Source organism: Syngnathus typhle, linkage group LG15 (assembly GCF_033458585.1).
Source record: "Syngnathus typhle isolate RoL2023-S1 ecotype Sweden linkage group LG15, RoL_Styp_1.0, whole genome shotgun sequence".
Taxonomy (NCBI): domain Eukaryota; kingdom Metazoa; phylum Chordata; class Actinopteri; order Syngnathiformes; family Syngnathidae; genus Syngnathus; species Syngnathus typhle.
Genome location: NC_083752.1, coordinates 10,393,941 through 10,462,679, shown reverse-complemented (window position 1 = coordinate 10,462,679; position 68,739 = coordinate 10,393,941). Strand labels below are relative to the sequence as shown.

Below are 68,739 nucleotides of genomic sequence, written 5' to 3'. Positions count from 1 at the left end.
TTTTGGAGGACGAAATGAAGGCCGATGTCAAACACCTAACCACAATACATAGGAACATTTCTACCTATGTTGTCGACAGACAAAAACGAGAAGTGCAAGAAAGACTCAAAGCGAACACTAAAGACGCAGTTCAGCCAGGGGACAAGGTGGACGGCGGTGCAAGTCAAAGGCCCACCAACGTGGTGCCACCTGACACACTGCGTCAAGGTGCCCAAGGACGAAGAACCCCGAGGAGTGAGTCGCTACTGCGACAACTCAGAACGACTTCCAGGACGAGGATCATCAGAGGACCGACATCGGGAGGTCGAAAGGCATGACCAAGATGTGGATGCTGTTGGGCCTGCTGCTCCTGTGCCTAACGGAGTCAGGGTCAACACAACCGATGCCCGGGAGGGCGAACAGTTCGACCGCATCGATCCTGGCGACGCACCCACCTCAGCCGGGAGCGACGCCCCACAGTGCGGTACGACAGAGTCAATTGCGGCTGGACGGGGCCCCCTCGGTGGACAAGGTCGTCGGGCGGAACGAGGCAGCAGACGTCCAGTCCGCCGCGGAGTCCGACCGAAACGTTACGCGGAGCAGTGTTGAAGGGGTGATGGGAGGCGCCACCATCCTGCTGTGCAGGTGCCCCAAGGGGGAGGGGTCTCAGTGCACACGTACTGCCCATTGGGAGGACAATGCGGGTAGCGTACTTGCATTGGCAGGCCGAACATTTGCGGATGATGTACTGTTTCTGTATACACATAAACGGTTCAGTTGTCGGGGGCGCTGGGGGTATCATTGTGTGTAATGTTTTGCTTTTGCACAGTGTTATCGACGTGCGCGAAGGCCATGATGTTGCGGTGGTTCGGCGTGGTACTGCCGGGGGACCAAACCCAGATGCAGTTGATCCCGGTTGGACGCGGGGTGGAGCGGGGTTTTGTGGAGGAGGTGCTGGTAAATGATAGGTACTGGTTTTAGAAAAAAAAAAAAAAAAAAAGAAGAAGAAACGAACCATTATACAATGGGGTCGCCCGGTTTACCAGGTGTTTTAGCTTAGACTTTGCTTATTTTTTCATATGGGATTGCATGATTGTGTTTTTGTTTTGCTTTTCTTCATTGTTATGTGGTTTGCCCTACAGTGTTGCCCGGCCGAAGTCCGGGTGGGGGGATGGAGAGGCCGTCCGGTCCCTGATCGACATTGTCGTGCTCCTCATACCAATGTTGCATGTGTGACTTGCATTTTATGTCATTATCATCACTCAATGCTGGCAGTAGTTCTCATTCGTTGCAGGACGCTTGGACGCTGACCGGGGCCTCGCAAGGGATGCTAAGGACGGTGGCGTGGACTTGGAGACGTTGCATGGACGGCGGGCCCTGGGCAGCGCCAGCTGGTACTCCTCGACGAGGAGGCCCCGATGGACTGGACATTGCTGATGCACGCACTCGCACACGCAAGGGGGGGGGGGCAACACTGGGGGGTGTGGGGCGTTACTTTGTTGCATGCTTTGATGGCTCGTTTGTGTATACCTCACTGTGCAACCTTGTTGGTTTGCCATTTTATTTACTTTGTTATATTAGCTCGTCTGTTTACCCCGTGACATGTTTACCATACGACATTGCATGTTGAACGATTTGTGTTTGAGGGTCATGGTTCTGTTTGTTGCTGTGTTTGGGGCTCATGCTACGCTTTGTGAAATGTGGTGTGTGCCGGAGCTCCCTTCGCCTGGCTCTCGCCAGGTGAGAGGCGCCTCCGGGGGTGTAGGATGGGCCTCCCTCTTTTTCCTCGTCATTAGATTGGCGAGTTTTTTTCGACGGCGGTCCGGCAACTTTTTGTGGCTTCTAACGGGCCACAGCAAACTTTTCCTCTCCAAATTGATGGCGTTGGTGATATGTTACCGAAGGGGGGGTGCGGACGGCGTCAATCAGTTAATGGGGTTGGGGGATTCAATCTTGGTCAAATGTGGTTCCTGAGAGGCTTCAGATTGCTGTCAGGGAGGAATTTGCTATTAAATTAGGTTGAGCTTTCCTAGTTAATGTAACCTTAAGTAGCATGCCTTGAGCATGATTTAGGATGAGACAAATAGGTCCAAATTGTAGACAAAAAACATAAAATGGTTGGGGGAAGGTTTTTGGATGTACCGATGTCATTTCTTGTCGAGTTGTTGCCGGGGCACTTGTTGTGCTCATGATGTCAAAGAGAAAAGTTAATTCTGAAAACAGAGCCTTTAAAAACCGATGGGAGGTTGAGTATATGTTTACTGACATTGCCAGTAAGCCCGTTTGTCTCATTTGTACCGCTAATGTGGCTGTATTGAAAGAGTTTAATCTAAGACGGCACTATGAAACAAAACATCTGGATAACCTGAAAGACCTGAATGCAGAGCAGAAGATACAGAAGGTAGAAGAGTTAAAGAAGAAGCTGACATTCCAGCAGATGTTTTTCACCCGTGCAAAATCACAAAGTGAAGCTGGCAGAAGAGATCGCCAAAGCAGGCCGGCCATTCACAGAGGGAGAATTTCTGAAGAGCTGCATGGTCACGGTGTGCGACATCATATGTATGTCCAGACAAAAAGCAGATGCTGGCAAATGTAAGCCTGAGTAGAAATACGGTTGCTGATCAAGTTTGTGAGATGGCCACTGATTTAAGAACACAGTTGAGTAAAAGAAGCAAAGACTTTATTGCATACTCTCTTCCTGTGGATGAAAGTACTGAGATGACACTGCAGAGCTAGCCATCTTCATCCGTGGGGTGGACTCCGATTTGCGTGTTACTGAGGAAATATTGGACATTAAACCGATGCACGGGACAACGACCGGAAAGGACATTTTTGAAAACGTATGTCAAAGTGTAGCCGACATGAAACTGCCCTGGGACAAACTTATTGGTCCTACAACCGATGGAGCACCGGCTATGTGCGGGGAGAAAAGTGGACTAGTACAGGGGTCCCCAAACTTTTTCCTGTGAGGGCCACATAACCTTTCCCTTCTCTGATGGGGGGCCGGTGTCAGTTTGTAACAGAAAAAGTGTGACGATCATAGGGGAGCTTAAAAAATTTATTGTTTTCCAGAAAGCCACACATAACCAAATAACGGTTATTCAATAACCCTTTCCAGGTTCTTTACAGAAAAAAAGTCAGGAAACAAATAATAACACTATTAATGAAATAAATAATAACTAAATAACCCTCTCTGAGTTCTTCACAGAAAAAAACAGGAAATAAATAATAACTAAATAACTCTCTCTGGGTTCTTCATAGAAAAAAAAGCCATGGAACATTAACTTTCTGTTGTGCCATGCACATTCTTAACAGATAAAAGTTCAGCTCAGTTGTCAGAGCAGAATCTTTCTGACACATATGAGCAGTCTCTTAAAGTTCATGTGTTTCTTCCTTATTATCCTTTTGTAGGTTCCAGTAGGCTTGTAGACACCGCTGTCTTTTTTGTTAAAGTTTGCTCGTGCGTCATAGTCTGGACTCTGGAGTAAAATTTGTTGTGGCAATTCTTAGGCGATATCCGAGGTGTTGGTCCGTTTACATCGATCTGTGACGGGTTGATGTTGACGTTCATGTGGCTGAACGTCACGTCGCGTACGCCGAGCCAAATTGGCCATTCTCTTTTAAACGCTCGGCACCGTGTCCACCTTGCTTTTCCTTGGGCCACTCATTTTAATGGAAGGATTCCAGGGGAAGGTTTGTGGGTGCTGCAAAACTGCATCTGAAAGCTCAGCACGCGAATTACAAGACTGCTGTCGTCACAGCCCGCGCTCTAAATTCGGGACTGATACAAATAGAGCGCGAGTGCGCCATGTCTGTACTACTGAGTACGTACACGCACTTGTGAGTGTGCACCGAGCTTTCTGACACGGTTTCCGGTAGTAAATGCGCAGGCGAGCGCTTCCCCATCTACTGGGGAAACGCAGTCATTGCAGGCAAAATGACCCCAAAAAAAAGTTTAATACCGTTTTTTTCCGTGTATAATGCGCCCCCATGTATAATACGCACCCTAAAAATGGCATGCTGATGCTGGAAAAAAGCCTGTACCCATGTATAATACGCACCCAATTTTTATGAATTTTAAATTTTTTTATTTTTTTTTTTTAAGTCCCAATGATCGTCACACACGCAGGGAGGCAATGGGTCCCATTTTTATAGTCTTTGGTATGGTCTTAACTAGGCTGGATGTAATTCTTTTTGTTGGCGTTGATTTCTCACGCGCACGGGAAAGAGAAGTGCGGACGTGAAAAAGGCGGCTCTGTATGGGAGAGACGTTGAAGAGGAATAAAAACACCCTTGGAAACCAAAACTTGCCCCTCGTCGTGACTCGGAGCCGCAACAAATGTTTCGGATTTGTGTAGGGTACATTGTGACAGACAGCAAACCGAAACCTGAAACAAAAAACAAATGATGTCATTTTTGGGGCTCTGCAATTACTGTAGAGCATGGATCCCACATTATGCGGAAAAGACACAACCGCTGCTGAACATTGTGCATGGAGTCCCCATGGCAATGACAGAAAAAATAATGTGGACACCAGTAGCAGATGATGCTTTTGTGGTGCTGAAACAGGCTCTGATAGAAACTACAACTCTTATCTTGCCAGACTACAATAAAACCTTTGTGCAAACAGCAGACTGCAAGAATGGTTTTATGACCTCAGTGTTGCTGCAGAGTCACGGCAGCAAACTAAGACCAATTGCATTTTATTCCAAAAAATTGGACCCAGTGGCTCAATCTTTGCCAGACTGTGTCCAAGCAGTGTGCGCGGCAGCACTTGCAGTGAGACAAGCTGCAGATGTGGTGCTCTTTCCCCAAATGGAGCTGCTGGTTCCACATGCTGTAGACGTGTTGCTACTGCAAAGTAAAATGAACTTTTTGTCACCAGCCAGACACCTGTCTTACACTGCTACACTTCTGTCACAACCACACATTGTGATAAAAAGATGCACAGTCCTTAACCCAGCAACGTTGATCCCGTTGCCAGGGGATGGTACCCCACATAACTGTTTGGATGCCACGGAACATCTACAGCTGCCCAGAGAAGATTTACGTGACACGCCACTTGACAAAGGGGAAAAGTGGTTTGTGGATGGATCATGTTCAAAGGATCCTAAAGGAAACAATAAAAGTGGTTATGCAATTGTGAAATTGCCAAACCAGATTGTTGAAGCAGAGAAGCTTCCATACAACAGGTCAGCGCAGGCTGCTGAGCTAACTACGCTAACAAGAGCTTGTCAATTAGCGGAAGATAAGGAAGTCACTGTATACACAGACAGTCAGTATGCGTTTTCTACTCTGTTCTATTTTGCGAAACAATGGGAGCGCAGAGGGATGACAACATCGACCGGTAAGCCGGTTACCCATGCCTCCTTGTTAAAAGACTTGTTGCAGGCCATTCATTTACCTGCTAAACTAGCTGTGTGTAAATGTGCTGCTCACACCACTGGCACAGATGAAGTCTCAAATGGAAACAGATTAGCAGACAAAATTGCTAAAGAAGCAGCAGCAGGGAAACATGGACATGAATTCTTTTTAATAGATTCAGAGGACACGCAACTCATAGATAAGACTATACTGACAGATATGCAGGGCGATGCTCCAATGGCGGAAAAACGAATGTGGACGACAAAAGGTGCAATGATGGATACAGATAATATCCACCGCATCAATGACAAACCTGTTTTACCAAAATCACTTTTTAAGGCAGCAGCGATTGCGACTCATGGGCCTTGCCATGTGTCGACAGGAGGGATGAAGTCTATCATACATCAACAATTCACTACCTTTGGTTTAGATGCTTACTTTAAAAAAAATTGTAAAGCATGTCCTGTTTGTGTGAAACATAATCCACAAGGAAATATGAGACCTAAGAGAGGCTCATTTCCAAAACCGTCTTACCCATTTCAAATCATGCACATGGATTTTATTGAGCTCACACAAAGTGGACCTCACAAATACTGCTTAGTGATGATTGATGCATTTTCCAAATGGGTGGAAATAGTTCCATCTAAACGAGCAGATGCCTTAACAGTGGCAAAAGCCATCTGCAAAGCCATCATACCGACTCATGGCATCCCCCAAACCATTTACAGTGACAATGGTCCACACTTTGTGAACCAAGTTGTACAGAACATGGCTGTACACCTTGGGATAACATTAAAAAACCACTGCGCTTGGCATCCTGCGAGCGCGGGCCTGGTGGAACGAGCAAACTCCACTATCAAAAGCAGGTGGAAAAAATGCATGGAAACAACAGGCAGATCTTGGCCAGAGTGCCTAGACTTAGTGAAGCTCTATATGAGAATTACTCCCACTTCAGAAGGGCTAACACCTTTCGAAATCATCCATGGGAGACCATATAGACTACCTTTGTTCCCTGCAGATTTGCAAAAAGCAGATGAAGAGCAGTCCTTGGCAGACTATATGATAAGGACGCTCAAACTGAAAGATGTGTCAAATGCAAATTTACTGCCGCCTGATCTTTCCTCCTCACAGGTCGACAAACCCATCAATCCAGGAGACTGGGTCTACATCAAGGTCGTTAAAAGAAAGAACTGGCTCAGCCCACGGTGGGAGGGACCATTCCAAGTCTTGCTGACTACCCCCACCGCAGTGAAGATTGCTGAACGGCCCAGCTGGATTCACCTCAGCCACTGCAAGTTGCAGAGAGTGCTAGACCCCTAATTCGGAGTGGTGGGGAAGGCTAACTTCAAAGGGGTCCTATCGTTTAGGGTGGGACGTCTCAATGTTGGTGAAGAAAACAATGATCCCCACTCCGCTAGGTGAGGGGATGTCCCGGTGTCTCTGCCATCCTAGTAGCAACGGGGCTCCATATGCCAGATGGATCCTCTGCTGCGTTGTGGTTGGAGCGTGCTATGGTCTATGGACTCATTTGAACAGACCAAGTGACAATGTTGACCGTGGAAAACGATGGTCACACGATGAGAACTTTGAGGACTGGTCATAGGACCCCAAAAACCCATACGAAACCAACACGTGGTACCGGTACGTCAAGTTCACTGTGAGAGCCCACACACAGGAGGGATGTTATGTGTGTTCGAAACTCCCCCCTTCCTCCACGCAAGTTCACTTGGAGGCCAGAGCAATGAATGTCACTGAAGCAAAATGTATGGCATCCATGGGAGGAGTTGGATATCAACACCGTGCTGTCAAAGTGAGTGATGAAGACCCTTTCCGCCCTGGACTTGCGGAAGGCACCTGTGATAAGCTTTTCTGAACAAATCTCAATGTGACTGTTAAAGGACGAACATTACCGCAGGTGGCCTACACAGAGCGGCGACCTGGAGTGAACTATACGTGTTACATCCAAGGAAGTAAGACCCACAAATGCATTGACAGTGACTGCTCTCCAGGAGGCAACTGGATGGGAGCTTTGGACATCGCCGCTGAATGTCAAGATAGGAGAGCCGTTTCAGTTGGGGAGGGCTCTCCGACTAACATGTCTGCACCATCGAACGGAACATACTTCATCCAGAATGGCTGGTGGCTTTGTGGTCACAAGGTTTATCCGATGCTGCCCGCCAACTGGACAGGAGTGTGTGCACCAGTGTGGGTGACGGACCACACCTACAGGATACGACATCGACAGCTGACGACAGCACGCAACTCTTCTGGACGTCAACGCAGAGCGGTTGCAACCTTTGACCCTCATGACCCTATCTGGGGTGCAAATGTTCCAGACGACCATAAAGTATGGTCCGTTGGAGACAAAGTTGTTCATGCGCTTTTTTCCTGGGTCGGAATTGGAAAACATTCACTCTTCATCGAGAACCTGAACTATCATTTTCAATCCTTTGCGAATCTCTCACTACAAGTCAACGATGGACAAAATAGAGAGATTCAGGCTATTAGGCTGATGGTCTTGCAGAACAGGATGGTTCTGGACTTGTTGACGGCAGCACAAGGTGGTGTGTGCCACATCATTGGGACTTCCTGTTGCACATACATTCCTGGAGAAAATGACACACACATCTATGACGCCATGGCTTCACTGAAGAACTTACAGCGGGCCATGTCAAATGACAAAGTTCCACAACAGTGGGGTTTCTTTTCATGGCTATTCTCTGGCAACTGGTGGCAACTGCTGTTGAAACTAGTGTCTCCTGTGCTTGTTGTGCTGGTGTTGTTATGCTTGTTTACGACCTGTGTTATCCCATGTTTGAAGTCTGCTGTGACGAGGGTCGTCTCTTCTACCGTAGCACACGTAAATATACAACTTCTTAGTCGTGACGGATGTGATGACCATGATGAAACGCGGATTGCGTAGGTGCTATTATACTGAGCGTGTTTTACAGAAACTTGATGATTTGACCATCGAAAATGCTTTGCAAGTGATGGATACAATGATGTACTGTTTCTGTGTTTTTCTTTTTCTTTTTTTTATTGATAGCATTCTGGTCGCCTAAGGCAGAGGGACCGTGTGAGACTTTTCCTGTATATTAACATCGGCCAGCAGGTTTTTAGATCACACAATAAGTTTGAACTGGAGTATTGAGGAAAGTCATCATCTTCACTGGAAGTTGTTGCTATCATTGTTTGTTGTTTTTGTCGTGTTTCACCCTACACGCTCCCCAACCCGTTCGCTGTCATCTCAGTTTTTTTAATTGATTTTTTTATTATTGTTTTTACTATTCTTCTTTATATTTTCTTACTTATGTTTGATTGATCTGGTTCACATAATCGTATGATAAAACAGGAGGGATATGTCATGGTTTTCCAAAACTATCTTGATCATATGATTATGTTGGAATGTATGTAACCAGTAATAAATAACCTAGCTTGTTCCATCCTACACAATGTCGTAAAACATCCCCTGCTCTGCTAATCTAGAGGTCAAGGGCTTTTTAACTTGTCTATTCAGTCTACTGTCACCCCCACCCTTTTTCTCTTAATAAAGATGCTCTTGTGGGAAGCGAGAGTCAGACGTCATTCGATCATTGCTGTACGCCAGTGCTTCTCAAATAGTGGGGCGCGCCCCCCTTGGGGGGCGCAGTGCTATTCCTGGGGGGGCGCGTGTGACCCTGGGGAACAGGCTTTTTTTTTGGCAGTACTAGAATAAAGTGTAATTGCGCGTTTACTACAGCACGGGGCAGTGGCGCTCTCATTGTTACTTCTGTCACATTTGCGACAGTGCAACATTTTACGACTTACAAGACAAGTTAGGATAGTCACGGTGGGGAGGGGGGGCGCGAATAGTTTTCTTCTTGCTAGGGGGGGGCGTAACAGAAAATAATTGAGAAGCACTGCTGTACGCACAGTGACGAATGGACTCTCCGCCTTCAGGTGCCCAAAAAGACTTAACTGTCTCCCATGTGGTTCTTGCAAAATAAGTTAGAGTGAGCACCACCCCTAACAGGGGGGGCGGGACGACATATCCTCCCGGCGGCCCCGTGAGGATGTTCCCCCCCCCCCCCTCATTTTGAGAACGGTGAGTCCTGGACTCCAAGTGGCTCTTTTTCTGTCTTCCTGGGGGTCTGTTCAAGTAGTGTGGCAAATTTGAGCAGGTTCCCTCATTCCTAGGCCAAATTACAGGGGGGGAACACATCCTCACGGCAGCCCCGTGAGGATGTGTTCCCCCCTTTATTTTGAGAACGGTGAGTGCTGGACTCGAAATGTTTTTTTTCTGTCTTCCTGGGGGTCTGTTCAGGTAGTGTGGCAAATTTGAACAGATTCCCTCGATCCTAGGCCAAATTACAGGGGGGAACACATCCTCACGGCGGCCCCGTCAGGAAATGTTCCCCCCATTCAAAATGGTGTTTATGTGTGTGTGTTTAATTAATGAGGTGCACTTCGATTTACATGTTTGAAAAGCTAAACCAATACATATTTTAGGAGAGGGTTACAAATGTTCCTTTTAAACCAGTGGTCACCAAACTACGGCCCGCGGGCCGGATACGGCCCATGGGACCGTTTAATCCGGCCCGCCAACCCTGAACAAATTGTATTACCCTTTTTTTCCGTGTATAGTGCGCAAAATTTAACGAATTTATTGTCCTAAAATCTGGGGTGCGCATTATACATGGGTACAATATTTTTTTAATTTTTAATTTTTTTTTTAAAGAAAGTCATGGTACAACAAAACCAACAACAGGACTGACCGACAAAGTCGTGGAACAAAAAGACAGGGTGACATTACCAAAGACAGGAACAGAAACCACATCATGACAGTAACACATGCAATGATCCGACGGTGAGCGAGGGGCAGACAGGACTTAAATACAAAACACGTTACATCGATTGAGGTGACACAAGAAGAGAGGGGCGACGCGAACAGAAACTATGGCAACCTAGACACATAGCAAAACTGGGGACGAGACATGACAAATCTCCCCCAAAATAAAACTTGAAATCACCTTTCTTCTTGTTTGTTGTCAATCGCGCATCGCATTCAGCCATCCTGCCCAACACACTTAGTAAAATTCATAATTGACGACACGTCGTTTGATGCGATGGTGCAATCCTTGATGGTGTGTTATTGTCAAATATTGTTTGTTTTTTAATCTCCATCGCGGACCGGACGTCATACGGAGGCCGCCATTACAGATGCGCAGAACGGATGTGCAAGACACGTCAGCTATATTAAGAGCGAGAGTTGTTTTCTTCCTATTAGTTTCAATTCACAGTTTAATTAGCAGTTTCAATCAGCAAATAACAAAATGCGTATTACAGGTCGGTCATATTTTATTTCACAACACTTTGCCTTGTTCCTTTGGTCTCTGCTGTTCATCCTAAAACACAAAGGCGCTCTTTAAGCAATGCGACAGTGAGCGCCCGGCGCGCTGCGGTTGTGCGACCGCACCAAATTAAACTCCCTGCGCAGTGCGCACTGAGGTCCATTTAAATTTTAGAAAGTACATCAGGACTTTAAAAATATCTTCTAAATTTCAGCGACGGCTCTGTCACAATAATGCAGGGGTGGGCAAACTACGGCCCGCGGGCCACATCCGGCCCACGGGACCGTTTAATCCGGCCCGCCAACCCTGAACAAATTGTATTATTAAACTTTTTTTTTTTTGTCATTTTGCCTGCAATGACTGCGTTTTCCCAGTAGATGGCGAAGCGCTCGCCTGCGCATTTACTACCGGAAGCCGTGTCAGAAAGCTCGGTGCACACTCACAAGTGCGTGTACGTACTCAGTAGTACGGACTTGGCGCACTCTCGCTCTATTCGTATCAGTCCCGAATTTAGAGCGTGGGCTTTGACGACAGCATTCTTATAATTCGCGCGCTGAGCTTTCAGATGAAGTTTTGCGCTAAAGCCACCCACAAACCTTCCCCTGGAATCCTTCCATTAAAATGAGTGGCCCGAAAAAAAGAAGTGAGTGCCGAGTGTTTAAAAAAGAGTGGCCAATTTGGCTCGACGTACGCGACGTGACGTTCAGCCACATCAACATCAACCCGTCACAGATCAAGGTAAACGGACCAACACCTCGGATCTCGCCTAAGAATTGCCACAACAAATTTTACTCCAGACTATGACGCACTAGCAAAAAAGGGACACCAACAACACTGTTCCCACTGAAAATGAACGGGAGGCTCTCAAGTTTATTGTAAAAAAATGCATTTTGAATATGATTTGTACACATAGCAGGGATTGAAACTAGCGACCATTCTCATTTTCAAACAATGCAGGATGCTCAAGGACATTGATGCACCACCTATTTGCGACTAATCTTAACCTGTAAAGTTCTTAAGGCTTACTTTAAGCAAGTGTTTCCCGTTTCCTCACCTCTGTTACCAGGTGTTTGCGAGTTAAAACTCTGCTCTGATTTTCAGATACCCCTCACCGTGTTGCTGTTTTGATTAGTTTATTTGGATGTATGCTTTCACCGATTCTTCAAGATGATATATTTGGTCAGAATGTTTGCCGTTTGATGTGATCTCATGAGATAAACATCTTTCATTAATCTGACCTGCAGGCATTGAAGTGATGGAGATTGTTATTCATAATAACAGTGTCGTATTCTATGAGAATCACTGATAGCAGTTTTTTAGTGAATTATTTTTTTTTAATGCTGTTAATAAATGCATTTGTTTTCAAAAAACTTGTTTGGAATATCCATGCTTTACTACCTACTAAAGGCCAAGATCTTTTATGCAATGACCTTTACAGGTCGCTTATATGACTTCACACAACGCCTACGTCCATCTGCTCCTGGTCCGGCCCTCCGGTCCAAATTTAGAACCCAGTTCGGCCCGCGAGTCAAAAAGTTTGCCCACCCCTGCAATAATGCGACCAGCGCGGTGCAGTTGGGCGGTCGGCTGCGCGCTACGGTTGAGCGTTCTCTCTCGCGCTCTCTCTCTCGCTCTATCTCGCTCTCGCACACACGCGCACGCACGCACACGCGCACACACGCAAACCGGATATCATACGGAGGCCGCCATTACAGATGCGCAGAACGGATGCGCAAGACACGTCAGCTATATAAAGAGCGAGAGTTCAGTTCTCTACCTAAATCCGTATTACAGGTAATATTTTATTTCACAACACTTTGCCTTGTTCCTTTCTTCTCTGCTGTTCACTTCAAACACGCTCCATACGAGCGCAATGCTCTCGTATCAGACAAGGCAAGGGTCCCAGAGGGGCAGAGGCGGTAGAGGCCAACAAGGTCGCAGGCCGCCACATAATTCAAAATCCTCATCAGATTCAGAGACCTGTTGGAACTGTGGGAAACGTGGACACTGGTCAAGGGAGTGTCGTTTTGCAAAACAAAACCAATCAAGGGGGAGAGGGAAAGCCAAATTCTCAGCATGACTAGATTGCCCCCCTATGACCTCTTGTGCTCCTACAGAGGAAGAAATAGTAGATGTCCATACAGCATGGGACATTCTGAGTGCATTAAAAGAAAAACCATATGTTACCTTAAACATTGGAGGAAGTGAAGTAGAGTTTTTGTGTGATACCGGAGCTTGTAAAACCGTAATAAAAACTAAAGTCCCTAATCTGAAGGCCTCCCAAAATACAATCTGGGTGAAATCTGCTGATGGGCAGGTACACAAGGAGAGTACCGTTTTTTTTCCGTGTATAATGCGCCCCCATGTATAATACGCACCCTAAAAATGGCATGCTGATGCTGGAAAAAAGCCTGTACCCATGTATAATACGCACCCAATTTTTATGAATTTTTTAATTTTTTTTTTTTTTTTTTTAAGTCCCAATGATCGTCACACACGCAGGGAGGCGATGGGTCCCATTTTTATAGTCTTTGGTATGGTCTTAACTAGTCTGGATGTAATTCTTTTTGTTGGCGTTGATTTCTCCAACTGCCCGTAAACGCACCACCCCGCTCCGTGCGCGCACGGGAAAGAGAAGTGCGGACGTGAAAGAGGCGGCTCTGTATGGGAGAGACGTTGAAGAGGAATAAAAACACCCTTGGAAACCAAAACTTGCCCCTCGTCGTGACTCGGAGCCGCAACAAATGTTTCGGATTTGTGTAGGGTACATTGTGACAGACAGCAAATGAGCAGGTGATCGAGCAAGCCTTGTCTGATACGAGAGCATTGCGCTCGTATGGAGCGTGTTTGAAATGAACAGCAGAGACGAAAGGAACAAGGCAAAGTGTTGTGAAATAAAATATTACCTGTAATACGCATTTTGTTATTTGCTGATTGAAACTGCTAATTAAACTGTGAATTGAAACTAATAGGAAGAAAACATATCTCGCTCTTAATATAGCTGACGTGTCTTGCGCATACGTTCTGCGCATCTGTAATGGCGGCCTCCGTATGACGTCCGGTCCGCGATGGAGATTAAAAACAAACAATATTTGACAATAACACACCATCAAGGATTGCACCATCGCATCAAACAATGTGTCGTCAATTATGGATTTTTTTGACTAAGTGTGTTGGGCACGATGGCTGAATGCGATGCGCGATTGACAACAAACAAGAAGAAAGGTGAGTTTTATTTCGGGGGAGATTTGTCATGTCTCGTCCCCAGTTTTGCTATGTGTCTAGGTTGCCATAGTTTCTGTTCGCGTCGCCCCTCTCTTCCTGTGTCACCTCAATCGATGTAACGTGTTTTGTATTTAAGTCCTGTCTGCCCCTCGTTCACCGTTGGATCATTGCATGTGTTACTGTCATTCTGTTCCTGTCTTTGGTACTGTCACCCTGTCTTTTTGTTCCACGACTTTGTCGGTCAGTCCTGTTGTTGGTTTTGTTGTACCATGACTTTCTTTAAAAAAAAAAAAAAAAATTTAAAAAAAAATAATTAATTTTTTTTTTTTGTACCCATGTATAATACGCACCCCAGATTTTAGGACAATAAATTAGTTAAATTTTGCGCACTATACACGGAAAAAAACGGTAGATGCAGTGGCATTCTTGCTCTTGGAGAGTCATCTATTGAATTTTGTAGAAAAAAGTATTACGTCATGTACATGAATTATTAACCTTTTTAGACATTAGTGCATTAGTGGAAGATGCATATTAATAGTATAACTTTAATAAAAAGGAGCTATTCTTTACTTTTCTCTCTCTCTCTCTCTCTCTGTTGGGAAAAAGTTTTGTCTTTTAGTATAATCTAAAAAGAGACATGGTACCAACAGAGATGCAGGGCTTAATCGTCATGAGCAGCAAAACTATCAATTTGTAAAGCCACTGGATACTTACATTTAATATTGTAATACTTTAGTGTTGTTTATAGGAAGTGGAGTTACAAATAAAACGTATGGCGTTCGACCACAAATTGAGAAGGGGAAAACTTTATTTATAAATGACTGACTAAAGCGTAGTAATTATTGCCTCAAATAGCACATCAACCACAAATGCTTACGATTTTTGGTTAGCACCTGATACCTGGATATGTCTTGCCTTTCTGAAACGCTGCTTCTAAGGTACTTTGGTACCTTAGCCTCGGTGTGGCTGCAGGGTTTTCCGTCGCTGCCTTAGTGTCTGCGGCACGTTTCAACTGCAGCTCTTCATGAACCGTGGGGTGAATTTTGCTTAAATGTTTTGTCAAGTTTGTGGTGTTGCCACAATATTTAATTGTTTTGTGACATATTTCACATTTTGCCTCGTTGTTATTAAGTAAAATATAATATCCCCAAACCAGACTTCTCTTGCGTTCGGACTGGGCCGCCGCCGTGGCCATGCTTGTTTGTGTTTGTTTGGATTGGAACGGGGGGCGGAGGAGGAGGGCTTGGCTTGTGAGAAAAGGGGGCGGGAGCAGAGCAGAGCAGGACACGCCGGTGCAGCAGGCGGAAGGAAAAGTAGTGTTAGCATGAGTGCAAGTCGTCAAATTGGAGCAGAAAAAAATGAGGAAAAATATAATTAAATAATTGTAAGTATCGATATTTTAGCTAGGGAGATCGATACTCAAAAATGAGCCGCCTGGATCGATATATCGATATTTTGGTATCGATCCGCCCATCCCTAGAGGACACACACTGCACCGACATGAGAGAAGAGAGGGGGGTGATTGACGTGTATTTCACAACACTTTGCCTTGTTCCTTTCGTCTCTGCTGTTCATTTCAAACACGCTCCATACGAGCGCAATGCTCTCGTATCAGACAAGGCTTGCTCGATCACCTGCTCGTTTGCTGTCTGTCACAATGTACCCTACACAAATCCGAAACATTTGTTGCGGCTCCGAGTCACGACGAGGGGCAAGTTTTGGTTTCCAAGGGTGTTTTTATTCCTCTTCAACGTCTCTCCCATACAGAGCCGCCTTTTTCACGTCCGCACTTCTCTTTCCCGTGCGCGTGAGAAATCAACGCCAACAAAAAGAATTACATCCAGCCTAGTTAAGACCATACCAAAGACTATAAAAATGGGACCCATTGCCTCCCTGCGTGTGTGACGATCATTGGGACTTAAAAAAAAAAAATAAAAAAATTTAAAATTCATAAAAATTGGGTGCGTATTATACATGGGTACAGGCTTTTTTCCAGCATCAGCATGCCATTTTTAGGGTGCGTATTATACATGGGGGCGCATTATACACGGAAAAAAACGGTATTAAACTTTTTTTTGGGGTCATTTTGCCTGCAATGACTGCGTTTCCCCAGTAGATGGCGAAGCGCTCGCCTGCGCATTTACTACCGGAAACCGTGTCAGAAAGCTCGGTGCACACTCACAAGTGCGTGTACGTACTCAGTAGTACAGACATGGCGCACTCGCGCTCTATTTGTATCAGTCCCGAATTTAGAGCGCGGGCTGTGACGACAGCAGTCTTGTAATTCGCGTGCTGAGCTTTCAGATGCAGTTTTGCAGCACCCACAAACCTTCCCCTGGAATCCTTCCATTAAAATGAGTGGCCCAAGGAAAAGCAAGGTGGACACGGTGCCGAGCGTTTAAAAGAGAATGGCCAATTTGGCTCGGCGTACGCGACGTGACGTTCAGCCACATGAACGTCAACATCAACCCATCACAGATCGATGTAAACGGACCAACACCTCGGATATCGCCTAAGAATTGCCACAACAAATTTTACTCCAGAGTCCAGACTATGACGCACGAGCAAACTTTAACAAAAAAGACAGCGGTGTCTACAAGCCTACTGGAACCTACAAAAGGATAATAAGGAAGAAACACATGAACTTTAAGAGACTGCTCATATGTGTCAGAAAGATTCTGCTCTGACAACTGAGCTGAACTTTTATCTGTTAAGAATGTGCATGGCACAACAGAAAGTTAATGTTCCATGGCTTTTTTTTCTATGAAGAACCCAGAGAGAGTTATTTAGTTATTATTTATTTCCTGTTTTTTTCTGTGAAGAACTCAGAGAGGGTTATTTAGTTATTATTTATTTCATTAATAGTGTTATTATTTGTTTCCTGACTTTTTTTCTGTAAAGAACCTGGAAAGGGTTATTGAATAACCGTTATTTGGTTATGTGTGGCTTTCTGGAAAACAATAAATTTTTTAAGCTCCCCTATGATCGTCACACTTTTTCTGTTACAAACTGACACCGGCCCCCCATCAGAGAAGGGAAAGGTTATGTGGCCCTCACAGGAAAAAGTTTGGGGACACCTGTACTAGTCCACTTTTCTCCCCGCACATAGCCGGTGCTCCATCGGTTGTAGGACCAATAAGTTTGTCCCAGGGCAGTTTCATGTCGGCTACACTTTGACATACGTTTTCAAAAATGTCCTTTCCGGTCGTTGTCCCGTGCATCGGTTTAATGTCCAATATTTCCTCAGTAACACGCAAATCGGAGTCCACCCCACGGATGAAGATGGCTAGCTCTGCAGTGTCATCTCAGTACTTTCATCCACAGGAAGAGAGTATGCAATAAAGTCTTTGCTTCTTTTACTCAACTGTGTTCTTAAATCAGTGGCCATCTCACAAACTTGATCAGCAACCGTATTTCTACTCAGGCTTACATTTGCCAGCATCTGCTTTTTGTCTGGACATACATATGATGTCGCACACCGTGACCATGCAGCTCTTCAGAAATTCTCCCTCTGTGAATGGCCGGCCTGCTTTGGCGATCTCTTCTGCCAGCTTCACTTTGTGATTTTGCACGGGTGAAAAACATCTGCTGGAATGTCAGCTTCTTCTTTAACTCTTCTACCTTCTGTATCTTCTGCTCTGCATTCAGGTCTTTCAGGTTATCCAGATGTTTTGTTTCATAGTGCCGTCTTAGATTAAACTCTTTCAATACAGCCACATTAGCGGTACAAATGAGACAAACGGGCTTACTGGCAATGTCAGTAAACATAAACTCAACCTCCCATCGGTTTTTAAAGGCTCTGTTTTCAGAATTAACTTTTCTCTTTGACATCATGAGCACAACAAGTGCCCCGGCAACAACTCGACAAGAAATGACATCGGTACATCCAAAAACCTTCCCCCAACCATTTTATGTTTTTTGTCTACAATTTGGACCTATTTGTCTCATCCTAAATCATGCTCAAGGCATGCTACTTAAGGTTACATTAACTAGGAAAGCTCAACCTAATTTAATAGCAAATTCCTCCCTGACAGCAATCTGAAGCCTCTCAGGAACCACATTTGACCAAGATTGAATCCCCCAACCCCATTAACTGATTGACGCCGTCCGCACCCCCCCTTCGGTAACATATCACCAACGCCATCAATTTGGAGAGGAAAAGTTTGCTGTGGCCCGTTAGAAGCCACAAAAAGTTGCCGGACCGCCGTCGAAAAAAACTCGCCAATCTAATGACGAGGAAAAAGAGGGAGGCCCATCCTACACCCCCGGAGGCGCCTCTCACCTGGCGAGAGCCAGGCGAAGGGAGCTCCGGCACACACCACATTTCACAAAGCGTAGCATGAGCCCCAAACACAGCAACAAACAGAACCATGACCCTCAAACACAAATCGTTCAACATGCAATGTCGTATGGTAAACATGTCACGGGGTAAACAGACGAGCTTATATAACAAAGTAAATAAAATGGCAAACCAACAAGGTTGCACAGTGAGGTATACACAAACGAGCCATCAAAGCATGCAACAAAGTAACGCCCCACACCCCCCAGTGTTGCCCCCCCCCCCCTTGCGTGTGCGAGTGCGTGCATCAGCAATGTCCAGTCCATCGGGGCCTCCTCGTCGAGGAGTACCAGCTGGCGCTGCCCAGGGCCCGCCGTCCATGCAACGTCTCCAAGTCCACGCCACCGTCCTTAGCATCCCTTGCGAGGCCCCGGTCAGCGTCCAAGCGTCCTGCAACGAATGAGAACTACTGCCAGCATTGAGTGATGATAATGACATAAAATGCAAGTCACACATGCAACATTGGTATGAGGAGCACGACAATGTCGATCAGGGACCGGACGGCCTCTCCATCCCCCCACCCGGACTTCGGCCGGGCAACACTGTAGGGCAAACCACATAACAATGAAGAAAAGCAAAACAAAAACACAATCATGCAATCCCATATGAAAAAATAAGCAAAGTCTAAGCTAAAACACCTGGTAAACCGGGCGACCCCATTGTATAATGGTTCGTTTCTTCTTCTTTTTTTTTTTTTTTTTTTCTAAAACCAGTACCTATCATTTACCAGCACCTCCTCCACAAAACCCCGCTCCACCCCGCGTCCAACCGGGATCAACTGCATCTGGGTTTGGTCCCCCGGCAGTACCACGCCGAACCACCGCAACATCATGGCCTTCGCGCACGTCGATAACACTGTGCAAAAGCAAAACATTACACACAATGATACCCCCAGCGCCCCCGACAACTGAACCGTTTATATGTATACAGAAACAGTACATCATCCGCAAATGTTCGGCCTGCCAATGCAAGTACGCTACCCGCATTGTCCTCCCAATGGGCAGTACGTGTGCACTGAGACCCCTCCCCCTTGGGGCACCTGCACAGCAGGATGGTGGCGCCTCCCATCACCCCTTCAACACTGCTCCGCGTAACGTTTCGGTCGGACTCCGCGGCGGACTGGACGTCTGCTGCCTCGTTCCGCCCGACGACCTTGTCCACCGAGGGGGCCCCGTCCGGCCGCAATTGACTCTGTCGTACCGCACTGTGGGGCGTCGCTCCCGGCTGAGGTGGGTGCGTCGCCAGGATCGATGCGGTCGAACTGTTCGCCCTCCCGGGCATCGGTTGTGTTGACCCTGACTCCGTTAGGCACAGGAGCAGCAGGCCCAACAGCATCCACATCTTGGTCATGCCTTTCGACCTCCCGATGTCGGTCCTCTGATGATCCTCGTCCTGGAAGTCGTTCTGAGTTGTCGCAGTAGCGACTCACTCCTCGGGGTTCTTCGTCCTTGGGCACCTTGACGCAGTGTGTCAGGTGGCACCACGTTGGTGGGCCTTTGACTTGCACCGCCGTCCACCTTGTCCCCTGGCTGAACTGCGTCTTTAGTGTTCGCTTTGAGTCTTTCTTGCACTTCTCGTTTTTGTCTGTCGACAACATAGGTAGAAATGTTCCTATGTATTGTGGTTAGGTGTTTGACATAGGCCTTCATTTCGTCCTCCAAAACTGACAGGCTTGGGCCTTTGCCACTGGCGCGCAGAGACGGTGACGGCATGCGTCTCCCGGTCACCAACCCGTGAGGAGTCAAGTGCAAGTCGCGAAGCGCACTTGACCTGCATACCATTAGTGCCAGTGGCAAGGCAGCTATCCAATTCAAGCCCGTATGTTGGCAAATTTTGGAAATTCTGTTGTTTAGAACGCCGTTCATTTTCTCGCAAATGCCTTGGCTTTGTGGGTGATATACGGCCCCTAGCCGCTGTTTGATTCCCAATTTTTGAAGAATTAGCTTGACCGTTTTATCCACAAACTCTTTCCCGCTGTCCGACGAAATCCTATCCGGAAGCCCCCATCGGCTGATGATTTCGCGGCACAGAAAGTTGGCAACAGACTGAGCATTTTTTCGTTTAGTCGGACACGCCTCCGGCCATCTGGAAAACCGGTCTACGACCACTAACATGTATCTTTTCCCCTCGACCGATTGGATCATGTCGACAAAATCCACCACCAGTTCCCTCATGGGGCCGTTTGGAGTCGGGATGTAACCCGTGGGGGTAGCCACCCCCTCGCCTCACATTGTTTTTCAAGCAGATTACACATTTCCCGATGACATGATCGATTTGTTCGAGCAAATATGGCGCTCAAAAACCATATTCTGCGGTTATTTTTCGCTTCACCTCCCCCCTTGACACGTGGGCTAGCCCATGTGCCTCTTGTATTAGCAGGCCTAACAAATCTGGCGGGGCCACCACCAAACCCCCGTGGTTTCTCCACACCTCGTCTGAGTCCCGGCACGCCCCCCTTGACACCCACAAATGTTTTGTCGATCGGACCAATTACCTCTTGCATCAGGGTCACATCACGGTGCGTGACCTTGACCTCAAGGTCAACCTTGTGCGTGACCAGCAAGGTTTTGTCGGTCCGATCACCCTTTTTTATAGCCCTGGCCGCCTTGTGTACGCAATCATGGGGCTCACCATCCTCTGAAGTTGGCAAAAAGTCAGCTGCGTTTACTGTAGTACACCTTGCCAGAGTGACATCCTCTTGCTCCAAGAGCCTGTAATAGTCACTGAGTCGGGACTCTATCAAGGTGTACTTCCCATGATTCAGAAGAGTCCGGAGGCTATGATGAGCGAAAATGGTCACAGGATAGCCCATCGTGACGGAGGAGGCTTTATCATACATCAAATAGACTCCCACCATCTTTCGATAACAAGGTGGCAGTCCCATCTCCACCTCGGAATAAGATGTTGAGTAGTAGGCTACAGGTTGGGGTCCGGACCCGGTCCCTGTAGGCTGGCAGAGGACTGCACACGCAAACCTACCCCGCGCCGAGGTGGACGTGAATAAGACAAAATTCTTTGAGTAATCCGGTAAAGCCAAAGCCGGAGCCTCCTGAAATTCCGCTTTGACGGTTTCAAATGCTATGTGGCCATCCTGTGTCCAATCTAGCACTGAGTTCATTGTGTCTTTGATCATGGCTCTCAGAGGCCCCACTAATTTAGCGTATTTCTCCACCCAGGAGGCTGAATAACCCGCGATGCCCAGAAACGTTAACATCTGCCTGACAGTTCTGGGCTTCGGGGTCGTTCTTATAGCCTCCAAATGGCCATCAGAAATACGTCTCAATCCGCGCAATATTCTCTGGCCCAAATAGTCAACCTGCAATTGGCAGTATTGGAGTTTTTTCTGTGACACCTTGTGGCCCTTTTCCGCGAGAATTTGCAACAATTTGATTGAATCTTTGTGACACGTCTTGACGTCTGATGCACAGACAATAATGTCATCCACATATTGAATGACGGTGCTCTGCACCTGTCGTTCCAACCCTTCAAGATCATCTCTTAGCACTTTGTTGAACACATGAGGGCTATGTTTACAGCCCATCGGAAGTCTCTGGTACTGATAGAACTGGCCCTCGAATGTAAAACCAAAAAGTCCTTGCGATTCGTGGCTGAGTGGGACGCTGAAAAAAGCGCCACACAAGTCCGTGAAGCATTCCGCGTCAGGTGGAATTTGTGTCAGCAAGGTGTGTGGGTCTGGTACATCGGCCACTCTATCAACCACCACCTCGTTCACCGCCCGGAGATCATGTACCAGCCGGTGGGAATTGTCTGGCTTTTTCAACGGCAATATAGTTAAGACCATACCAAAGACTATAAAAATGGGACCCATTGCCTCCCTGCGTGTGTGACGATCATTGGGACTTAAAAAAAAAAAAAAAAAGTTTTTTTAAAAATTTTAAAAAATTCATAAAAAGTGGGTGCGTATTATACATGGGTACAAGCTTTTTTCCAGCATCAGCATGCCATTCTTAGGGTGCGTACTATACATGGGGGCGCACTATACACGGAAAAAAACGGTAAATTGTTTTTTTGGCGGGAAATTACACTTCCGGTATCGATATCGGATCGAATATCGGGTATTTGGGGTAGGAAATACTTGGTATCGGATCGATTCCAAAATCATTGGTATCGCCCATCCCTAGTGTCCTCACACAGCCTGCTGTCAGGACTCCCCGCCCCTCCGTAAACATCCAATCACTGTGAGTATGCAAATGAGGCAAGACGCAGCCAGAGAGTGTCAGGTTACAGTCAGTAGGAGTTGGAACAAGCAGTAGAAACTCCACCAAACTTGTCGTAGCGACCCGTGATATAACTAATGATTAACGACAACTCAAATAATAGTTAATATAACATTCATATTATATGTCCCCCCCGACCGAGGGAACCAGGCCTGACCTTATTGTGGTCAGGGGGTTTGCGTGCCTCAGTGACCCTAAGAGCAATACCAGCAGAAGCTTTAATCTTCAGGTGGGACACCCAAACTGGACAAGTCTTAGTGTAGAGGCCTGACAGAGTGCAATCCACTTCTCGAGGTTGAGATCTGGACACACAGCTAACAACTGACGTGAAGAAAACACTAACGTGTTAAAAATGTGTAAAAAAAAAAAAAAAGAAGAAGAACATGCCCCCTTCACATTTCTGACTGCCCCCTCTTACGTGCATTCCTAGACCCGGCCCTGGTTTTAACATTGTTTTAAGCAGCAAAACAGCCTAAACAAAGACCGGTTGCTGCATGTTAGACGACACAGACCCAAAATGGCGGCAAATCGATGACGTAACACACACCGCACTGTGGTATAACCCCTATTCGAAAAAAAAATATTTACTGTCCAAATTCCGTAGTTTTCGCACGCTTGCACCATGTGCACTCACACAATTGGTGCACTTCCACTAGATGCGCACTTCCGCGAGGAGCGTAAAGTGTAAAGTGCGCCCCTGGGCATTTCCTTTGGTCATTGAAAACGAAACGCCCGGCAGAGATTTTGTCTGCCATCGTACTGCCTAAATACAAGTCAGCCATATCATTTGTTTGCACAGCTGCTTTGCTTTAAATCCAGAAACACATTCCGTATTTCCTTTTTGTCCGCGGGGCTTTCTTCCATCTTTTCGCCGCCTCGCTCAGCATCTTCCATAGCAGGTGTCCTGCCCTTGGACCGAGGTGCGCCCCTAGCGACACGTTGACGAGCACCTGACACCAGCCAATAGGACACGTTCCTGGTGCCAGTTTCCCGAACAGAAACCCTTGATTGGTTGCTAGGGGCACGGTCGGGCCATCTCGCTGTCTTTGCTCCGTCGTTGCTGTTGTGCTGTCAGCCGGAGCGAGGAGGCGAAACAACCGCAAAGACGGACGGACGGGTGAAAACAGGCCAGACGAACCACACAAAAGCAGGCTGAATAGATGTCGCAAGATGGCCCAGTGACCGCACACGTCGACGTCGAGAAGGTAAGTTGTAATTTCGTGTCACGTCGGGGCTGTTTAGCGTGCCAGTGTGCCTTGGCACTGCCCACAAAAAGGCTGAGGCGGGCGATGTTTTGGTAGATGTGTCGACCACCGGGGCTCTGGGCTAGCTCGGTGGCTAACGACGTAGCTTCGACCACGAATGGTCGAAAACGAAAGCCCTTTGTTACATTGACGGTGAATAATGCCGGCCGGCTGCGAGTTGAAGAGCTACGCGAATCGCACATTTCATGATAACGGTCCCCGTCACCAAAAAGGGACCAAATTAGCATTGCCTATTCCTAGTATGTGAGCGGAATGGAGACAACACCAATGATAAATGAGTGTCAACGGGCCAGGCTTGTAAGAATTGGTAGCTAAGTGTTGCCAAAATAATTAAGTGATTGCATTGTGCGGCAAGTGCAGTGATTTTATTGGTGTGTGTGTGTGGGGGGGGGGGGTTAAATTGGTGTAAAATGAGTGACAGTACAGCTTGCCAAGTCATGTCATGAAATAAACTCAAAAGTTTCACAAATTAGTGATACCGTTTGTCTAGAAATTTGGTAAGAATTAGTAAGAATTGGACAATATCTCTTGTCTTTGAGGGACACCTGGAAATGGCCAAAGTGACCCTAAAATGGCTGCTTCAAAGCAAAATGGCAGACCTCCTGTGTATTGTCACGCAGGCCTTCAAACTTGTAGGCGTGTACTCGACATATCACCCAACTGTCAGGCTGTTAAGTGAAACTGGCTTCAGGGGCTGCATTTTCTAAAAATGAAGGCCAGTCATCCAACTTTGCTGTCAGTTCCATGTGATGAAATGAAAGGGGCTGAATTCAAAAAATCAAATCTGTAGCAATAAGAGCAAAATCTTGTCTCGACATGGCCAAAATGACCCTATAATGGGCGCTGCAAACCAAAATGGCACATGTCCTTTGCGCTTTCAGGCATGGCTTTCTCAGACATCGAGTTCACCCGCTGCGAGCTTGCGGTCTTATATCTCTCCCGGCAAGTGTGCAGAGCTGCTACCAGATGTGACATGGATCATGTCTTGGTTTTGATTTTTTGATATTGCCACACGCATCACCCATGCACGTGGCAGGCGGCATAGAAGCGGCTCGGCCGTCCATGATGACGACGGCAATGTGGGCAAAGAGACCATTTTGTGCACTTCTTCCCGCTGAGGTCGACTCTTGCTCTATTTTTTTGTCAGTTTGCTCCCTCCGCCGGGTGGCACTGATGTTGCTGAGTTTGTGTTTTTGATGTTGTTGGTGGTCGCTCTTTGTTGCTTGCAAAAATCCAGGTTGTACATTTTCTTTCACCGTAGGGGCGGCTGTCTCGTGCAGTTTTCAGAAACAGGCAGATGATCTCACATGACTTGGTTGGTAAATTTCAAAGTCAAAGTCAGCTTTATTGTCAATCTCTTCACATGTCAGACACACAAAGAAACCCAAATTACGTTTTCTCTATCCCACGGTGACGAGACATATAACACAATAGACATACAAGTAAACAACACAATATAAAAACAAGAAGACACAAACAATAAATAATAAGAGTGATTAATAAATAATAAATAAACAGATAACACAATAAATAAGAGGAGCAAAACTTGTATATACAAACAGCATTCAACATTTTACTGAGTGTGTCCCTTCAGATTGTTTTGCGGGCCTTAAGAGATTGAGCGCCACCGGCTGGTGGGTTCAGGAGCAGACTTGACATAAAACAAAACACCCTCACCACCGTGTTGTGAACTCGTGCCCATCTTTATTCATTGTCATCCTTGTTGCCCTGGGTACCACTTGGCAGCGCACAGCCACCGTTTTTTCCGATGTGGTTTTTCTCCTGGGCAATTCTGCGCGCGCACACGTGCACATTCCTCGGAATCCACTGCATGTCCTAACGTGGCTGATCAGGTGCCGCAAATGTTGGCCCGCAAGGCAAGTGTATTTTATGGGCGGAGCAGATGATGAACGCAGCAGAATGGGTTGTTACTTACACCCACGAGAAGCTTGGGTCAGCATTTCTGCTCTCCATTTGCCCCAATTTCTCACCGTATGAAATTCATTGACCAAAATCTGCCATTTTAGTTTGAAGTGTCAATTTTAGGACCCGCAAATGTTTGAATTCAGTTCTTCAGTTTTGGATTAGAGTAGGGGTGTCCAAACTACGGCCCGCGGGCCAACTGCGGCCCGCGGTCCAGTTTTCCTTGGCCCGCAGCAAATTCTGAAAACATAATTGAATATGGCCCGCACAAGAAGCTTGAGCTCAACTCTGTTGCACTTCTCAGTTTCCACATTAGATAGATAGAGCCCGCCACACAAAGCGTTTGACGTCCCATTAGCACGTCCCATTTGACGAGTTACTTAGCCCATGTAAGCATAATGGCGGATGCATCAATGGAAGCGATGTCGTCTGATGAATCTCCCTCAGATGATTCTTCACCTTCTGACGAAAACGAAGAAGAATGATTTCTTTCTTGGGGTACAAGGCTACCAATTTGAACCAGTGAGAAGTACCCCAGCGACTGAAGCAGAAGAAAGGTGCGGAAGGTACAGCCGGAGAAAATCAATGGCTCTGTTGTCATGGATCGGAATGGAGCAGGGTGACTAAATGGAGCTTGGACCAGGGTTTATTGAAGCAAACTCAAAAGACTCGGCAAACTGACATGACTTAACAAACCGACAGGGACGCGAAACAAAGGACGTGAAGACATTAAGACAACAGGAACCAAAAAGACATCAAGACAACAATGATACGACGGGGTGTGAGGGGCAGACAGGACTTATATACATGACAGGTAACAAGAGGCAGGGGAGAATAATCAAACTAATCATGGGCACACAGGAGGGGAGGAGCGAGCACACAGACAGAAACCATGACAACAGACACGTAGTGGAACGGCTGGGGACGAGACATATATACTGATATTATTTTGGGTGCCCAATCTAATAAATTCTAAGAAAGTTGCAAAGAAAATTTCTTTACTAATATACTCGGCAACATATTTTTTATAGGGTAGAAAACAGTAGGAAAATTAATTTTTAGGACTGGGAAAACCCATGAACGATTATTACTTTTGGTGTGCTAATTCTTATTTTCCCTTTGCACACAGTATGTTACTACCAAAGTTACGCCTGTAGTTGTAAGCCTAAACTTTTTTATTTTTCAAATAACATAAAGGTAACATTTTCATAACCCAAGAATCTCCATTTTGGCAATTGCACGGCTCTGTCTTGGCACTTTCGAGGGGGGGGGGTGAACTTGGGGGGGCCCCGTTGTCTCTATTATGCTTACCGTGTTTTTCCATGGATAATACGCAAAATTTAACTACCGTTTTTTTCCGTGTATAGTGCGCAAAATTTTACTAATTTATTGTCCTAAAATCCGGGGTGCGCATTATACATGGGTACAAAAAAAAAAAAAAAAAAAAAATTGTTTTTTTTTTTTTTTTTTTTTTTTTTAAGTCCCAATGATCGTCACACACGCAGGGAGGCAGTGGGTCCCATTTTTATAGTCTTTGGTATGGTCTTAACTAGGCTGGATGTAATTTTTTTTGTTGGCGTTGATTTCTCCGACTGCCCGTAAACGCACCACCGCGCTTCGTGCGCACACGGGACAGCAAACGAGCAGGTGATCGAGCAAGCCTTGTCTGATACGAGAGCATTGCGGTCGCATGGAGCGTGTTTGAAGTGAACAGCAGAGAAGAAAGGCAAAGTGTTGTGAAATAAAATGCACAGAACGGATGCGCAAGACACGTCAGCTATATAAAGAGCGAGAGTTGTTTTCTTCCTATTAGTTTCAATTCACAGTTTAATTAGCAGTTTCAATCAGCAAATAACAAAATGCGTATTACAGGTAATATTTTATTTCACAACACTTTGCCTTGTTCCTTTGGTCTCTGCTGTTCATCCTAAAACACAAAGGCGCTCTTTAAGCAATGCGACAGTGAGCGCCCGGCGCGCTGCGGTTGCGCGACCGCACCAAATTAAGCTCCCTGCGCAGTGCGCACTGAGGTCCACTTAAATTTTAGAAAGTACATCAGGACTTTAAAAATATCTTCTAAATTTCAGCGACGGCTCTGTCACAATAATCGACCAGCCCGGTGCAGTTGGGCGGTCGGCGGCGCGCTACGGTTGAGCGTTCTCTCGCGCGCTCTCTCTCTCGCTCTCTCTCGCTCTCGCACACACGCAAACCGGATATCATACGGAGGCCGCCATTACAGATGCGCAGAACGGATGAGCAAGACACGTCAGCTATATAAAGAGCGAGAGTTCAGTTCTCTACCTAAATCCGTATTACAGGTAATATTTTATTTCACAACACTTTGCCTTGTTCCTTTCTTCTCTGCTGTTCACTTCAAACACGCTCCATGCGCACGGAGCGCGGTGGTGCGTTTATGGGCAGTCGGAGAAATCAACGCCAACAAAAAAAATTACATCCAGCCTAGTTAAGACTATACCAAAGACTATAAAAATGGGACCCATTGCCTCCCTGCGTGTGTGACGATCATTGGGACTTTAAAAAAAAAAAAAAAAAAAAAAAAAAATTTTTTTTTTTTTTAAAAAAAATTCATAAAAATTGGGTGCGTATTATACATGGGTACAAGCTTTTTTCCAGCATCAGCATGCCATTTTTAGGGGTGCGTACTATACATGGGGGCGCACTATACACGGAAAAAAACGGTAATTTATTGTCCTAAAATCTGGGGTGCGCATTATGCATGGGTACAACAATTTTTAAAGAAAATCTCCCTCGAAATAAAACTTGAAATCACACCTTTCTTCTTGTTTGTTGTCAATCGCGCATCGCATTCAGCCATCCTGCCCAACACACTTAGTAAAATTCATAATTGACGACACATCGTTTGATGCGATGGTGCAATCCTTGATGGTGTGTTATTGTCAAATATTTTTTGTTTTTTAATCTCCATCGCAGACCGGATATCATACGGAGGCCGCCATGACAGTATGCGCAGAACGGATGCGCAAGACACGTCAGCTATATAAAGAGCGAGAGTTCAGTTCTCTACCTATTAGTTTCAATTCACAGTTTAATTAGCAGTTTCAATCAGTAAATAACAAAATGCGTATTACAGGTACCGTTTTTTTCCGTGTATAGTGCGCAATATTTTAGTAATTTATTGTCCTAAAATCTGGGGTGCGTATTATACATGGGTACAAAGAAAAAATTTTTTAATTTTTTTTTTTTAATTTTTTTTTTTTTTTTTTTTAAATAAAGTCATGGTACAACAAAACCAACAACAGGACTGACCGACAAAGTCGTGGAACAAAAAGACAGGGTGACATTACCAAAGACAGGAACAGAATGACAGTAACACATGCAATGATCCAACGGTGAGCGAGGGGCAGACAGGACTTAAATACAAAACACGTTACATCGATTGAGGTGACACAGGAAGAGCGGGGTGACACGAACAGAAACTATGGCAACCTAGACACATAGCAAAACTGGGGACGAGACATGACAAATCTCCCCCGAAATAAAACTCACCTTTCTTCTTGTTTGTTGTCAATCGCGCATCGCATTCAGCCATCCTGCCCAACACACTTAGTAAAATTCATAATTGACGACACATCGTTTGATGCGATGGTGCGTGCAATCCTCGATGGTGTGTTATTGTCAAATATTGTTTGTTTTTTAATCTCCATCGCGGACCGGACGTCATACGGAGGCCGCCATTACAGATGCGCAGAACGGTTGCGCAAGACACGTCAGCTATATAAAGAGCGAGAGTTCAGTTCTCCACCTATTAGTTTCAATTCACAGTTTAATTAGCAGTTTCAATCAGCAAATAACAAAATGCGTATTACAGGTAATATTTTATTTCACAACACTTTGCCTTGTTCCTTTCGTCTCTGCTGTTCATTTCAAACACGCTCCATACGACCGCAATGCTCTTGTATCAGACGCTCGCTCGATCACCTGCTAGTTTGCCGTCTGTCACAATGTACCCTACACAAATCCGAAACATTTGTTGCGGCTCCGAGTCACGACGAGGGGCAAGTTTTGGTTTCCAAGGGTGTTTTTATTCCTCTTCAACGTCTCTCCCATACAGAGCCGCCGTGTGCGCACGGAGCGCGGTGGTGCGTTTAGGGGCAGTCGGAGAAATCAACGCCAACAAAAAAAATGACATCCAGCCTAGTTAAGACCATACCAAAGACTTTAAAAATGGGACCCATTGCCTCCCTGCGTGTGTGACGATCTTTGGGACTTAAAAAAAATAAAAAAATAAAAAATTAAAAAAAAAAATTAAAAAAAACTCATAAAAATTGGGTGCGTATTATACATGGGTACAAGCTTTTTTCCAGCATCAGCATGCCATTGTTAGGGGTGCGTACTATACATGGGGGCGCACTATACACGGAAAAAAACGGTAATATTTTGTTTCACAACACGTTGCCTTGTTCCTTTCTTCTCTGCTGTTCACTTCAAACACGCAAGTTGAGGTGGCGAACTGAAAGCCCAAACGCGACAACTGCTCCGAGGGCTCACAAGTGCTGCGCCAAGTTTGGCGATCGTTTGTTGACGGGTCCTTTTCCTCCGAGCTGAGCTCACCTTGGCCTCGGAATGGGGTAGAAATGCGGCGTCAGCAGACTCTCTGGAGTTTTAGGAACTTCCCCGCAAGATGATGGAGCTTCTCACACTAAGATTTGTGGAAGGAGGCCTCAAAGTCCTGCTGATGTTCCATGTGCTGATGACAGCATACAGGGGGACTCGGAACGCGACCTGAGGACAGTTTGAAAACTCACAGCAAGATGATGGAGCTTCTCACACTAAGATTTGTGGAAGGAGGCCTCAAAGTCCTGCTGATGTTCCAAGTGCTGATGACAGCATACAGGGGGACTCGGAACGCGACCTGAGGACAGTTTGAAAACTCACAGCGACGTTTCCAGTTGACTTTCCAGGTGGAAACCGTGCATTTCAAAGCTGAGGTGGCGAACTGAAAGCCCAAACGCGACAACTGCTCCGAGGGCTCACAAGTGCTGCGCCAAGTTTGGCGATCGTTTGTTGACGGGTCCTTTTCCTCCGAGCTGAGCTCACCTTGGCCTCGGAATGGGGTAGAAATGCGGCGTCAGCAGACTCTCTGGAGTTTTAGGAACTTCCCCGCAAGATGATGGAGCTTCTCACACTAAGATTTGGGTAGCCATGCCAAACAAGCCGGGTAAATCTTTTTGACTCGCTTCTCAGCAGCCAGGATCTTGTATTTTTGCGCCGTTACGAAGGCTGTACGCTGCAGACCTCTCCCAGTCTTCCACCGTGGTGTTCCCCCGCAAAAACACGGAGCATCGTACCACCATGGAAGTCTCGGCAAGGTGGAGCAGGGCTAGTGTCATTAGCTTCATCAAGGGTCTCGGTAAGCCCTCGGGCGGGCCGGGATTGCGCGAGCGCACGCTGTCCCGCTGGCCAGTGAGACAATGTTTCATGAAAACAGGGGCCAGCCTGGGGGGATGGGGGTGACCTCTTTAGCAATTAGTCTTTGCTCACATCTGCACGAGCTCCGGAAGCAAAGGTCACTGTGACACAAACATGGGTTCGTGCCAAATAAAGAAAGAAAGAACACAGTTGGTAGTCGATGTTCAATTTGTCCCTTTATCCAGCTTTGCCGGTGGGACTGAAGACGCCCGTCCCATCTGTCACAGCAAGCCAGGGAGAGAGAAAAGCTCCCGTCGTCATGGCGCCCGTCAACGTGGACCCGGAGAGCAAGCCCGGCGAGTTTGTCCTCAAGAGCCTCTTTGCCAACTTCACACTGCTGTCTGAGCGCAAGATTCGCATCATCATGGCCGAGCCGCTGGTGAGCTGCAGTGTGTGTGTGCGCGGCAAGTGTGGCTCATTGTACTCTAATATGAAGCTCCCTCTGTTTGTCTCATTTGAATCATGCAAAATGGGCGTCATCAATTTAGCCTAATATAAAATTACAAAATGTTTTCAACGCTATTTTTTGTGCAATTAAATTTCTTGTGTTGTTTTTGTAGGAGAAGCCGCTCAACAAGTCTCTGCAGAGAGGAGAGGATCCACAGTTTGACCAGGTTTTTGGCCACACGCGATGATGACAGCAAACATGGAACCTGTCAATCACCTTCCCACTTGCTCCATGTTTGTGTTTGCAGCTGATCACCAGCATGAGCTCCCTGGCAGAGTACTGCCTGCCCTCCATCCTTAGGACACTCTTCGACTGGTACAAGCGGCAGAACGGCCTCGAGGACGAGTCGCATGAGTATCGACCCCGCGCCAACACCAAGTCGAAAAAGTTAGCAAAACCGCCGCTCACTCGGAAATAGTAAGAGTTAAAGAGTGTTTTGTTGACCTCTCAGTGATGAGCAGCAGAAGGACTACTTGCTGGAGCGGAGGGATTTGGCCATTGACTTCATCTTCTCACTGGTGCTCATCGAAGTGTTGAAGCAGGTGAGTTTGTGTCGCACCGCCGCCGTGTGGCGTTACCGTCGGGCTCATCTTTGTTCCTCCCGCTTCAGATCCCATTGCATCCCCTCCTCGATGGACTCATCCAGGAAGTGATCAACTTGGCCTTCAAGCACTTCAAATACAAGGAAGGGTAAGGAAGCGGCAGACGAGGCGCTGCATGTGTCAAACGCCAGCTCGGCACCATCTTAAATACACATCGTGGATAAAAGAATCGGGGCCGCTGCCACCTGTTCCGTGATGTTGATGTTGGTGCGTCCCGATACTTTTGTCCATCCTTTGCTGATCCAAAGTGTGTCTCAGGTATCTGGGACCCAACACGGCCAACATGCACATCGTGGCCGACCTCTACGCGGAAGTTGTGGGAGTGGTGGCCCAGTCCAGGTGCTTGACTCTGTTGCCCCTTGTTTGACCCGCCCTGCCGTCTTGGTGTGCAGTCAAATGTTTCCGTTTTGCGCACCTCCGGCCACCCTCCGCATGCCTTCCAATGTTTTGTACAATGTCTGCTGCACGTGGTTTTGGACCTTTGTTTCTTTGCGGCCAGATTCTCGGCCGTTAGGAAGAAGTTCATCTCGGAGCTGAAGGAACTGCGACAGAAGGAGCAGAGCTCCTACGTCCTGCAGTCTACTATCAGCCTCATCATGGGCCTCAAGTTCTTCCGCATCAAAATGTACCCCGTGGAGGACTTTGAGGCCTCCTTCCAGTTCATGCAGGTAGCGCTCTGAAATTGCTCCAGGGGGCCCTCTGGCTGGTGGAACTAACCTCTACTGCTGCTGCTGCTCACTTAGGAGTGTGCGCAGTATTTCCTGGAGGTGAAGGACAAGGATGTTAAACACTCTCTGGCCGGACTCTTTGTGGAGATTCTCGTGCCCGTCGCTGCTGTGAGTACCCATGCAAATGATGCTTGCCCTTTTCAGCTCATCCATGTATGGAAAGTTCAATTGGCCCAGGAGTGGGAAAGAAATATATTTGTAGCTCCAAAGCCATAGTCAGACACCGACATATGTCCAACCCTCGAGTCCCTCTCTTTCCATCTTCTGGCAGACGGTGAAGAATGAAGTGAACGTGCCGTGCCTGCGCAACTTTGTGGAGAGCTTGTACGACACCACGCTGGACCTGTCCTCCAGGAAGAAACACTCCCTGGTGAGTGCCTGTCGCTGCCTCCACATGAGCGCGGAGGGGCCCAGTCTGAGAGCGATTGGAACAGATGTTTGTTTGCCTCCACGTTGACTTGCAGTCTTTGCACTCAATGTGTGTGCCAAGAGCGCAGTCTGAAGGCTGACTTTACAACCTTAAGCCTTGCTTAAAAGCTCGTTTGAAACACTGGCCCCGCCCGCTTCATGTATGATTCCGAAAGCGCGGCGTGCGATTATTATCATCTTTACTGCCCATCTTTGTTTGGGCAACCTGCCCGTCAACATGTGCCGTCATTGTTATTGTTGAAAGAGATGAAAGGGTCCAATAATCTCTCTCTCTCATTCTCTTTCTCTCTTTCTGTCTTTCTCTCATTCTCTCTTTCTCTCTCCCTCCCTTCTCCTCTCTCTCGTGTACCAGGCGCTGTATCCTCTGGTGACGTGTCTGCTGTGCGTGAGTCAGAAGCAGTTGTTCCTCAGCCGCTGGCACATTTTCCTCAACAACTGCCTGTCTAACCTCAAGGTAAAAAGCAAACAAAAGCAATTACGTGGGTTTGTGTATCAAGTCACTGTTGAATCCAGAATAAAGACCCCAAGATGGCCCGCGTGGCCCTGGAGTCGCTCTACCGCCTGTTGTGGGTTTACATGATCCGAATCAAGTGCGAGAGCAACACTGCCACACAAAGGTACGCACATGGAGACGCGTAAGGTATTTTTCAACAAGCCGCTCACGGCGTGTTGCACGTCAAGCGTCAACGGGTTTCCACCTCACCGCAGGCGACACTTTGTCTAGTTGGTTCCTTGTGCCTTCCCCCGCAGCCGCCTTATGTCCATCACCTCCACGCTCTTCCCCAAGGGGAGCCGCAGCGTGGTCCCACGAGACATGCCACTCAATATCTTTGTCAAGATCATCCAGTTTATCGCGCAGGTTCGGAGGGTGTTCTCAAAGCTATTTGGACGCTAGCAAGCGAGCATGCCTTTCACGTTTGATGTCCGCTTGTGCTTAGGAGAGGCTGGACTTTGCCATGAAGGAGATCATCTTTGATCTTCTGAGTGTGGGGAAGCCCACCAAGGCCTTCAGCCTTAATCCAGAGGTATGCGATTCCTACCACCGCTTTCCTTGTTGAAGAGACTGTCCGGGAAAGTCACGCCTTACTCGCTCCGGCTTTGGTCCCAGCGTATGAACATCGGCCTACGAGCCTTCCTGGTCATCGCTGACGCCCTGCAGCAGAAAGACGGCGAGCCTCCCATGCCCAACACGGGGGCCACGCTGCCCTCGGGCAACTCTCTGAAGAAGAAGAAGACCTACCTGAGCAAAACCCTCACAGAGGAGGAGGCCAAGCTCATTGGCATGTCCTTGTACTACTCGCAGGTGCGCAGGGCGCTGGATAGTGTCCTCAGGCACCTGGACAAGGAGGTAGGCCGCTGCATGATGCTCACCAGCGCGCAGATGCTCAACAAAGAACCCGAGGACATGATCACGTAGGTGTCGCTCTCTGGCGCAATATCCCTGTCTGCTTCCAATCCGAATGCTGGCCATTTTATGTGGCATACTTCATGTGGCTTTGTTGTCATCTGGGAGCAGGGGTGAAAGGAAGCCCAAGATCGACCTGTTCCGGACGTGTGTTGCTGCCGTTCCTCGGATCCTTCCCGACGGAATGTCCAAGCCCGAGCTCATTGACCTCCTTTCACGGTGCCTGATTTTTTTCTGTTTGACCGCCTCTGCAAATCGCCAGGCATGCAAGCGAGCGGGCAACGACGATGTGGAGCCCCCGCTCTTCTTCACTTTTCCTCCTCGTGTCGCCTTTCCTCAGACTTACGGTGCACATGGACGACGAGCTACGTCTTATTTCCCAGAATTCCCTTCAGAGCCTCTTGCTGGATTTCGCCGACTGGAGGGAAGACGTGCTCTTCGGCTACACGCATTTCCTGCTGCGCGAGGTGCAAGAGACCCAGCAGGGTCTTCAAGACGCGTCTGTGAAGCTCTTGCTGCAGCTTCTCACTCAGTGGAGGCTGGCGCTGCAACTACAGGGGAAGATGCGAGGCGGGGTGGAGGTTGGCTTCTACTTCTTCTTTGCACACTGCACGTAGACAGACAGACAAAAAATATCTTCTGACAGTTTATGGTTCTTAGGAAGCACAATATTACAGAGCGATTTTGGGGCAGCATATCTCACAGCACTCACGACACTACAACTCCATGGAAAAGAGGCAATGTGGAATTTTATCACTTAGGCGAGCCCCAGAATGTCTGAGCGGAGCCCGCACTGCTCGGTTCTTCACGCCGTGGAAGGTCTGGCTTTGCTGCTACTCTGCTCGTGCCAGATAAGCACCAGGAAGCTAGCGGTGGGCGTGCTCAGAGAGATTCGATGCCTGTTCGCCGCGCTCGGGCACGCCGAGGTACACCATCTCAATCCACATTTTGTTTTACGACTTCACTCCCAATCCAAGTGACAAAATCCGTCCCGCAGGATGAAGACAAACCCATGATCGAAGTCATGGACCAGCTGAGTCCGGCTGTTCTGGACAGCTTCGTCCACGCGGCCGTCTCCGACTCGGTGTGTAACTGTCAGAGAGGCGTCATTCGCCCGTGCTCGTAGCCTCTCACTGGGAACGCCGCTCTTCTCATCCATAGTCCACGCTACCCATGAGCCACCACGTGGACCTCCAGTTCCTGGTGGAGTGGACGGCACGACTGGTGAGCAGCTCTTACGACGTGAAGAGCCCCAGCCACGTGTGGATCTTCGCCCAGTGCCTGAAGGACCCCTGGGTGCTGTGCCTGCACATTTTCCTGCGCCAGGAACACCTGCCAAAGCACTGCCCGGTGGCCCTGAGCTATGCCTGGCCCTACGCCTTCACACGGGTGCAGCTGCTGCTGCCTCTCATCGACCCCAAGTAAGCTTACTTTGCCAGGGTTACAAGGAGTAAGGAAAGGAGACAAAAGAGATGCTACAAGCAGGTAGGCAGAGAGTTTGTAAGTAAGTTAGTACAGGCGAGTTCTCTCGCTCACACAGCAGCCCGGTCAACACAAAGAAGACCAGCACGGCCGGCTCCTGCGACAACTCCATGTCTCTGTGGCGGAACTACCTCATCCTGTGCCTTGGGGTGGCTAAGCCCAGCATCATGTCGCCCGGACACCTCCGGGCGTCCACGCCCGAGATCACGGCCACCACACCCGACGGCAGCGTCACCTACGACAATAAGGTGGTGCCAACCCGCCTATGCTGTTTTTCACTCCCGTGAATGGACTGACGTTGTCACTTGCGTGCGCACGCAGGTGATCGGCACGCCGTCAGTTGCCTGGCTTCTCAAGCAGCTCGTTCCGCTGATGAGAACCGAGAGTCTGGAGATCACTGAGTCTCTGGTGTTGGGCTTTGGCTGCACCAATGCCCTCGTCTTCAGGTGTGATGTCCAGCTGAGCTGGCACGTTGTAGTTTCAAATCGGGAGTGAATTTTTTGGGGTGGGGAGTTGATGTCATTTTGCCATCTATGTTACTCTAGGGAGCTGATGGAAGAACTCCATCCACTCATGAAGGAGGCTCTAGAACGTCGACCTGAGGTATACGAAGATGAGGGAGTTCTTGTCACTGTCGGCCTCAGCTGACTTCACAAATGTGCGTCTGACTGTCAGAACAAGAAGCGACGAGAGAGGAGGGATCTTCTTAGGCTGCAGCTGCTGAGAATCTTTGAACTGTTGGCCAACGCCGGTGTCATCAGTGACAGGTGCAATAAAACAACAGCAAGCAAGGCCATGTGAAATGTAATGGTTCAGCCGTGGCGCAGCTGTATTCACGGCACCTTTCTGACCGCCGGTTGGCAGCACCAACGGAGCGCTGGAGCGCGACTCGCTGGTGCTGGGGGCCTTGTTCCTGGAGTATGTGGACCTGACCCGAATGCTCCTGGAGGCGGAGAACGAGAAGGAGATGGACGTGCTCAAAGACATCAGAGCTCACTTTAGCAGCATGGTGGCCAACCTCATCCAGTGCGTGCCTGGTGAGTCACACCTGAGACGTGATGGAAGATGGACATTGGCTTTATTTCCCCCCCTTGATTCAGAGAGGGCAGTGGTGAGCACTTAGACACAAGCGGAAGGAAGAGGACAGAGGAGGACTGACTTTTGTCATGTTCTCTCTGCGTGTGTGCGTGTGTATGTAGTTCAGCACCGTCGCCTCCTGTTCCCCCAGCAGTCTCTCCGCCATAACCTCTTCATCCTCTTCAGCCAATGGGCCGGGCCCTACAGCGTCATGTTTACGCCCCTGGACCGCTACAGCGACCGCAACCATCAGATCACTCGCTACCAGTACTGCGCTCTGAAGGTAAGCTTTGATGGTTTTTGGCTTTGGACGTTCCTGACGTTTTGCTCTCTTCCCGCCCAGGCCATGTCGGCCGTCCTGTGCTGCGGTCCCGTGTTCGACAACGTCGGTCTGTCCACCGATGGCTACCTCTACAAATGGCTGGACAACATCTTGGCCTGCCAAGACAAGCGGGTTCGTCCAACTTGTACACTAGGAGTGCCGTGCGATGGCGATTATTAAAAAGAGCTGGCAGCAGTAGTTGTGCAAGAAGTCGTCGTCGTGGTCATGCCGCATACACTCCGGGTTGTTCCCAACTGTGCGTGTTCTCCTGCCGCAGGTTCACCGTCTGGGCTGTGAGGTGGTGATTCTGCTGCTGGAGCTGAACCCGGAGCAGAGCAACCTGTTCAACTGGGCCGTGGATCGTTGCTTCACCGGATCGTACCAGCTGGCGTCCGGATGCTTCAAGGCCATCGCCGCCGTGTGCGGGAACAGGTAGAAGCTGAACAAAATCATCTTGACACAAAATATCCTCTTGAAATTCTTGAACTTCTTTTGATCATTGCACCATTCCTTCAACTGTGTTGTAACCCCACGACTGGCTAGGAACTACCCGTGTGACCTGGTGACGCTGCTCAATCTGGTGCTGTTCAAGGCGTCAGACACCAGCAGGGAAATCTATGAGATCTCCATGCAGCTGATGCAGGTCTGGTCCAGTCCTTGAGTTGGCTGCTTGACATAAACGATATCGATGATCCGGAATGCTGCCATACGTGTTCAGGTGCTGGAATCCAAACTACGTGCGTACTCCAAGCGCATGGTGGACCAAAAGCCTGGTAACATCTTGTACGGCACACATGGGCCTATGCCGCCTCTCTACAGTGTCAACCTATCGCAGCTCTCCAACCAACTGGCCAGCATGTACCCAGAACTCACACTGCCTCTCTTCTCGGGTCAGTCACATGACGTGGTGGTGCTCGAGGAAGTAGTTTGGGTTATGTTCTGCAGTAGCGTCTTTGTCGCACTTGTGTGCGTGCGTGTGCGTTTGTCTGTGTTGGTGCGCAGAGGTGAGCCAGCGTTTCCCGAGCACCCACTCCAACGGGCGTCAGATCATGCTGTCTTACCTGCTGCCCTGGCTGGGCAACATGGAGCTGGTGGACACGGGCCTCCTACCGCCGGCCACCAGCCCCTGCACGCCCGACGAGGAGGTCTCTCGTGGGCCCCAAGCCAGTCTGGCGGGCGTGTCGCTCTTCCTCAGGGGCAACGGCTGGGGCAGCCTGCAGGCCACCTCGCTGGTTCTCAACAACCTCATGTTCATGACAGCCAAGGTGGGACACGTCGCCACCATATGCCGCCCTATGTCGACATATGCTCTATGACATCACTCTCCTTTCCCTAGATGTACACACGCTCACCAACAAGTCCCGTTCACGGACGATTTTGCCGGGAACACAAAGCGAGGGCAGTGTCCCAACTCGCTGGCCTCTTAAAGTTTACATATCACGTTAATAATTTCTTCCATTTTACTCATTCAGTTGTGGTCTATATAAAGTGGAACAGCCATGCTTTTGTCTGAATTTCTCATTTTGATAGCATCACGGGTCCCTCTTATACTTTTTCTGAGGTGCGACTCAGAGCAAGCCATTTTGGTGCGCTCTCTTTAAATGCAAATGAGATACTTCACACCCCAGTCCCTCCTGGCCGCAAGATGTGCGCCTCCCTTTCCGGTTGGACATATTTGTAGTTTTTTAGCCGAGGTAGAGTTTACTTGCGCCGCAAACTTTTTGATTGATTAAAAGATGTCAACGGCAGAAGACTTGTCCATACAACCATACATAGCACGTAACAAAATAAATCCCCTCACATTATTTATGAACACCTCTTGGAAACAAGCACTGCGGTCAACTTAACCAGGAAACTAATGCTAGCATTAGCGAAAAGCTAACAAATGCGTATAACACATTGTGTTACCCAAGAACAATACAGCACCTTCGATGCAATTCGTCTGATACAACAACTCAAAATACACCCACAAGAAGTGAAAACAGAGCGTACAGCTCTAAAATCAGTAGAAAGACCGACACTATTGCTATGGGCATCATAAACACGCAATATTATTAAAGTGAAATAGAGTTTACTATTTTTGTGTCATCTCAAACTTAGTGTGTCCGTTGTTTCCATAGATTGAAGGAATTGAACCATCAACAAAACAAAGTCTTTCAGGCGAATCCTTCTCTATACTGACAAAAGATTTCTGGAACACTCATCCTTGAACAAGCAGGACTTCGCCCACAGACGTGGCAACACTGCTTTAAAAAATAAAAATTAGACCAGGCACTTCTTTGAGGTTCTGATACTGGGGGATGGTGCAATGAGTTGTGTGGATTTATGCATCCAACAATGAAACATTTTGTCACGGAAGGAGTGGAGCAGGGCAACAGTGTGCAGCTTGGACCAGGGTTTATTGAAACAAACTCAAAAGACTCGGCAAACTGACATGACTTACTAACAAAACCAACAACAGGACTGACCGACAAAGACGTGAAACAAAAAGACATGAGGACATTAATAAGCCGACGGGGCGTGAGGGGCAGACAGGACTTGTATACACGACAGGTAACAAGAGGCAGGTGAGAATAATCAAACTAATCATGGGCACACAGGAGCGGAGGGGCGAGCACACAGACAGAAACCATGACAACAGACACGTTGTGGAACGGCTGGGGACGAGACGTAACAGTATCCGCCCCAAAAGGGACGGCTCCCGACGTCCCAAAAACCGAAAGCCCCACGCAGCGCACTGGCGGGGGGACGGGGGGGAAGCGCACTGGCGGGAGGATGGGGGGGAAGCGCACCAGTCCAAATGGCAAAGTCCTAACCGCGCTCGGCGGCGACTCTGGGGACATGAACCGCAATCGGCGGCATTCGGGGGAGTCAGAACCGCAATCGGCGGCATTCAAGGACTCAGAACCGCAATCGGCGGCATTTGGGGGACTCAGAACCGCAATCGGCGGCAGTCGGGGAGTCAGAACCGCAATCGGCGGCGTTCGGGGGAGTCAGAACCGCAATCGGCGGCATTCTGGGGAGTCAGAACCGCAATCGGCGGCATTCGGGAGAGTGAGAACCGCAATCGGCAGCATTCCGGGGAGTCAGGACCGCAATCGCGGCATTTGCGGAGTCATTGCCGCAATCGCCGGCACTCTGAGAGTCATTACCGCAATCAGCGGCATTCGAGAAGTCAGAGCCGCAATCGGCGGCGTTTGGGAGTCCGGACTGCGATCAGCAGCATTCGGAAGGCGGAGCAGTGCGCAGCGGCAAGAGCCACCGCGCGCCGCAGCGGCAAGAGCCACCGCGCGCCGCAGCACTGGGAGCGGGGCCAGGAACAATCGCAGGTCCGGCGCAGCTGGCTTGAAGTCTGGCGACGCCCGCGGGTCCTGCGACGCTGGGGTGGAGCCCGATGGCGGCCGCAAGTCTCATGCCGCATGCCGTCGCGGGAGCGAAGTCCGATGGCGGCCGCGGAGCCCATGGCGCTGGAACAAGCTCGGACGGCAGACGTGGATCGGGCGTCGCAGACGGGAGCTGGTGGTGGAGGAGGGTCCAAGCGCTGGTCGCTGTAGTGGTCGGATCATTCTGTCACGGAAGGAATGGAGCAGGGCGACCAAGTGCAGCTTGGACCAGGGTTTATTGAAGCAAACTCAAAAGACTCTGCAAACTGACATGACTTACTAACAAAACCGACAACAGGACTGACCGACAAAGACGTGAAACATGAAGATTAATGATCCGACGGGGCGTGAGGGGCAGACAGGACGAGATGTGACACATTTTGATCTCTCCACTTTGGCATCCTTGAGTTGTTTGGACTACAAACGTCTCTCAGAGTAATAAAGATGGCGGATTTGCAAAACCGTTTGGCCACACCCATTACCTTGTTTGGTAGTCCCGCCTCAAAGAATGTGACGTAATAGATAAAAATACTAAAAATAAAAAAGTGGAGTAAAATATAGCCCCCAAACAGACCATAAAAGTATCTGTAACACCTGGAGGGATAGATTACACTTTTTTACAATCTTGAAGACTCCAAGTGCACAATAAAATGAAATATAAAAGCAAAAAAGTGGATGTTCCATGATATGTCTCCGTCCGTACTCTTTTGTTTTCTGCAGTACGGCGATGAGGTGCCCGGGCCGGAGATGGAGAGTGCTTGGAACGCTTTGGTGTCGAATGAACGCTGGAGCAACAACCTGAGGATCACCCTGCAGTTTCTCATCAGCTTGTGTGGAGTCAGCAGTGACACCACACTCTTACCTTATGTCAGTCATCGGTGCCACCATTTGCCACCTTGTGCTGGCATTTCGCATTCAATGCTAAACGTGTGTGTTTGTAGATCAAGAAGGTGGTGATCTACCTGTGTCGGAACAACACCATCCAGACCATGGAGGAGCTCCTGTTTGAGCTTCAGCAGACCGACCCTGTTAACCCCGTGGTACTGCACTGCGACAACCCGCCTTTCTACCGATTTGCTGCCAGCAACAAGGCACCCACCTCGCAGACGGGTGAGCCCCCACCCCGCGCGCCATCCTCCTCCCGATACTTGGACTTGACGCGCACATGCGCTTGTGTAGGCACTGCCTCCAGCAGCAACACCGTTGTGGTCGGACAGGAGAACCTGCTGGACACAGACGAAAGCAAACTGCTCAGGGAGAGTGACGAGCGGTCAGTCCGCATTGTACTATTTCTATATACCTCATATGGACTCAGCATATGTGTTTGCGTGTGCGTGTGCGTGTGCGTGTGTGTGTGTGTGTGTGTGTGTGTGTGTGCGTGCGTGTGCGTGTGTGTGCGTGTGTGTGTGTGTGTGCGCGTGTGTGTGTGTGTGTGTGTGTGTGTGTGGAGCTGTTACAGGAGGGCGAGAACGCACAACAGGCTAGAGTCCCGCTACAGCAACAGCTCAGGAGGTTCCTACGAGGACGAGAAAAGTAGCCAGTTTGCCGAAATGCTCTTGTATCGTATACGCATTGGGATTTGAGCGGTTTTAACGTTTCACCCCCCAGCTGACCCTCTCCCGCCATACGCTGCCTGGCTGCTGAGCGTCCTGGAGACGAATCGCCCTCAGCCGCTGCCCATGCCCGTAAATGGTGGCTGCTGGGCACCGCTGGTGGACTATCTGCCCGAGACCGTCACGCCCAGGGGACCCCTGCACAGGTGCGCCTGACAAAACTGGCTCACGTGCTGAAGGAAGGTCACGCAGAGAACTTAAGACGGGAGCAAGGATCACTCGGGTTGGAAAGCTGCTGAAAGTGAAAATGTCATTAGGCAGGGACGTCATCAAAATATCATGCTAGCAAAATGCTTTGTCCGTGAAAATTGTGCCCCACGATTACATTTTTGATTTTGAAGTGTGCGTGCATGTGTGTGTGTGTGTGTGTTTTGGTGTGTGGGCGTGTTTTTAGGTGTAATGTGGCCGTCATTTTCATGACAGAAATGGTGGTGGATCACAGCGTGAGAGAAGACTGGGCTTTGCACCTTCCCCTGCTGCTGCACGCGCTCTTCTTGGGTGCCAACAAACTCACACATGCACACACGCACATAGATTGCATCCAAGTCTTGTATTACACAAGACTCACTAATAAGATGAGACATGAAATGATGGCGTTGGTGTTTGACAGTGAGGTCTACCGCTCGCATGGCAGCACCCAGAGAAAAGCACACGTGGTGTTGTGCGGCTGCAGACAACTCCCCGCAAAACACTGCTATGAATCAACCGAGTCCATCTTAGCTCTCAAAAAATGGGTCTGCCTTTTTGGTTTGAGGCTGCGAATTGTTGAGCGTCATGATTGTGTCATTGTCAGGCCTGGACCACTACAGACCGGAAGTCTACGAGCACAGCAAGCGCCTCCTTCTGCACCTCCTCATAGCGCTGTCGTGTAACAACAACTTTCAGGTGAGGCTCGGAGGGCTCTTCTTTCTTCAGCACCCAACTTTCCACCTCCCTCCAGCACCCGATTTCAGCTTTCTCTCCTCCCCACCTTCCTCATGTACCCGATTTCAGCTTCCTCTCCTCCCCACCTTCCTCCAGCACCTGACTTGGGCTTCCTCTCTTCTCATTTCAGGTGATCGCCTCGGTCTTGATGTTAACCAGAGAGAGCAGCGACAACAAGACCCTGACCGTCAAGTCCGGCCACCACAGCAACCGCCGGCGCTCCAGTAAGACCCTTGCTGTCCGTCCTCCGAGCGCTTGGGACAAACAGCCCACGTCGGTTTCAGACGTGCCTGACTTCCTGCGGGAGTGCCGGGTGTCGCCCGCGGCCGATTCGGGCCTGGGCTCGGCGTCCGACTCATCCTCGGCCAGCCTGGGTGGTGTCAGCGCAGCGGGCAGCGTGGCCAACCTTCCCGTTGTCACGCCAGACGACCTGGAAGACCTGGAAGACGAAGGCCACGAAACGGACGAGAAGACCAACAAACTCATCGAGTTCCTCTCCACCAGGTACGCGCGCATCACCCTTTGCTATGACAGCGGCAAAAGTAATCTGTCTTGTTGATTTTCTTGACAAGTGCAGATCAAAAATGCTTTTGGGAATGATTCATTCCGAGCGGCCACTTAACACAACACACTGGGGGTGGGGGCGTTCTAAAAGTGTACACGTTCTAACGTGCTGCGTAGTGTTATCGGTGCCAGATGCCTAGTGCCTGGAGTAAAGTGTTTTTGTTGCTCAGAGCCGTGGGGCCACTATGGGTGCACGAGGACATCACACCCAAAAACCCAAACTCCAAGAGCACCGAGCAGCTCTCCAACTTCCTGCGCCATGTCATCTCCGTCTTCAAGGAGTCTAAGTCAGGTGAGCGTGGATACAAATTTGCCAAAAGGAAAGGTACAAACTTGGATCCAAGCAAAGACATCTAAGACTCCCACCGTAAGAGTGCCGACTTCTGATTGCGGCACAGACTTCCACCTGGAGCAGCAGCTGAGCGACGTGGCGCTGCAGACTGCGCTGTGCAGCTCGTCTCGTCACTACGCCGGTCGCTCCTTCCAGGTGTTCCGGGCGCTGGGGCAGCCCATCAACAACCATGCCGTGTCCGACCTGGTGTCTCGCCTCGTAGAGGTGGTGGGTGAGCACGGGGACGAGGTGCAGGTGAGGGGCTCACCGCCAAGAAAGGGGCTGGGACCACTTCCTCCACTCCAGCTAGCCTCTTTGTGTGTGCCAGGGCTACGTGATGGAAGTGCTGCTCACGTTGGAATCGGTGGTGGTCAACCTGGCCGAGTGTCTGAAGAACAGCGACCTAATGGCGGCGCTCACCAGGTTACCATCTGCACTTACACACGTTCATCAAATGCAAACGATTGCAAGTAGGCTCGAGTGCGCCCCCGACAGTGCTAACCTAGCGCTCCGGGACTGCTGACGCTGCTAACAGGCGGTCTGCCGATACAACACGTGCAAGATTGATGGAGGATATTTTTCTCCTACAGTCACGCTTGTTAGGGTTGACAAATTATTTTGAACGTATGATTATCTTGGAATGTTGACTAGAATCATTAACTTAATGATGTGGGAACATTCTTGCTTAGTTATCTAAAATGCTCCTCTAGTATCTGTTTCCACAACCTTGTAAAACAAAGAGGTAAGACCCTCTGCACTGATTAACCGGTTTGCGGGGTGACCACCGAAACATGTTCACTCTCACCCCCAGCCTGCTTTCTCTCAATAAATATTCTCTTGCAAGAGGCAAAAGTTAGACTGCTTTCAAGCACCACTGTACACAGGGTGCTGATGGATTTATCGACTTGCAAGCGTAAAATGGACAAACTGTCTCACGTGTGGTTCTAGCATAAAAGATAGAGTGGGAAAACTCTATCAAAGCTAACACGCTGTCATGCTCACTCACAGGACGTCGTCTCCCGACTTTGCACTGAGCGACAAGCTGATGAACCGGAAGAGCACGGGACAGCTCAACTTCCCCAGCCCGGGGCTGGCGGCCCTGTCGTCTCAGCGCCACCAACGCTCCTACTCGGTACCTAAAAAGTTTGGCGAGTGCGGCTACCAGTCCGGCGAACCCCCTCGCAGTGCCACTCTGGACCGTATTCAGGCAAGGATTTGCTGGTTTTGCACATTTGGCACGCCCATTTGCGTCACGTGGTCTTGCGCATGTTTTGCCAGGCCTGCACCAGTCATGGCCTGGCACGGGCGGCCAGGGGCCCGGGCTCCTGTGCCTCCTCCACCAATCGCATTGATCCCAGCGTCCTGTCAGACCCTGCCCACGTGTCGCACCCGTCTTCCATACTGGCCACTGTCTTCTGGGTGGCAGTCTCTCTCATGGAGTCGGACTTTGAATTTGAGTACCAGATGTCACTGCGCCTGGTGCACAAGCTCCTGTCCAAGGTACGGGCTGCCCGCTCAAGCATCAGAGGAGGCTGAGCGCAGCGTGCCGTGGCTTCTGAATCGACGAAGACGCACTTCGGACTCTGCATCCTTCTGGACTCTATTTGCCAGGTGCCTTTGGACCGGCCAGAGAACCGTGAGCGTTTGGAGAAGCTTCAGGCTCAGCTGAGGTGGAGTGGCTTCTCGGGCATCCAACAGCTCCTGCTGAAGGGCTTCACCTCCCAGGCCACATCCGACCTCACCCTGCAGCTCTTCTGCCAGCTCACGCCCGTCTCCCGCGTGCCGGTGGTGGACAGCTCGCAGTCTCTGGGTAGGACAGTCCGTCTACGTCGCCTTCTTTCCGCATGGCAGCACTGACTGGAGCTGGCCCTGCCATAGGTTTCCCGCTCAACGTGCTGTGTCTGTTGCCGCACCTGGTGCAGCACTTTGGGCACCCCACGCAGTTCTGCAAGGAGAGTGCGGAGAGAATTGCACAGGTGAAGGATACGCAACCTCATGTTAGCTTTTGGCTGGAGCACATCCATCATCTGCTCCTTCCCGGCCGGCAGGTGTGTTTGGTGGAGAAAAACACCAAGCTGTCCCACCTGGCCCACGTGATGACGCTGTACAAGACGCGTTCGTACACGCGGGACCCCTTCTCCTGGGTCAGCGTAGTGTGCCGCTACCTCCACGAGGCCTTCTCCGACATCACGCTCAACATGGTCACCTACATGGCGGAGGTGCGGGCTCTCAGTTGGCATGTGCTGTGGCGGCGGCGCGCCCGTGTAACCGTCCATCCGTTGCTGGCCTGTCCTTGCAGCTACTGGATAAAGGCCTTCCCCCCATGCAGCAGTCGCTCCTGCAGATCATCTACTGCTTGCTCAGCCACATGGACCTAAGCGCCGTGCACGTCAAGCAGTTCAATGCCGACGTCACCAAGACCATCGAGAAGTTTGTGCAAGTCAGTGTCCGTCAATTGGGAGAAAAGAACCACAAGAAGAAAAAGCAAGCCAGCTAGCCAACAGACAGTTTGAGCTGAAAAGTGCACGTCCCCACAGACGGTGCACTGGAAGGACGCCCTGAACATTCTGAAGTTGGTGGTGTCGCGCTCGGCCAGCCTGGTGCACCCGGTGTATGGCCAGGCCCACGGCGACATCTCCAACCTGGAGGTGAGCAGAGTGTGGGACGGCTCGGCCAAGGCGCTGCCTGGGAAAACCCTGGACTTCACCTTCGACATCTCCGAGGTGAGGACGGCTCCCGTAGGATTTTGAGGCCACTGTAGCTGACGCCGCTTCTCTTTGCAGACGCCAGTGATTGGGCGGCGCTTCGACACGCTCCAGGGCTCCGGCGTCAGGGAGGGCAAGGCCCGAGCCATGGCCGTCACCTGCAGCACCTCGTCCACCTCTTCGGGGTCAAACTCCAATACCATCCTGGTTCCTGTCAGCTGGAGACAACCTCAGTATTCTCAGGTCGCTACCCAATCTAAAATGTGTTTTTAAAAGCTGTTTTTGTCTTTGTGCCCTTTGCAAGGGTTTGACTTTGATGATTTTGTTTCCATCTCTTCCTCAGAAGCGGACCAGAGAGAAGCTGGTGAACGTTCTTTCACTGTGTGGACAAGAAGTTGGACTGACCAAAAACCCTTCAGTAATCTGCCTCACTTTCCTCTGGGGCGACGGTGGAGTGCTTTTTGTGGGCAACGGCGGAGTGCATTTTTGTGGGCAATATCTCTGCCTTTTCTTTTCCACCATTAGGTGATCTTTTCATCCTGCGGCGACCTGGACATGATGATGGAAGTGCGTGAGAGCGGCGTGTCGTCGGAGGAGGGCGGCACCAGGGAGGATACGCTGGAGGACACGGCCAGCGAGCAGCAGTTCAGAGTTTTCAGAGACTTTGACTTCCTGGATGTGGAGCTGGAGGACGGAGAGGTGAGCTCAACCAGCCCGGGCTTCTTTTATGTTAACCTCTCATTTTCTCATCAAGGTAATATGACTTCATCCCCCCCTACAACACAAGTACACCATATATTAGAAATGTTGGCTTTATGGCTCTCGCTGTCTGTCTCTGTCTAACCGAGTGTCTCTCCCCCACCCCACCCCCCACCCCTCCCCCGCGGTGCCCAGGAACTCCAGGTACGTTTTGCTCACATTCAGCATTGACATGAGCTTTTACTCTCACAGCTGTGGTGGTCCTTGGGCTCTTTTGCCAATGATTCAAACAAGCACGTGGGGCACATACATCCCATTGCTCGTGTAAAAGTTGCAAAACAACAGGACGTAAGCTCACAAAAGTGAACACACCTTGATAAACATTTGATGATGTCTCTTCCTGGGACTACACTGGAGAAATGAGCACATTGTAAAGTTGTCAGTGCACAATTACTATAGCGGTGTGAATTTCCTGCACCCTACGTACGAAGCCACTTTATCAATGTCGAAAGCGCAGGCAACAAAAGTGAGCACACCTCTATGTGAATCTGTCGACCGGCATATTTGTGACTCGACGTTTGCGCTCGGCGGTGGAACAAACCGAGGCGTAGGCCTCATCGACACGAATCTTAATGAGTCAACATTGGGCGCCGTCACCACTTCTCCCTCTTTCTTCACTTCCCCTCCCCGCTGGATGCTGTTCTTGTGTGCGTTCCCTCAAGGGCGAGACGGTGGACAACTTCAACTGGGGTGTGCGGCGCCGATCCCTGGACAGCACCGAGCTAGGCGACCTGCTGGAGGAGAGCCAGCATTCGGGGAGCACGCCTAGCCTGGGACACGAAGATCCCCATGATTCCGAGGAGTCCTCCGAGGAAGAGGAGTCTTCCGCCAGCCGGAGCCTGTCGCATTCGCAGCTGGTGCGTAGGACCCGCTAGCGCCACGTAATGGAGTCAATGGTGTTAAATGCTGACCCAGATCACAACGCTTCAACATGGCTCTTTTGCACCAAGGTGGCAACAAAGCTCAACTTGTGTCTAAAAGAACCTACTCTCCATAGTTACAAACATAGTTTGCAGCCCCTCCAGAGAATGTGCGACAAATCCAGAAAGAAATATTTCACGAAAATGTATATCCAAAACAATGACTGACTTTCCCCGAATTTTTCAAGGCGTCATATGCTGTGTTTGTCGTCCCACACTGCCGATTTTCGCTTGCAGACCAATCCGTCTCCATCGGACGAGACCAACCGCACGGACTCTCTGTCCACGTCATACAATACGTCTGCCGAGCCGCAGTCCTTGGGCGTCGCCGCACCGGGCCCGGGGGTACTGCTGCATGACCACCTCAGTGGCCTCCATGTAGGAGTCCGTGCAGCACTTTGCAATGGCTGGGACAGTTTGTTTGTGTGCGCTGACGGTGTGCACTGTGTCCTCGGCAGGCGAGATCGTGCGGCGGTGACGACAACGACACTCAGGCTCAGGACGACGAGCTGTCCCTGAGCACCAACGAGCTCGCCGCTGGCTCCGACTGCGGGGAGAGCTTCACCTTGGAGCTGACGGGGCAAGCGCGGGTCTGCACATCTCCTCTGGAGCGTCGGCCTGACTATTGCCAACCGCCGCTGGACTTTCTAGACCCCAACAGTCTGCCCAGGTGAACACCATATTTTGGCGCAAGTTCAAATGAACTTGCTAGTGACCGATCTAAGAGGATGCTAACCCAGTCAACCGCGGTGACAGTCTACGTGACAACGTGGATGACTTGGAGGACCTGGGCTTCCCGCCGCCGCCGTCCCCGTTTTTCTCCGCCATCTTGGCCGCCTTCCAGCCGGCTGTATGCGACGAGGCAGAGGAGGCGTGGCGCTGTCATGTCAACCAGTTGGTGACCGACTCGGACGGCTCCTGCGCCGTCTACACCTTCCAGGTCTTCTCGTCACTCTTCAGGGTGAGGCCCCCCAAATATTTTTCCTGGCTCAAATGGAGGTCGATTTGGAAAAGCATGGCTCCCGATCTGCTTTCCCGCCTTCTTGTCATCTCACCTTTTTAAGAACCTCCAAGGGAAGTTCTGCACTTTGACCACGGACGTGGCTTCCTACCTTGGCGAGGGCTTGAGGGGAATTGGTTCCAAGTTCCTCAAGTCCTCTCAGATGCTGACCTCCTGCTCGGACTGCCCGACCATATACATTGATGCAGACACCGTGAGTTCTACGTGCTTGCCGTGAGGCGCTTGCTGCCGACATTGGGTTCACATCTCCTGCTTTTTAGATCATGTCTTATGGCCTCCTGGAGAAGATGAAGTTCAGCGCGCTGGAGCTTCAGGAGTACCTGGACACCTACAACACAAAAGAAGACGCGGCAGTCACGGTAAAACTTTTAGAGCGGCATTGTGTGTGGAACCGCTGTTGAAATGTACTCCGGGCCGATGGCCCAGAGCAGACCTTGTACGGGACTTCTGGAACGAACAGATCCGGTTGCCACCTTGTAGCACAGCAATTATGGTACAGCTTCTGCACCCAAGAACGAAAGGTTCCTGGAACGGAAATTGGCGAGAATTAAACAGGAACCAAAGGGGTGCAAATGTTCTTGAAACTATCAAAAAGTATCAACTGAAAATCCACGCAAGGGCCAGCACACAGAATGTTAACCGCGATGGCAAGATGACCCTAACCCTGTCCTTTGTTGTGTTCTTCAGTGGCTGCGCAGCTGTAAGGACACATTTCCCAGGTGCCCCGGCGACGGTGTGGTCACGTGCCAGCCTGGAGACTCTGAAGAGAAAGTAGGCAACTCTGTCTCTTCATACTCGGTTCCTGTTTGTGCTGGTTTAACACCTTTTTGTTTTGACAGTGCTTACAGTAATTTAGATAATGGACCAGTTCTAAGTTCGGCTATATTTGTAGTGGTGATAGAATAAGCAAGATAAATGACCACAGACCAAGGTTTGAATTGAACTGCCGGCTTATTTTAGTAGAGAAAATAGTTGACTTACAGTTTACAAACAATAGACATACAATTTACATTTAAACTCAACGTTAGTTGAAGAAAATAATTTCCCTCTCAGTTAAACTTTTCAGTTTAAGGAATTTCAATTTCAACCCGGGTTGTTTTATTAATTCTAAGGTTCAATCTGTTTAGTTACCTCACTGTATGTTGTTTGAATAATATTCAATACAGGTAAGTAATTCGAAAGTAATAGTAAATCTAATTTGAGTTCAGTTAAAGCCACTTTTAAATTCCCACCATTTCACTGATTTTGTTCAAACTAATCAATATTTCAATAACACCATTACAGCATCATCACATATATAGTTCACAAAAACAAAAGTGACAAAATGTACAAAACTCAAAACAATTCAGCAAAAGACTGAACGACTTTTGATATCCAAATGTCTCTATATCCCTTCAGTTGGCTTCTCCTCATTTTCCTGAATAGTCAATCAATCCTTTCCGAATCCACTTCGGTGTAGCAGTGGAAAAAAATGGATAGATCCTACCAGGTTCGATGAACAACGTCCAGCAAGTGCTCTCCGCTCCTGCGTGAGAGACAATTCAAAGGCCTCTTTGGTGGCTCGCCATCTTGCGACTCGCACAAGAAATCAGCTTCGTTATTAATTCAAATGTTTCTGAACCAACCCTTGTGAATCAAGTCCCGTTCCGCACTTAGTGCATCACCAAGGTGAAAAAAAGTTTGAAAACAAAAAAATAAGTCCATCAAATACAAAAACTTTATATAATCCTGTGTCACTTTCTCTCTTCCCTTTAGTTTAACGGACTTACTCCCGTATTTAGTGCACCTTTGTCGTCATCCCAAAAAAAAAAAAAAACGGCGGGAAAAAAAAAAAGTAGAGTTCGCATTTTTGGTCACATGGGTCTTTTTATTACGTCATCATGTCTCCTTCAAAATAAAAGTGAATGTTCACACTTTTGTCATTTTAACAAATACAAAACATTAATAAAATAATGAATTTGTATTGTTTTAATAATTTACATGCTTTTAATCTGTGTTGGTCTGTTTAGAAGATATTTACAATGTACTTTCTTTATGACTGTTTTTATTAACAGGCTCTTATTTTACAAGACTATGTTAACCTGGGTTACATCGGGCTTTGTCAACAATCTGAATTATTTGTGGCGGTCGTGGCTCAGGCAGTAGAGCGGGTCGATTAGTAACCGGAGGGTTGACGGTTCTACCCTAACTTTGTCACAGTCACGTGTCATTGTGCCCTTGGGCAAGACACTTAACACACCTTGCCTCCAGGTCACCATTGTAAATGAGAAAGTGTTCTCAATTGGCTTACCTGGTAAAACATTGAGAGAGAAAAAAAACAAAACTAATTTCTTTCGGAAGTGATTTGTTCACTGAAAAGATTCATTCTTTTTGAGCAAATCGTTCACTCATTCAAAACATTGAACATAAAAATAAATACATAAATAGCCAGATTCGGTCTGCTTTTAGTCTTGACAAAGTCTTGAGTCTGCCCTTTAGTCCAAGTCACCGGATGTCTCAATCGTGTCTGTTTGTCAAAGAATGATAAACGTGTTCAATTGCATTTTGTTTGATCACCAAGCCACCAAAAGTAGCAAACAGAAATATACCCCGGCCCCCGTCATTGAGCGGAAGCTAACGCTAGTCTGGGGGAGTCTGTGTCTGACTGATGCTAATGTCTTCCTCTAACACGCTCTCACACTCTAGCAAATGGAGTCTCTGGCCGTAAGTTCTTCTTCTGCTTGCTATGGCGCTTGTGATTTCAGCATGCGCGCTGCAATCGCGTTGATGCCGTTGTCGCCGCCGCCGCGGTGGTGCCCTTCACGTCCCAACCGGTGTTCCGCTTGACTTTTGCAGCAACTGGAGTTGTGCCAGAGGCTGTACAAGCTGCACTTCCAGCTTCTGCTGCTCTTCCAGTCCTACTGCTCGCTCATCTGCCAAGTTCACGCCATCAGTTCCGTGCCCGAGGTGAACATAATTCCACGGGAGTAGCTGGTGCGTGTCCTTCCTGCAAAGAAATTCCGTTTGTATCCTTGTCATTTTAGCTGCTCAACATGTCCCGGGAGCTGAGCGAGCTCCACTGCTGCCTTCAGGCGGCGGAGGCAGCGGTGGCCAGCGACCTGGAGCGCGAACACCCGGCCCACTCACTTCACGCCCACGTGGCTGCGATGGCCGTGCCCACTTTCCCATCGTCGGAGGCGGCGGTCAAGGCCATCCTGGAGTGTCTCAGGAACCACGAGTTCACCAAGGCCGTCCGCTACATTCAAGAGTGCAGGTAGGCAAAAAAGGGAGCAAATGGGGAATTAGAGCCACATTCGAGGTCTATGCTCGTTCCAGGCGGCGGTGGCCTCACAGCGTGTTCGGTGGTGGCGCCGAGAAGGAAGTCCAGACTCTGCTCAATGTGTACTTCCGGCACCAGACTTTGGGCCAGACGGGCACCATCGCCCTGGTGGGCTCTCGTCAGGACCTTGGCCTGATCTGCTCCAAGCTGCTGGAGCTCAACGGCGAGATCCGTGACATGATCCGCCGCGCTCAGGGCTACCGCGTGGTCACCACCTACCTCCCCGACTCCAGCGCCTCCGGCACCAGCCTCTGACAGTGGAGCCAGCCACCTCCCAGCGACGCTTCCCGGCGCCTTCTCTAAGCGCTTCTAGACTTTCCCCCGGTTGTTCTTTGTTTGCCCGCCCACAGTAACGTTGCAATGAAATCTGCCCAAAGCCCGACATACAGACCTGATGCTAGCGCTAACTGCGACGCCAAGACGAGGACGGCCGTCAAGGCCCCCGTCCCAGATTTTCCCCATTGCACTAAACCAGGGGTCACCAACATGGTGCCCGCGGGAACCAGGTCGCACGTGAGGACCGCATGAGTCGACTGTTCTAAAATTAGCTAAAATAGCGGCACTTGTCAGTGATCTGCATCTATTGATTTTACAGTCAAACCTCAGTTTTCGAACGTCCCGGTTCTCGAACAAAACGGCATTCGAACAAAAAATTCTAGATTTCTTTTGCTTCGGTGGTCGAACAAAATTTGGCGGTCGAACCTCGCGAGAGGAGCCGGGAGAACCCGAGAAAACCCGACCGCGCTGACTCCGTTGTTATTGTATTTTCGTTACTTTGAGGATTGTATTAACCCCTAATCATGCCTCCAAAGAAAGCAAGTGGGAGCAGTAAAGCCATCCTAAAACACAAAGACGCTCTTAAAGCACTGCGACAGTGAGCGCCCGGCGCGCTGCGGTTGCGCGATCGGACCAAATTAAGCTCCCTGCGCACTGAGGTCCACTTAAATTTTGGAAAGTACATCAGTACTTTAAAATTATTTTCTAAATTTTAGCGACGGCTTTGTTACAATAATGCGACCAGTCTTGAAAAGGAATAATTTTTTTTCCATTATTTGTCATGGGAAAAATAGATTCGGAATTCGACCGATTCGCTTCTCGAACCGCCTTCTGGAACGGATTGTGGTCAAAAACCAAGGTTTGACTGTATTTTTGCTATTCTTGTTAAAATCACAGTTACAAGTGAATTTGAAACGACAATAACACGTAGTGAAAGTCAAATTGAGCAAATTGGCTATTTCAGAAGTGTGTGTCAAACTGGTAGCCCTTTGCCTTAATCAGTACCCAGGAAGTACCTCTAGGTTTAAGAAAGGTTGGTGACCCCTGCAATAAGCAGACCCACAAGAGGAAGCGTTAGTCTACTGTAATAAACAGCACACTGGAAAAACTTGACGCGAGGTGACAAAAACGACAGACTTTCTGCGTTACCGCCACCCTAAACCCTGTAGCACCTTAATACTGTCACACCTCCAGCCCTCCCCTCCCATTCCACGCTTAACCTGGATGTCAAAACTGTAGCAATTTCGGTGCATCTTTGTATAGATTAATAATTGTACGTGCGGCTGCTGACATTCAGCACTGACAAAGTGTGCGACTGCTGATCACTCCCCCGCGTCCCGCATCAGTCATGTGACCTGCATGCGTCCCAGAGGGTGTGTTGCAAATATTTATTAGTGAGAAATATGAAACTTGATTTGTTTGACTGCGCTGCTGAAGTATGTTTGGAGCATGCCGACGAACAGGAAGTTGCACATTTTTCAAAATAGAAAACAAGCTTGTTCGATACAAGTTGGTTTTCTCCACTTTGTAAATACTTTTACAGCCGTTGTGTGACAGCCTTTTCCGTTTAGAGTAAAAGTTGAAACAAAGCATTAGTTTTCTCACAAAGCTAACCCTCATTTGGGTCGCAGGTGAGCAGCAAAAAAACCCAAATTTTTTTTCTCCAGTGCTTTATCAAGTAACAAGACAACAATTCAGAGTCCATCCTTGAGATGCACTTAGTTTATTCTGTGGAAAAACGACAAGGAGAGGTGGAGAGCGCCCGCCCAACACGTCATGGCCGTCACAACATCAGACAATGTATTTGAAGCTGTAGGTGGCGTCGCAGGAGAGCTTGGTGCCCCGGCATCGGCAGCACAGATCCTGTCGGTGAGGCCTGGTCATGTTGATGTGTCTCTGCTTCTTCTCGCAGCTGCAGCACGTCTCGGAGCAGCCCTGGAACACCACACGGTGAAGGTGCGCACTTCTTTCATATTGACACCACATGCAAGTGTCAAAAATGCAACACAGGAATGACACGCCTTCCTCAATCATGCAGCTCTGCCTACCTTGCATATGATGGACTCCACTCTGTAGGGGTTGAAGCCCACCTGACACTTCCGGCAGAGCTGCTTGTAGTACACCTGTGGTGATGCATCACATGGTTAATACTCATGGAATAATTAACATTCAAACAAGCCAGGTTTCAAATCAGTTACACTTTTCAGGGTAATTTATCTCACTCTTTTTCTGCAAGTTGCAAGAACCTTGCATTTGAACAGGGGTGTGCAGACTTTTAGTGTCCTCAGTCGGTGACTTAACCTTGTTGGTTCCCGAGATGCACCACACGTAAGCACTCTCCCACCGGATGTTACACTTTTTGCAGTGGAAGAAGCCGTACCTCTGGTCCAGAAACTACACAGCACAGACACACACATTCACATCGTAAATGAGTTGACCCACTGAATATTTAACACCACACCAATATAAATTAGTTTAGCTGTGTAAATTGCACCCACATGCACATTTCTTCAGCCCTTCTGTTATACAAGAAGTATGCACTGTACGTGAATGTAGTTTTTGTTTTAAACCTAGAATGTCGCCGGTGCATTTTTTTCCAGATCCTATCACTAATATCAAATGGACATTTTGGGAGAACGACAAAAACCTGTAAATTGGAGCCCCTGTTGGCCCGATGAACAGTGGCCTTGTGGACCTGTTCCGGATGTTTGCTCCCCTCCTGCTCGTGCTCCTTTTCTTCGTCACGCGCCTCTTCCTCTGCGAGCTCCGTGTGAAAGCCGCGCTCGAGCACGGGCGAGTAGATAGACACCGGTCGGGTGAAGAAGCGCAGCTGGCTCACTGAAGGAGTCTTGTCGCTGCTGTCCCTGTCCTCCTCTTCCTCCCCCCGCTCCCCCGAGCCAAGCAGCGTCTTGGGCCCCAGGGAGCACTGCACTGTCTTGTCCACTTTGGCGTTCACTTGCACGCCGCAGTCTCGGGTTCGGGCTGCGGGGGCCGGCCAAGCCTGGCCCAGGATGGCCTTGCACAGCTCCAGGTAGTTGACACCGTGCGGCGTCACGAAGCGCGCCTCCCGCTTGGGCCAGCAGACACTCCCCGGGGTCGGGATCGGGCTCGCGGCGGGTGCGCACACCACGCCGTAGGGCGGAGGGAAGGTGGTCGGGAAGCCCTCCATCCTGGAGCCACGGAGTGAAAACTGAGAAAGGCGTGCCCGTTTGGGTTTATACCACGTGATTAGACGGAGCGGACGCCAATTAGCTGATTGGGGACTGGGCCAGTGTTCCAAAGTTCCTTTAAGTGGAATGGAAGTGTGGTGAATGGTCTTTGTTGTTTCGCTGGTCTCCAAAAAAACACTCAGTGGACGATGGCTGGTCCAGGTAAGGAAGCACTTCGGTGACACACGGCTGATTGGGAAAAGATTTATTCAACCAATGTCAAAGTGATGTCTCTCCAAAAGTTAGGGTGGCCCCAAGAGCAAAGATGTTTCAGCTCTTCGCGCTTCTTGCTCTTGCGCCCCTTGCGCCCTTGCGCGCCTGCTCTTGTCCTTCGCGCCTTCCGCGCTCCTTGCCCTTCGCGCTCTTTCCTTTCTCTCTATCTGTTCTCCCCCATCATTTGTACCTCGTAAGACCACAGCTGCGGTCCGAGTCTCACTCTACTGGTTACTACCAATGCCCTTAAAAGGGCATGGACAAAGGTCACGGACGAATGGCCCTTCCATATTCTAAGTACCTACACATTGCTGAAACTAGATCTTCTCTGTACCGCAAAAATAGCTTAGGGTCTTCTCACTGCTGCAAGGTCGCCATTTAAGGTGACATACAGTGACGCATAGAATCCAAAATTTACCTCAGAAGACTCTGGATTTTTAGAAATTGGCCATTCTTAGGTTAGAATCGCTGAATCAAATGCTTATCTTAATACAGTTTAATCTATATTATTTCCTGGATACTAAAGTACATACGGTTTCTCATTTGTGAACTCTTTTGTCACTATTATAATTTTTAAATCTCTGTTTTCTGCAGCGCGTGCGATGGGCTTCAAAATGTTGTGTTGGAGCGCCCCCATCACATTACTACGTTTGGCTTGAGACAAAATCAAACATCGATTCACTTTATTTTCAGGCAGGTTTCCTTGTATTTTTTATTTTTTTTACGGGAACTTCAAAAGTCATTCGCTGCAACTCTCCCAGTAAGACTTTTGATTGAATCGCGAGCTTCCCCGGAGCGCCTGCGGGGGACGCTCCACGCCCGGCCGGGGATGCTAGACGATGCAGTGAACGCTCGCTCGCATATTGGCGCCATTTTGGAGCCAGGAGGGGTAAAATTGCAGCAGAGGACGGCGGCCGAGCTCAATTCAACACAAACAGGTAGCGTAGCGAAACGCCGCCATCGCCGCCTGCATTGCAGTCTAATACATAAACACCACCGTGGCTCGCCGGCGCGCACTGGAGATACCTGGGGGGGGTGGGGAGGTGGGAGGGGGGCAAGACTCTGCTAAGACGCCCCGCTTGAGCCGGAGCGCAGCCCGCCTGGGTCCGCAGCCTTGTGCAAGCCTCGCGGCTGAGAGCGGTGGTTGGTCCTCATCCCTCTTGGATCACATTGATTCCGTCGCGCGCGAGTATCGCCGAGTCTCCCGGGTGTTGAACCGGCGGCGGTCGTGGGGTGTTTGGCGAGGAGGCAGCGGCTACCCGCGGGGATGTTTTTGTTAGTGGCCGTCCGTTCGCCCTCTCTGTCACCACAGAGCTTCGTGCCGCTAGCTGCGTTAGCTCCACTGCTAGTGACGGTTAGCCACCTAGCTGCTAGCTGAGATCGGCTAGCTGCATTTCCTCTCTTAGATTCAAGGTTAGGGTTTTAAAAGCTCCCCGAGGCTGCTCGGTTCCTCACGTAAATTAAAAAAGAAAGCTTTCTTTTCTTTATTTTACATTTGAATTCTATCGATTCTCTCGAATTTAAAGCTTTGCTAATGTTCAATTTAACCCTCTGAACAGAACACGAGGCTAATTTGTTCTGCTTATTTTTGACTTTTTTCATCGCAGCAATATTCACGCATGTATTCTTGATTTAATAATTTAGAAGTAAGCAGAGAAGAGCGCATATCAACGGCACAATTTGAGAGGTATTACAATGTAAATTTAGTCTACATCAGAAAATAAATCAAGATGTTTAACATTCATGAATGCAAATCAATAATAATTTGACGCTACTGTTATTCCTGCAAAGGATATTATTGTTATTCCTATATCAAATATAATTTCTTGATGCAGTAATTAATACCTTTTTAGCACAGTACAGCAGTCCGTGAACATTTTTGTGAGACCTCAGAATATTTTTGGAAGGAGCGGCATAGAAACAAATGCTCATTTGTGGGACAGGGGCTCCCTGAAAATGTTTGTTTTTATCTAGCAATAATCAAAGTCTGCGTAGTTAACTGACACAGCTGTGCAATTGACAGTTAGTGGTTGGGTAAATGGAGCGCGCTATCTTCCCCTACTGCTTGACCTACCCCTAGTGGCCAAAGTGCTTTCGGGACAAAGCCTCGCGTTCACGTGTCTTTATGCACAAGGACCCGCTGGCCACCAGTTAAGGTGCCAGGACAAGGACACTTGGTCAGTTGACGGTCAGCGCCTTCGGTCCTCGGATGACCTGCTCGACCAGTTATTGTTGGATTAATTGTTTTGGTTATTATTCTGCTGTTTGTTTCCGTTTCTGTGTTCAGGCAGCAAAGGGCATCCAAAGGATGGCTCACTCTAAAGCTCGAGCCGCAGACGGGAAGGTGGCCTACCCCCCGGGGGTGAAGGAGATCTCTGACAAGATCTCCAAGGAGGAGATGGTCCGCCGCCTCAAGGTGAGCCCTCCCTTGCGCTTCTTTCGATTGAGTCTGCGGTGACGTCCTTCGTCATCTTCCTTCAGATGGTGGTGAAGACCTTCATGGACATGGACCAGGACTCGGAAGAGCAGAAGGAGCTCTACCTGAACCTGGCCCTGCACCTGGCCTCTGACTTTTTCCTCAAACACCCCGACAAGGATGTGCGGCTGCTGGTGGCGTGCTGCCTCGCTGACATTTTCCGAATCTATGCTCCTGAGGCACCTTACACCTCCCCCGACAAGCTTAAGGTGCCGCTGCATCCGGCTACCGGGGTCCAGTTTCCGCTACCTCTGCTTCATGGGTTCTCTTTTCCCGCAGGACATTTTCATGTTCATCACCAGGCAGCTCAAAGGTCTGGAGGACACAAAAAGCCCTCAGTTCAATAGATACTTCTACCTGCTGGAGGTGCGCGCCGAGCACACCACTTTCACCGTTCTCTTCCAACACATTTGTCCTCTGCGTCAGTCGCTGTCATCGACTGAAATCTTATGATTGCTTTGTTCCTCATGCGCAACATTTTTTCTGCGCAGAACATTGCCTGGGTCAAGTCGTACAATATCTGCTTCGAGCTGGAAGACAGCAACGAGATCTTCACCCAACTCTACCGCACGCTCTTCCAGGTCATCAAGTGAGTCCTTCCCGCCGCTTCCGCCCGAGCACCTTTTCATAAATGACTCCCCACTCGCCCCTTTGTTTCCATAGCAACGGCCACAACCAGAAGGTGCATATGCACATGGTTGACCTGATGAGCTCCATCATCTGCGAGGGGGACACCGTATCCCAGGAGCTGCTGGACACAGTCTTGGTCAACCTGGTGCCAGCCCACAAGGTGTGTCGAACATACTCAGACGCACGGGACGGGCGCACACGCATGCTTGTGTTCAGTACCCCCCCCCCATTCTCCCATTCACTGAGCCACCTGCAGCTGAGTACTCTGTTCCTTGAATCTTAGGGTTATTGAAGAATAAGAAAAAAAAAATATATATATATATATATAGATCATTAATATACACTCACACCTAAATATGACCCATTATTTATATGTGGTCTTTGCACGCAGAATTTGAACAAGCAAGCGTACGACCTGGCCAAAGCGCTGCTGAAGAGGACGGCTCAGGCCATCGAGCCATACATCACTAACGTGAGATCGGTTCCGCTCAGAATCTTTTCTCCCGCGTGTCATCGATAGGCGCCTAACGTCTGCGCCTCGTTCAGTTCTTCAACCAGGTGCTGATGCTGGGCAAGACATCCGTGAGCGACTTGTCCGAGCACGTCTTCGACTTGATCCTGGAGCTCTACAACATTGACGGCCACCTCCTGCTCTCCGTGCTGCCCCAGCTGGAGTTCAAACTCAAGGTAGAATTGAGCAAAAGGCCTTTTGAAAGGGATGTTTTTGTCACAGGCGCAATGGGGCCACACTCACTTGCCTGTTGAGCGCTATTAGTGGGAGAGATTTCAGTCTGTGTAATGTTGCCAGCAGCGTCTCAACGGCAGACGGAGAAAGCTCATTCAGCGCTGTCCCCCTCCCTCTCTCGCTTTCCTTCAATTTCCATTTCGGTGAAGGACTTTCTCTGTCTCTCTGTGCAGAGTAATGACAACGACGAGAGGCTGCAGGTGGTCAAGCTGCTGGCCAAGATGTTTGGCGCCAAGGACTCTGAGTTGGCGGCGCAGAACAAGCCGTTGTGGCAGTGCTACTTGGGCAGGTAGATCTCAGAAAGCCAAATCAATGCGGTGGCCGCCGTCCGACTCCAACACCGGTGTCCTCTCGCTAAGGTTCAATGACATCCACGTGCCCATCCGACTGGAGTGCGTCAAGTTTGCCAGCCATTGTCTAATGAACCACCCTGACCTAGCTAAAGACCTCACAGGTATCCGACACGTCCGCCAGCAAAAAAATGTGCGCGTATACAAACAGCCTCGAAATATGAAAAGAGCATGTCGTGCGCTCCACCCACTTTGGATGTGGTCTCCCTAAAAAGGCGGGCCTGTCTTTTGAGCACAACGCAATCCAATCGTGGCTCGTTTTCAAATTCATCAGCGTTCACCGAGATGGGTCAGCTTGCCAAAATTGCAGACTTTGTACGCGCGGCTCCTTTTGTTTTTGCATGTGTCGGCAGAATTCTTAAGGGTACGTTCGCACGACCCGGAGGAGGCCATCCGCCACGACGTCATCGTCTCCATCGTCACCGCCGCCAAGAAGGACCTCTCTCTGGTGAACGACGCCCTGCTCAACTTTGTCAAAGAGCGTACCTTGGACAAGAGGGTAAAGAAGCGTCAGCTGAGGCTTGACTTTTGAACAAAGGATTTTATTTACTGCGTGCCTCCCCTCTCAGTGGCGTGTACGCAAGGAGGCCATGATGGGCTTGGCGTCAATCTACAGGAAGTACTCGCTGCAGGGTGAGGGTGGGCGTGAGGCGTCCAAGCAGATCTCCTGGATCAAAGACAAGCTGCTTCACATCTATTACCAGAACAGCATCGACGACAGGTGCAACAGTGGTCGGCAACGAGCTGACGTGGGCTTTCCTGACACCCTCCCTCCTCCTCAAATACAGGTTACTGGTGGAACGCATCTTTGCCCAGTACATGGTCCCTCACAGCCTGGAGACGGCAGAGAGGATGAAGTGTCTTTACTACCTATACGCCACTTTGGACACTAATGCTGTCAAGTGAGTTGTACCCACAGACAGACTGACGGACGCCCTTCCTTGTTACACATTGACCAACGCTGCATGAATTCTCTCCCCACAGAGCCCTGAATGAGATGTGGAAGTGTCAGAATCTACTGAGGCACAACGTCAAAGACCTGCTGGACCTGGTCAAGAAGCCCAAGGTGGGTGCCACAAGCCTGGATCCTCACACTTGAGGCAAGCGAGTGTGTTTATTTGTCTTGCTTCTTGTAGTCTGAAACTTCCAGCAAAGCTGTTTTCGCCAAAGTCATGGTTATCACCAGTAAGGAGGCACTTCTTGAGTACTTTTTCTGAGGGAGCCGTCTTCAAAGTTCCCTAAGGTGCCCGTTGTGTGTGCGCATGTGTGTCAGGAAATCTTCCAGATCCAGGCAAGGCTCAAGATTTTGTCAAGAAGCTGGCCCAGGTGCTGGAGGACGACGAGCGGATCCGAGACCAGCTGGAGACGCTGGTCGGCCCTTCATGCTCCTGCAAGCAGGCTGAGTTGTGTGTGGTGAGTTCTAGGGCACGTTAGCACACAAGTCCAGCTTTCTCGCCTCGTCGGCAGCTCCGAGCAGACGGCACGGGAAAAAAAACGTTTTCTTTTTCTTTGTTTTTGCCAATTCAGCGAGACATCACAAAGAAACTCGGCAGTCCCAAGCAGCCCAGTAATCCTTTCCTGGAGATGGTTAAGTTCCTTTTGGAGAGAATTGCTCCCGTGCACATCGACACAGAGTCCATCAGGTAGTCGCAGAGCGAGCTGTGGGCACCCGTTAGCCAAAAAGGCGAAATAAATCCCGCTGTCTTGGCAGCGCTTTGATCAAACAGGTCAACAAATCCATAGAAGGAACGGCTGACGATGACGAGGAGGGTGTTCTCACAGACAGCGCCATCAGAGCCGGCCTGGAACTGCTTAAGGTAAAAAGTCAGTCAAGGAGGTCTCACTCGCCACCCATTCGTTGACCTTTCCAGATACACACCTTTGCCCCAAGTCAGAATCGAATCGGTAACCCGAGTAGCGTGCCTGGATAATTTGAGATGTCCTTCCGGCGGCTCCCAGGTGCTGTCCTTCACGCACCCAGTGTCCTTCCACTCGGCCGAGACCTTCGAGTCCCTGCTGGGCTGCCTGAAGATGGACGATGAGAAGGTGGCCGAGGCGGCGCTGCAGATCTTCAAGAATACAGGCGGCAAGATGGAGGAGAGCTTCCCGCACATCAAGTTGTATGTGCCGCGCTCGCTCTGCAGCCTTTGACGAATGCTGCTTGTTCTTGCTTGTGCGCAAATGTTCCTGTCGGCCGTCAGAGTTTCCTCTGATTCTCGGCTGCCTCCCTTTAGTGTCTTGCTGCCGGTGCTGCAGTCCAAAGCCAAGCGGGGCCCGCCTCGTCAGGCCAAATACGCCATCTACTGCATCAATGCCATGTTTGCCAACAGAGACACTCACTTTGCGCAGATCTTTGAGGTCAGTTCACATTGTGGCAAGCTTGCTTCCGCACGGAGAACTCGACTCAGCGCTTGCGCGTCTCTGGTGCGTAGCCGTTGCACAAAGGTCTGGACCCAGCCGACCTGGAGCAGCTCATCACCCCTCTGACCACGCTCGGTCACCTGGCCCAGCTGGCCCCCGAGCAGTTTGCCGCCCCCCTCAAGTCTCTGGTGGCCAACTTCATTGTGAAGGATTTGCTCATGAACGACAGGGTACGTACGCGTCAAGGTGCCTTTTTGGAGGCACAGCACACCACCTGCCTGTAAATTTGAAGCAAGGACTGCCAAAAGGATGGGCCACCATGATTTTGTTTGTAGATTCCAGGCAAGAAGACCACCAAGCTTTGGGTTCCCGACGATGAGGTTTCTCCCGAGACCATGGCCAAGGTTGGTGACTCAGCAGGTCCCTAAATGTGGAAACCCACACGCAAACAAACAAACAAACAAACAAAAAAGAAACAATAACCAAGCAGTTCCCACTTGTGGCGAATCCGTCTGATTATGTGAACGCTGTGATGTTTCAGATCCAGGGCATCAAGCTGATGGTGCGCTGGCTGCTGGGCGTGAAAAACAACCAGAGCAAGTCTGGCAACTCCACGCTGCGCATGTTGACGGCCATCTTGCACAGCGACGGAGACCTCACAGAGCAAGGGAAGATGGGGTACGAACGCACGCCTAATGTATCTTTAAATTTGTTTACCGTTTTTTTCCATGTATAATGCGCAAAATTTAACACATTTATTGTCCTAAAATCTGGGGTGCGCATTATACATGGGTACAAAAAAAAAAAAAAATTTTTTTTTTTTTTTAAATCCGGGTATGATACGGAGGCCGCCATTACAGATGCGCTTTCTTCTCTGCTGTTCACGTCAAACACACTCCATACGAACACAATGCTCTCGCATCAGATGCTTGCTCGATCATCTGCTTGTTTGCTGTCACAATGTACCCTACACAAATCCGAAACATTTCTTCGCTATCGAGTTTGCTAGCGCATGCGCAGTGATACTGACCGGCAGAATAACATCCGGTTGTTCCCAAAGATCTTTTTTCTGAAATAATTTTACGTTAACAGACTTAAGTAGGAGTCAAAATTTGGGTGCGTATTATACATGGGTACAGGCTTTTTCCAGTATCAACATTCCATTTTTAGGGTGCGTATTATACATGGGGGCGCATTATACATGGAAAAAAACGGTACTTGATTTCAATCCTCATTTGCTTATTGTCAGCAAACCCGACATGTCGAGGCTCCGCCTGGCCGCCGCCTGTGCCCTGCTGAAGCTGGCCCAGGAGCCGTGTTACCACAAGATTATCACGCTGGAGCAGTACCAGCTGTGTGCGCTGGTCATTAACGTACGTGGGCTCCACCGACAAACTGTGTCCGGGCTTCCCGAGCGACAGTCTTTTTTTGTGACTTTTAGGATGAGTGCTACCAGGTGCGTCAGGGCTTTGCGCAAAAACTGCACCGGGGCCTGTGCCGCCTGCGCCTCCCTCTGGAGTACATGGCCGTGTTCGCCTTGTGTGCCAAGGACCCAGTCAAGGAGCGGCGAGCTCACGCGCGCCAGTGCCTGGTCAAGAACGTCAACATTCGGCGCGAGTACCTCAAGCAGCATGCTGCCATCAGCGGTGAGCGCCGGCAAGCGGACTGTCCCGGCCTTTGGAACGAATGGCCTGGCCGTAACGCTCTGATGATTTGGGATCCAAACAGACAAGCTTTTCTCGCTGCTGCCCGAGTATGTGGTGCCGTACGCCGTCCACTTGCTGGCGCACGACCCAGACTACGTCAAAGTGCAGGACATCGAGCAGCTCAAAGACATCAAAGAGTGAGTTCAGCCGGCTGTTGCTTTTCCTTTGCAGCGGGCGGGCAGCGCCCTTTTCGCTTTTGACTCTCCTGTGCCCTTCTACGCCAGAGCGTTGTGGTTTGTGCTGGAGATCATCATGGCCAAGAACGAGAACAATAGCCACGCCTTCATCAGGAAGATGGTGGAGAACATCAAGCAAACAAAAGACGCACAGTCGCCCGCTGACTCCAAAACCAACGAGGTAGCTGTTGCCGCGTCCTCCCTCACTCCTGTCTGAAGCTGACAACGCGCCGACCACCTCCCTCCCCCGGCAGAAACTGTACACGGTGTGCGACGTGGCCATGCACATCATCATGTCCAAGAGCACCACCTACAGCCTGGAGTCGCCCAAAGACCCCATTCTGCCCAGCACCTTGTTCACAAAGCCCGATAAGGTTGCCACCGCTATCCAAACATCATTAAATCATCTCCTAACATCACATTTCAAAGTTGAATAGAAATAGTTTTCTTGTTGCTGGGCAAAGTTCGTAAAGCTCCATCAAAGTGTGGGCATGACCCACTAAGCATGAGCGACAGTTGGCTCATACTTGTTGCAATTAAAGTGCGCTTCTCATTTCAGAATATCAGCAACACAAAATATTATCTTCCGCCTGAGATGAAGTCGTTCTTTGCGCCAGGAAAGGTGAGTGCGCCTTTGCAGTCATTGTCCAGAAAAGGTGAGTTTTGCTGTCGTCGTCGTCCTCATCATTCTGACGCGTCATTCTGCGCAGCCCAAGTCTGCCAATGTCCTGGGCGCTGTCAACAAACCGCTGTCGTCGGCCGGCAAACAGATCCAGAGCAAAGCGTCCCGCATGGAGACAGCCAGCAATGACGACTCCTCCTCCAGTCCGGGCTCGCCACAACGCGGCAAGAGCAGGTAGAGGCCATGCCCGGCGGCGGCCCCGTGAACTGCAGCCTCATTTGGACATTCTCATTTGTCAGCTTTTGTCATTTGTTGTCCTCTCAGGCACGACAGCGCTGAAATGGACCACAGTGAAAATGAGGACTTGAGCAGAAAGCGAGCGGACAGCGCCGACAAGGTAACACCAAAAACAAAATGACCTCAACATAGCCAACAACATTGGCGGGAGCTGACGAGGAATAAGAGTTAGGTTTTGTCCAACTCTTGGTGTCTTTCCAGGAGAGTGAGAAGCCTCGTGGTCGCAAGCGCGGCCTGACTGCTGGCGACGCCGCCGACATCAAACGCGGACGCAAGAAGGCCACGACCGTGACGGAGGCTGAGGACATGTGGGGAGATGAGGACAACAGGCCCGAGGACGAGCAAAACAATCCTCCCAAGAAGGGACGCAGGGGGCGGCCCCCCAAGGCGGCCGCATCGGGCAATCAGGATGCATTGCCCGCCAAAGGGAAGAGAGAGCGCAAGAAGGCAGCGCCGCCCCCAGAGGACGACGATGACAAAGAGGACGACGAGGAGAGGCCCGACGAGGACGACGACGACGAGGAGGACGGTGGTGGCGGCGCTGAGAATGTGGAAGTCAAGACCCGGACTGGACGACAGGCCAGGACTCCCAGACGATCGCAAAGGTGAAAACGCCAATGAAGTGCCGTTTCCTGTAGTGTCTTGGCCACCAGCGGCCAGTAAAATACATGGTTTCCCTTAGTCCCTTTTACCACGACAGAACATATCCATTTGCCCGAGGCCTGTGAGTGTTGTTTATTGTTCGCTGCATAAGTTGTGTTCAATTGCCGACATTGATGCGATATCTGCTGAGAGGGTTTTCTGTTCTACGTTAGCATTCAGCTTGGCCAACATTTGAAGTTGCTATGACATATTTTTGTTGTTCGTTGGCGCGCCAGCTCCGACGTGGCGGAGTTGACGCCGCAGAAGAGGAGAGGACGACCGCCCAAGTCGGCGCAACCTCCCCCCAAGAAACCCACGTAAGCCCATGCTTTGGACAGCATGAGACTTTACAGGGCTGATGAACTGAATTCTTTAGTAACCAAAAACAAAATCTTACCTGATGTGGACAATGGCTTACTAACTGAATTTGTTTGATTGCTAGAAATGTTTCTTTGTTTGAATTAAGGCGGGGAGGACGGTCAAAGGGGGGAGCCGCTAAAGACGACTCTGAGGACGAGGAAGACCAGGAGGATGACGAAGTGCAGGAGGAGCCCACACCTAAGGTTGGCAAAAAATACCACTGCTCACCTTAAGCGCTAACGTGCAACGGTCGACATGTTTACGATGTTAATGTCTGACATGTTTCCATTGTTTAGGACGGCAGTTTCCTATATGTTTGGCAGTTCAGCATTAAAACGCGATTGCGTCGTCAGCCCAAGTATTGACTCAACTCAAAGGGACAGCGTGTAGGATTTTTTTTGCCATTGTGTGGTCAGTTGCAAGTGCGTGCATTTAGAAACGATCGCAGTTTGTGAGCTGTGTGACATCACAAAAGACTTGCGCAAGTGACAGCATAAGCACTTTGCGTTTTTGAGACATTTGAGACAATGATCCCATTGTCTCCGTCATCATATATGGCAACCTACGTCCTATGACTCGCCATGACCAGATGGGAAAGAAATGTGCGAAGGTTGACGCCATATGAGGTTTGGTGTCATCCTTTTCAAACGAGAAGTGGCTTTTTAAAAAGTGTCCCTTTAAGACGCATCGAGGTTGTTTGCGACGTTTATTGGACATAGTTTGTGGCTCCGTTCAGGCTCCTTACAAGCTGCTTTTTTCTCAGGGTCGCAAAAAGGCGGCGGGCCGAAGAAGATGAGTTAGCCGGCGGCTGAGGGCTAAGGAACGAAATCTGAAATATGGACAAACCACACGAACTTTTCATACGTGCTTTATGGCCACTGCCGCACGGGCTTGTACGCATGCGCACCTCGGTAGTTGCTGCGTCCCACTTCCTACTCGTTGTGTTCCCGCCCCGGCTGCGTCGTTGTTGGCCTGATGTGAGTTAGTTAGATGTTCATTTTTAGCACAACGATACAATCAATGTGCTTGTAAATACGTAGTTTCTTTCTGTGTGATTCATGTGTTGGTGTTTGTCGTGTTCGATGCTGACTGCAGGGGACGCTTGCCTTATTGTTGTTACTAGGAAAAAAGCAAAGCTTCCCCCATGGCTTTCCTCCACCTGTTCTGAAATGGATCACCTGTTTTCGTGCGGCCCCCTTTCAAACATGTTTTGTTTTGTTTTGTTTACAACCTGTACATTAACAAGACTTTTTTTACCGTGGATTAAAAAATGTAAAAAAGATCATTAGTTTATTTGAAGTCTTGCTTTGTGTCTGGAAAACATGTCACTTTTTTTCTATTACAATTTGTGCAAATTTCGATTGTAATCAAATTACTTAATTGTCATTGACTGTAACAGTCGAGCGAATGACTTCCACCAGGCCTTCTGCACACAACTCGAATGCTTGGAACGGTTGTCATGACATTTTTGAAAATTTGTATTTTGGTGCAGGGTCCCTTGGATGAGGTCAGAACGATCTTCTCTCGTCA

General features: G+C 49.2%; 3 protein-coding genes across 15 annotated transcripts; 2 read left to right on the top strand and 1 right to left on the bottom strand.

The window, feature by feature from the left end:
* Positions 1 to 23,425: 23,425 nt before the first annotated feature.
* On the top strand, positions 23,426 to 55,011 carry fryb (furry homolog b (Drosophila)). Of its 4 annotated transcripts, none has more exons than XM_061298972.1 (62): positions 23,426 to 23,680; positions 31,300 to 31,493; positions 31,675 to 31,728; positions 31,810 to 31,949; positions 32,014 to 32,104; positions 32,173 to 32,252; positions 32,423 to 32,503; positions 32,664 to 32,832; positions 32,908 to 33,000; positions 33,164 to 33,262; positions 33,674 to 33,775; positions 33,835 to 33,938; positions 34,072 to 34,180; positions 34,260 to 34,346; positions 34,430 to 34,734; positions 34,838 to 34,945; positions 35,067 to 35,307; positions 35,488 to 35,652; positions 35,724 to 35,810; positions 35,888 to 36,147; positions 36,267 to 36,456; positions 36,530 to 36,654; positions 36,754 to 36,811; positions 36,884 to 36,975; positions 37,073 to 37,245; positions 37,408 to 37,568; positions 37,629 to 37,739; positions 37,885 to 38,039; positions 38,151 to 38,250; positions 38,326 to 38,497; positions 38,610 to 38,872; positions 41,711 to 41,857; positions 41,932 to 42,100; positions 42,170 to 42,260; positions 42,441 to 42,523; positions 42,599 to 42,749; positions 42,998 to 43,101; positions 43,397 to 43,488; positions 43,658 to 44,031; positions 44,262 to 44,383; positions 44,490 to 44,677; positions 44,751 to 44,845; positions 45,431 to 45,629; positions 45,701 to 45,922; positions 46,034 to 46,232; positions 46,301 to 46,398; positions 46,471 to 46,641; positions 46,722 to 46,862; positions 46,960 to 47,145; positions 47,206 to 47,370; positions 47,471 to 47,545; positions 47,653 to 47,826; positions 48,549 to 48,743; positions 49,044 to 49,184; positions 49,265 to 49,476; positions 49,563 to 49,767; positions 49,871 to 50,020; positions 50,088 to 50,186; positions 50,515 to 50,598; positions 52,663 to 52,773; positions 52,851 to 53,080; positions 53,143 to 55,011. In XM_061298972.1, the coding sequence occupies exons 2-62, from the start codon at positions 31,374 to 31,376 to the stop codon at positions 53,399 to 53,401; spliced, it is 9,027 nt and encodes a 3,008-aa protein (XP_061154956.1). In that variant the 5' UTR covers positions 23,426 to 23,680; positions 31,300 to 31,373; the 3' UTR covers positions 53,402 to 55,011. The 4 variants fall into 4 exon arrangements, with proteins under 4 accessions (XP_061154956.1, XP_061154957.1, XP_061154959.1 ...); XM_061298973.1 differs by lacking the exon at positions 23,426 to 23,680 and having other exon boundaries at positions 31,304 to 31,493; positions 42,450 to 42,523; positions 43,658 to 43,751; positions 43,812 to 44,031; XM_061298975.1 differs by lacking the exon at positions 23,426 to 23,680 and having other exon boundaries at positions 31,304 to 31,493; positions 43,658 to 43,751; positions 43,812 to 44,031.
* A 75-nt stretch (positions 55,012 to 55,086) lies between these two features.
* Positions 55,087 to 57,543, bottom strand: LOC133167890 (zygote arrest protein 2.L-like). 3 transcript variants are annotated; one of them, XM_061298986.1, is made up of 4 exons: positions 56,070 to 57,543; positions 55,669 to 55,816; positions 55,471 to 55,545; positions 55,087 to 55,357 (listed from the first exon to the last, which is right to left on the bottom strand). In XM_061298986.1, exons 1-4 carry the CDS (start codon positions 56,589 to 56,591, stop codon positions 55,206 to 55,208), a joined length of 897 nt encoding a protein of 298 aa, XP_061154970.1. In that variant the 5' UTR covers positions 56,592 to 57,543; the 3' UTR covers positions 55,087 to 55,205. The 3 variants fall into 3 exon arrangements, with proteins under 3 accessions (XP_061154970.1, XP_061154971.1, XP_061154969.1); XM_061298987.1 differs by having other exon boundaries at positions 55,093 to 55,357; positions 55,724 to 55,816; XM_061298985.1 differs by having other exon boundaries at positions 55,098 to 55,357; positions 55,645 to 55,816.
* Positions 57,544 to 57,641: 98 nt separating this feature from the next.
* On the top strand, positions 57,642 to 68,491 carry pds5b (PDS5 cohesin associated factor B). 8 transcript variants are annotated; one of them, XM_061298978.1, is made up of 35 exons: positions 57,642 to 57,782; positions 59,132 to 59,260; positions 59,326 to 59,529; positions 59,600 to 59,686; positions 59,812 to 59,909; positions 59,984 to 60,110; positions 60,342 to 60,422; positions 60,497 to 60,637; positions 60,869 to 60,984; positions 61,055 to 61,149; positions 61,399 to 61,544; positions 61,615 to 61,766; positions 61,834 to 61,947; positions 62,030 to 62,111; positions 62,182 to 62,230; positions 62,319 to 62,458; positions 62,573 to 62,688; positions 62,757 to 62,862; positions 63,005 to 63,165; positions 63,280 to 63,403; positions 63,478 to 63,636; positions 63,742 to 63,810; positions 63,948 to 64,084; positions 64,656 to 64,779; positions 64,848 to 65,052; positions 65,135 to 65,249; positions 65,337 to 65,469; positions 65,543 to 65,662; positions 65,848 to 65,910; positions 65,999 to 66,144; positions 66,235 to 66,307; positions 66,409 to 66,812; positions 67,086 to 67,166; positions 67,316 to 67,412; positions 68,333 to 68,491. In XM_061298978.1, exons 2-35 carry the CDS (start codon positions 59,153 to 59,155, stop codon positions 68,375 to 68,377), a joined length of 4,218 nt encoding a protein of 1,405 aa, XP_061154962.1. In that variant the 5' UTR covers positions 57,642 to 57,782; positions 59,132 to 59,152; the 3' UTR covers positions 68,378 to 68,491. The 8 variants fall into 8 exon arrangements, with proteins under 8 accessions (XP_061154962.1, XP_061154963.1, XP_061154960.1 ...); XM_061298979.1 differs by having other exon boundaries at positions 67,973 to 68,491; XM_061298976.1 differs by lacking the exon at positions 68,333 to 68,491 and adding an exon at positions 67,506 to 67,966.
* Positions 68,492 to 68,739: the final 248 nt, after the last annotated feature.

Coding starts and splice junctions, on each gene's coding strand:
- LOC133167890 (XM_061298985.1), bottom strand. CDS start 56,591: ATGGAGGGCTTCCCGACCACCTTCCCTCCGCCCTACGGCGTGGTGTGC. Junction 55,546..55,644: donor TTGCAACTTGCAGAAAAAGA/GTGAGATAAATT, acceptor GCATCACCACAG/GTGTACTACAAGCAGCTCTG. Junction 55,358..55,470: donor TGGAGTCCATCATATGCAAG/GTAGGCAGAGCT, acceptor GTGGTGTTCCAG/GGCTGCTCCGAGACGTGCTG.
- pds5b (XM_061298976.1), top strand. CDS start 59,153: ATGGCTCACTCTAAAGCTCGAGCCGCAGACGGGAAGGTGGCCTACCCC. Junction 63,811..63,947: donor CTCCCGAGACCATGGCCAAG/GTTGGTGACTCA, acceptor GTGATGTTTCAG/ATCCAGGGCATCAAGCTGAT. Junction 66,145..66,234: donor CCACAACGCGGCAAGAGCAG/GTAGAGGCCATG, acceptor TTGTCCTCTCAG/GCACGACAGCGCTGAAATGG.
- fryb (XM_061298972.1), top strand. CDS start 31,374: ATGGCGCCCGTCAACGTGGACCCGGAGAGCAAGCCCGGCGAGTTTGTC. Junction 33,001..33,163: donor TTCTCGTGCCCGTCGCTGCT/GTGAGTACCCAT, acceptor ATCTTCTGGCAG/ACGGTGAAGAATGAAGTGAA. Junction 42,750..42,997: donor CCCAGGGGACCCCTGCACAG/GTGCGCCTGACA, acceptor GCGTGTTTTTAG/GTGTAATGTGGCCGTCATTT.